The following is a 72089-nucleotide window of genomic DNA, read 5'->3' as shown; positions in this document are numbered from 1 at the left end:
GACCTACAGTTTAAGTGGGATCCGAACCATGGTGTGCTTCCACTAGGTATCGAACCCGGCCCCTCGATTACAAGACAACGACGTTACCACTACGTGTATGGTATGAACTACAAATTAATGTACAATTGCAAGGTCTATCTCTTATGTGGGTTAAATTATTGCCATCATTTTGGGGAATGCAGTGATTTTCCCTGTTTCATTTTAAGACTGAATCGTGTATATTTCACACAAAAGTACACGCAGAGTAGGATGCACAAATATTTTCAAGCAAATTGTACATCATTCACATTCTAATACAAAGTGCAAGGCTCAAAAATTAAAACTTAACACTTAAAAAACAACAACAACAAAAATAACACTTGACAGTCTCTGCACAAGTATTAGTACAATTACTTTCCTTAAGTTCTGAGAGCAAAATGATTTAAAAATATCAATTTTCCTATCACTCCTATTACATTTCACTATATGCTTTACTGGTCTGAATATTACATCTACAGATCGACCAACATGTGCTATGGTCTATGTGTGTTTCTAGCTGCTATTAAGCCTAATGAAGAAAGATTAGTAAACACATACCTATCCTTTACTGTAATTTGGAACATTTGACTGCATTAGCTAAAACATCATGAATTTACTTCCTTCACGTTACAGCCATGTTGTGATTTTTAATGTTATTGGCTTGACATTTCTGAAAGTTATCTGAAAATTTTGATTTTATACCTTGTCCGGGGCTTCGATACACAGATGTCCGACTCAAGCCGAGGCCTCCGATATACTTATATACTGGACTCACACCAGCTTCCGTGACGTCACAGGATTAATAAAGTACAGTCCATTACACCATTTAACGAAGCGCATTGTAAGAGTATAATAATTAGTTTTAGTCCTATCTTATTCGTTCAGAACGTTGCTTCACCTGAAGATCTTTTCAAATGCTAAATCACATTAGAAAATACGTAAATAATATTGATAAAAGTAAAACACAATCTTTACCGTTATGCATAATGTACCTTTCTTCTTCAAGTTACCAATGAAAAAAGGCGATATAGATAAAATACCATCCTACATTTGGAACTTACTGTAAGTTCGTAAAGAATTATCATCGTTACTATATAATTGCTATTCAATTGCTGTGGATTAAAAACTTATGGTCCAAGTTATGTATTCAGATAATTTTGTAAACCTTTACGTACAGAAAGTTTGAGGAAAGAGCTTATAAGATTGGAATTTCGTATTAAATAAGCTTCCCAGCTTTGGAAACTCGATTCCCGTGTCTAATTTGAATAAATGTTTAATTTTCTAGAAATCTGGTAAATATTTGGATGTACAAGTTCCCGTGGTTTGGTTGTAGATTACATTTTATAAAAACCATTTTTCGCATTAAAATCTTACATGCAAGCAAAGAGAGAAAGAAAGTGTACAAATACTAATGAATCGAACGTAGTAGCCTAACCTATTCGCAATACCTAGATGCTAAAAACACCAATCTTAAATGATCTAACAGTAACTCTAACATATGAAAAGGGATTTACGATCATACTGAAAAGGAAACTCGTTGAGAATATTAATACAACATGCAAGCAACTTACTTTACTTAAGATGTCCAAAGAAAAATGCAAAAGAAGACATTGATCCTCATGCTATATCAGGAGATTATTGTTAAAAGAATTTTTGGGGAGTAGGAAGTTATGCGAAAATGCGTTCAATTATACAGTGACATGTATCGCCTCGTCTGTACCTTGGATTAGCCATTGGATTTGTAATGTTACTTGCAGGCCCTCCCTGCCTGTCATGTGTGGATTAAGAACAGCTTTGCCAGTACCAACCTCCTGATAATAGAAGGTGCTGTTTCAACTCCTAAATGTGAAAAAATTATGCTTGGGTTTATTATTATTATTATTATTATACAATTATTAATAATTTATTATTATCATTTTCTGATGACTGTAGTAGTTTTATGTTCAATTTTATTTTGCTATTTTGGAGTTGTGAACTGCGTTATTGATTATTTATTGTGGTTAAGCAAGATTAGGTATTTCGACCATTCAAAAAAAAAAATGGGTTTAGCATAGTGCTTGAAAAAAGTTGAAGAAAATTCCATGACTGGTAAAGGCGTCAGTTTGTTTTATTTCTGACCTCCAACTTTCTACCGATTTCCTTTTATGAAATGTTCCTCGCTTGTTAAATCGGGGAGGATAAAGGAAATATGAAAAGGATGGATCAGGGCCTGTAAAGCTTGTCCCTTAGTCGGCATACTTCCTTTTGTTTGAAACAAGTCCGCTAGAGAAGTACAAACAAGATCTGGAGATTTTTTAAAAAATAAATATTTCATCAAAATATCTTACTTACAATTCAATTTCTCTGTTTCCCAGGGACGCCCGTTTTTGAGATGATGCTGGATTTTCCCATTATGCCAAACACAAGAGTGCTAGGTGCCAACGAAGTTCAAATTTTGCTAGGTTTAGAACCATTATGCTAGAGTTGGCATCACTGTTGAGGAACCCACGGGACCTTCCTCTCGGACCGTATAACTGGCCAACCCCCGCGCAACCCCGCCCACCCTTGCACTGCCGCTCACCCATCTGCCTGTAGGATAACGAGAAAGGTTCCTCAACGGCCGGCAGGCAAAGACGATCGATCGTCTTTGGGCAACAGATCTGGAATGAGCGGTTGATAGCTAGCACATTGACTCTTTGACAGTCGAGTACCGAACCTTGATTGCGCTCAAAATTTTATAACGCTCATTAAACTCTTAAAAAGTAGAAAACTGAAAATAAGTGTAAATGAAACTAGGAAGTTCCTCACTTCCTACATGGAGAAATCGCCACTGCCTGGACATGTACTGAAATCGTGTCATGCAATGTTCGCCCACGTGTAAGTTGATAATTATATTTTCCATTGTACTTGTGATATTTTGAACAGGTTGAGATAATATCTCGCTGTCCTATTTTTCCACAGAGCATAAATGTAAATAAGCAAATGTGTTACATGAAATCACAATTACTGACTATGCAAATGTACTAATTGTTATTCTTTACATAGTAAATTTTCACTTTATCAACTTGTCTACATTTCTAAATATCTTAAATGTTGGTGACACAAGTAAACGATTTTATATAGTTCGCTAACTACATCTCAATAATCAAAAAGATATGTACTTTTTGAGAGAAATAATCGAAGTACATAAAGTACATCCATTACTGAGTACGAATGTAGAAAATTATCAACAATGTATTTGTGAAATAGGCTAATAAAATTCAACAAAGTCGTACAATTCTACTGATATACAGGGTGGCCAGAATTAAAGTTACCCAACTCAGAGCCCTCTGTAGCCTGTTTGAGGCATCGTAGAACTCTGAAATTTGGTGAATCCACTATGCAGACCATGGGAAAGAGGAGGGCGATATAAAAAAGAAAAAGTGTGGCTCCCAGGTATGAGAGGTAAAAGGTAAAAAAAAAAGATAAAGTGTTCCCCTGTGCATAGCACCACGCCATGAAGGCGTATAGGGGGTGTGGGGGTAACGCCCCACACTTTCTTGATCCGGTCGTGAGTGGGGGTGATGTGATCAGCATCACGCCCCATACCGCCTTTACCCCCCAGGGTTTCCCCCAGGTACCCATGTTATTCGACGCTGGGGGCGCCGGGGCCGCTTCCACCGTTAGAAAAGTTCCCGGATTTGAACTGGCCGGGGATCGAACCCGGGACCTTTAGCATGGTAGTCAGACGCGTTACCGACTGAGCCACCGCGGCCACATAGGTATGAGAGGTAGTTAAAAGCAATGGCTGCTATGTAAGTACCGAGTTTTTCTTGTATATTTTTTATCTTTCCTTCTTGTGTAACGGTGGCGTCCACGCCTGTTGGTGTCCATACCACTGACTGTGTCTTAGAGTGAATAAATGTGTTGTTTCAGTGTAATCGACCTTCTTATCTATCATTTGATGTGTGCTAGAAGACTACAAAGCCCCTTTACCTACAGGTTATAGAAGTTTGGCAAAAAGTTTCGACACCCTTTATTATCCACGGAACACTTTAAGTTGCTCTTTCTTGTTTCTTTTTCCTTATTGATTTGGTTACTCTCCACCCCCCCCCCCCACTCGCAACAGAGTCGGCCAATCTCTAAAAGTAAAATCACAATATATTCACCCTCATAACACACACAGTCGTAGGTCGAGACGTCAGAGCCTCGTTAGTCTGCAAAATGCAGTTCAGGTTGTACTACCGGGAAGTGAGGTTTACAATTGGGTGCACTACGTTGAAGTGTGACCACCCCTTAAATTTCTTGGGTTACAATTAAATTAAATAGCGCCTGGATATTAACCGTGGAATCAGATGATTGTAAAGAAGTGACTGAAACAAAACATACTAAAATAACATGTGAGACGTACGTATAAATCCTATATTTTTAAGGTTTTAAAAAACACATACATGTAAACCTTATACTTATCTATTATCCAAACACTACATATATGACTGAACTAATGAAATTTCATCTTTGAAGGTTTACAAAGTAACAAACTGTTGTGTCTGTGATTGCAAGGCACTACAAAGAAAAAAACATTCATTACTAGGATAGCTATCGGGGGTCCTTAGTGGGTGCTAGCTACTCAAGTTTGTCCATGACGTGTAGCAATTTCTTCAACGGTCTGTAGCTTTCTTCGGTTCTGCTTTTCTCATTGTTAATTCCGTCCATTGTATCTTCTTCTTTGAATTCTCTCCCTCGACTGTGTTTCCCATGGTGTTCTTCTGCACCAAACAGTCTATTCAGTGTACTCCTTTCAGTTTGTACTTTGCACTGACCTTTACATCTGGATTCTTGAATATTAGTAACTGCGGGTTTCTTTCCAATATGAGGTAAACCATGTCTAGTCGCAGTTTCTGGTGTCCTCCTGTTTGGAAACACGTGTCCCAATCTTTCTATATGTCTTGCATGCCTCATTATGCCTCTCCTCCCAGAAATGCCATATTTGCTTCCGTATGACTTCAAATTGTTATTTGATGATTGGGGACCTCCTTTTGAAGTTCCTTGGTTTACTTTCCTGAAAGTGAAATTATGTGGTGATGTATACTTTTTCTTATATGCTACTATAAACTTTGACTCCTTCCCTCTTACCGTAATATCTGGTGCACCAACACGGTACCTATAATTAGTTGATACTCTTTCATTTCTTGAAGCACGAGAACCTGTTAACTTACAGGGAGTATTCATACCACACGAATCTCGAGATGAATATCTTCCGTCAGCTTTTATGACAAATGCCACATTAGACGGGCATTTCAAAATCTTTATCCCATTCGATGATGTTTCAGGCTCATTTTCACTTTCAACAATTTGTGTACTGGAGTAGCTGGAACCCTCGTTGTAATACTCAATTGTTTGGGTATTTAAGGTGTCCCTGCCTCTGCTATAAACCTTCTGTAACGTATCCCTTTGGCATTCCGGTATTAAATGACTCTCTTCTAATCCATCTCTTATATGCATTTTGGAGTTCATCTCCAGAAAACTGCAGCAACTGTCATCACTCTCTACACTTTCTTCTCCACCAGAATGTCTTCTCTGCAGCTCGCCCCTGACTGTTGCTAAATTTGAACCGGAGCATGGCCTTGCAATACCCTCAAATCGTGTCCGATGTGGACTTCCTTTGTAGATTAGACTATCTGCAAGAACGTTCGTTTCTTTCTTTTCATAAGACGGCCATTCTTCAGAACCGTTACTCTTTATAACTCTTGCAGCATTGCAGTCTTCTTGGGCAAGTTCAGATGCACCGCAGTTTGTATCATCAATACCATTATGACATTCTCTGCATTTGTCGAATATACCTAAACGAGACATGTCACCGAACCCGTGATAATTAGTATGATTTACAACGTAATCAAAAAAGTTGGTTTTCTTTAACGAGCTCGTTTCAGCCTCATTTGGTTTACTGATATATTTCGCATCCGAACCACGACGTTTGCGAATAAGAGGACTATCATTTCTTGGGGACTCACTCTTCTCGACATTCTTAGCAATCCTCCTCCCTTTCTTGGAACTCTCTCCAATTTCTCTCTTATGTAGTCGCCTTTGTGTTACGCTTTCAGAACTTACATTGCAGTAAACGGCTTCCTTTACTGTGTCATTCGGTGGCGTGTTCTCTTCCAAACATTTTACTACAGTTTTCCGTTTCTGTGCTTCGATTTCCAAGTGATTACCAACTTCTTCATTGCTTCCCTTTGTTTTTTCCGTTTGCTTGGATTTTTTGACTGTAGAATTATTATTAGGGCGGATATACAAGTTATAGTCTTTACCGTCGTCTTCACATTCTATCGTCGATGTTCTAAATTGTATAGTAAACAATTGTTTCCTGCCATCTTGATCGAGTTCGGCATGTTTACCACCCGTGAATTTAATATATATATTATTATTTGATATTGTATTGGTTTCGTTGTGACTGTCAGAAACGAGTTTCTCAACGTCATTCGATAAATGTTTTCCTTCATTTAAAGTCGCAAATATTCCAGGACACTCTGATCTGGCATGGAGTGTTTTAGAGTCTAACTCCACCACTGGTGCTTCAAATTTGACTTCATCACGAGGCATTTTCTTGCTGGTTTCAGTTTTTCCACTTTCGTTCAAATATTTGGTTAAGTGGGTATCAGATTGGTCATAATTACGACGATGCCTTGTTTGAGACTGTTTCGTTTCTCCTTTATCCTTGTTTGATATCATTCCACGATTTTCAGATATCTCATTTTCATGATCTTCAGTGGATTTTGGTTTACGGGTTTCACGCATAAATTTACCCATTTTCTTAGAATATTCTGGACAATGTTCCTGGAACTGATTATTAGTTGTCCCTACCTCCAAGGCTTCTATTGTATCCTGTATTTTCTTATAGCTACTTAGTTTACTCGATCGAGTGCCGAATTTGCTTCTCAGGTACGACAAAATCTCCTCGTATATCAATATAAGGCTTCTCCTTATTCTTGAAGCTGATCCACTATTACGGTCTATCATTTTATTTTTAATGACTTTTGTAGGATAATTTGAGTGCTTATTCTTATTTCTTTTTCCTTTCCCTGAAATGTCAGTGCTACTTATATTTGGTCTTGCTTGATTAGAATGCAAAATGTTCTTGAAGTTAATTCCAGGTACTCCACGACGGTACCTTTCATCACCATACGATTTATAGTTACTTTCATGCATTTCTTGTCGGCCTTGTTCACCTATTGTGTGACGCGGAGTAGGAAAATTGGAGTAAACCAAGTGAATATCATCCGATTCACAAATACTTGTTCTTGATGAGAATCCGTGTTCGTATATCATGTCAGAATCTCTGTCTATTCTCGTCAGAAATTTTTCAGACGATTTTTCAGGAACGTCGATTAGGTCTTCTTTTGACAGCTTATGTTTACAACCAGTTTCTGAACCAGAACTTCCAGCAATACGATTAACATTTCTTCGTGTCTCATCAGGAACTTCGTCTGGTGTTTTTGTATGTGGGAAAATTTTATTCCATTTTAAAACACCTAAATGAAGACATTGCTTCTGCTCCTTGCAACTTTCTTTTTCACCATTGGTTAGAAACACCAAGACAATCTTTCCAGTGTTAACATCATAAAACGTTTGCACTTCAGGTGAACCAGGAATACGGCGGTGTCTGCGATCACCTACAAAACGCTGAGTAAAACGATTGGTGTCTTGCATCGAAGTGGTGCCAGATCCTACACTTCTAGTCTGTGTCCCAGGGAAAGGCTGCAAACGTGCTGAGGGACCTGTCCCTACAGATTGAAAGGTCGTGTTAGCCTGGTGTTCATATCGTGGTGTTTCTAATGGACCAACTGTACGCTGTGTAAAACGATTGTTGTCTTGCACCGAAGGACTGGCAGAGTATACACTTCCAATCTGTGTCCCAGGAAAATTCTGCAAACGTGCTGAGGGACCTGTCCCTAAAGATTCAAAGGGAATGCTAGCCTGGTGCTCATTTCGTACTGTTTCTAATGGACCAACTGTACGCTGTGTAAAACGATTGTTGTCTTGCACCGAAGGGCTGCCAGAGTATACACTTCCAGTCTGTGTCTCTGGAAAATTCTGCAAACGTGCTGAGGAACCTGTCCCTACAGATTCTAAGGGCGTGCTAGCCTGGTGCTCATTTCGTACTGTTCCTAATGGAACTACTGTATGCTGTGTATGATTGGTGTCTTGCATCGAAGGACTGCCAGATCCTACACTTCCAGTCTGTGTCCAAAGAGAAGGGCGCAAACGTCCAGAGTGACGTTTCCCTACAGATGTAAAATGATTGTTGTCTTGCACCGAAGGGCTGCCAGAACCTATGCTTCCAGTCTGTGTCTGAGGAAAAGGCTGCAAACGTCCTGAGGGACCTGTCCCTAAAGATTTTAAGGCCGTGCTAGCCAGGTGTTCATATCGTGCTGTTTCTAATGGACCAACTGTACGCTGTGCAAAATGATTGGTTTCTTGCATCGAAGGGCTGCCAGACCCTACGCTTCCAGTCTGTGTACCAGGAAAAGACTGGAAATATCCTGACGGACCTGTCGCTACGGATTCTAAGGCCGTGCTAGCCTGGTGTTCATATTGTGCTGTTTCTAATGGACCAACTGTACGATGTGTAAAATGATTGTTGTCTTGCACCGAAGGGCTGCCAGAACCTATGCTTCCAGTCTGTGTTCGAGGAAAAGGCTGCAATCGTCCTGAGTGACCTGTCCCTAAAGATTTTAAGGCCGTGCTAGCCTGGTGTTCATATCGTGCTGTTTCTAATGGACCAACTGTAGGCTGTGTGGGATTATTGGTGTCTTGTGTCGAAGGGCTGCCAAAGCCTACATTTCCAGTCTGTTTCTCAGCAGAAAGCTCTGAAGGTACTGGAATATTTGCCTGTACAGAATTTAAGACCTTGCTAGTCTGATTTTCTTCATGACGTGTCTTCCGTAAGTGAGAGATATTTTTTGTTGTGTCTAATGTACCACCTGTCCTCTGTGTAAAACGATTGGTGTCTTGCATCGAGAGGCTGCCAGAGCCTTCATATCCAGTTTGTATCCCAGCAGAGGGCCTAAAAAATCCTGAGGTACTAATGGCTACAGAAATTAAACCCATGCTAGCTTGGTGTCTTTTATGACGTGTCTTATGTACGTCGTAGATAATGTTTGGCGTTTCTAATGAACCAGCTGCATGTCGTGTAGGACGAATGGTGATTTGTATCGAAGGGCTGTCTAAGCCTTCATATACAGTTTGTTCCCCAGCCGAAGGCTTAAACATTTCCGAGGTACATGTCCCTACAGAATTTGAGATTGTTCCAGTCTCATTGTAGCATTTGCAACAATTACTCCTGCAAATGTCTTTCTCACCATTGAACGAAGGACCGTGTCCTCTTTCTTCTGATACTTGACGGCTGTAGTTGACAGCATCGGTAGCTCGATCTACGTTCCTACATGGCCTATACAAACACTCGCATCTCTCACGTTCCATTAGTTGTTGGCTACGCCATGTCTCGTCTATACTCATCCCAGGTGAATATTGACTTTCCATTGGAACTGAAGGTATAAAATTGGGATACGCATTGCTTTTCCAGTATAGCTGACTGTTCCCTTCATAGCCTCTATTTGCAAAGGAATTATAGTTTCCCCTGAAATGAGGATGGTTTGGTGCGTCTCTGCAGCAACAATTACACGTATGGTTCTTTCTCCTGGGCTTTTCTTTGCGCATTTTTGTATACATTTCACCTTCCCTGTGTTTGTGTGAAGAAGAGACATGCTTTGATCTTCTCCTCCCTTGTTTTAGCTTTTGTGCTTTGCCTTTTCTGCTGCGTCTTGAGTCACTGCCCGAGCTATCGCTTGAGGAATAACTCGAACCTGTATCTCTGGCGCGTTTAGTACTAGATTTATTAGTCTTGCCCACATTTCTATCACAAACTAGAAGTACACTTGGAGGGCACCTGCAGTGACAGTGATTCTCCTCCCTACCATAAGAAACAACGCTTCCTTCACTTCCTGAGCGAGTATTGGACTCGGTTCTATAACCCTGATGACCTTCGGGCGCTATCTGTTCCTCTGTCCCTCTGGTGTTGTGAAAAACACGTATTGGTGAATCGTTCTTACGTTGCATTCTACTATTTGCGTAATCTTCAACACTGTTAAGGTTTCTTGTAACCTCCGATGGCTGATTGTTACCTCGATATGCAACCCTCCCTCCTGAATTAGCAACGCATCTTCTTTCGCAATCGCACCTTCTACCTCCGAATCTCTTGTTCAAATTTATGTGCATCACTTGACCAGGACAAAATAGGGCCATCATAGCTACTACTACTCTATGTAGGATTGAATATTGTTGTTGTGATGTTGGTAAAGATGTATTTGGTTCATCACACTGGGCTACGTCGCAAACAACGAAGGATCCGTCTCGCAAATTATTTTCAGGACTTTCCGATGCTTTCTCGCTGTCAGGCTCACCTTCTTTATGTGTGCCACTACGGTTCGGTTGGCAATTGCAGTACGAAGGAATTTCATCTCCACACGCAGTAAGTCGAACTATTTTGCAGGGTAATTTTCCACCCTTCAGATTCACAGAATCCTGCATACATGTACAAAGACTGTATTGGCTTTTATGCAATGAGTCACGTTTCACCTCCAATTTGCTTGGAGACTTGTAATCTTGACCATTATTTGGATCTATCGAGATACCTTTTGTCATCTTTCTCTCATTGATTTCTTGCAGTTCGTCCGAAGAGATGGCTACCCTTTAGACTTCATCTTCATCTACTACTTTGAGACGTAGCTCTTCCTCCTCTTCAGAATTTTGAAAGTACTTCCCAGAGAATTTCTGAAATTCATACAAGCAGATATATTTCACAGAATACCTAAATATGTGTTGAATTATTGTACTAACAGATGTGCACCAATACATAAGGGTGTCAACTATGAGAGGAGAGAATATTCATAATGTTTACAATCCATTATCCAAGCAAGTCATTGGTTATCTACAACTGTATTTGATAATTGCAAGATGAATGGGATTGCCATATAAATGGTATCGAATTTCCTTAAGCGATATGTGATTTAATCTGTGGCTCCCTCAAAAAACAAATCCTGAGAAATGACTAAGGCGAGTAAGGTAGCGACATCATGCATGGACTACTATAAACAAAATTATATAATATTTACTTTTGCATGGAACCAAGCTTTACCGTGCATGTCAGTGATTTGATTTATAATTTAGTGAACAATGAGAGAAATAACATGACAATCGTGGTAACATTTTGGATTATATTCAAAGGTATTGGTATGTAATTTTGAGATTTTCGCCTTGTACTTCTTCTAATATTGGCTCTACATTACAAACTCCCTTCGTGGAAATTAAAACTTCCGTACAGTAGACTCATAATTTTCGCCCTCTGCTAGGATATCAGATAATCAGTAATGAAACAGCCATTTATCATAGCAAAACGTTGAATAAAACTTAAGAAAATGTAGCGAATGATGATAGTTCTTTGCAATATTGATCCTAACTTTCCAACGAGCAAGAAAAACCAAATCGAGTATATACGCTGTGCACATGTCATGATGTGAAAGCACTGATGGACATAACTTGTGTACATTACATTTTTAATGGTTCAGACTGTCTTCTACACTCACAAATATTAAGTATGTTTATCTTTCCTGTTGTACAGTGGGATCCATGAGTATTACCGTGCAAATTGTCCATGACTATTTCATTATTTTTTCTCTTACATCCTGTGTGTTTTTAAGCGATGGATTTTTATGTATGCTGGTGCAGAAGTTGTTAACAGCTTGTTTTGAGTTTTCTTTTCATTCTTGAAGCTCTTATTGGGTCAAATAAAGTGCACGAACATGGTGATGGACAATTTGCACGGTAATACTCATGGATCCCACTGTACATATGTTCATAAATTAACAGGGAGCCGCTCAGTTCAAGAACGCTGTATCAATGTGAATGTATTAAAGTCGTTGAATTCGATTCGTCTTTGTTTACTTGTCGTGTTAAAAATATACACGAAATTTGTGAAGGATTATTTCAAGCGAAATAAGAGATTATGAAGTACAATCAAAGTTTTTAAATTCTTACAACGTTATCTTGTATAATATTACAGTGTAATATACAGTTGCAAAGTCCATCTGTTATATGGATTAAGTAGTTGTCATCATGTGAGGAAATACGGTGTATTTTCTTATTTCGTGTTAAGATTGAAACGTGCCTTTTTTACAGAGAGTAGGATGCATAAATATTTCCAGGTAAATTGTCCATCGGCATATTCATTCACTTCTTTGTACGTAGTGCAAGGTTCAAACACTAAACCCTAACAATAACAATTCACAACCTCTCTACAAGTATTAGTACAATTAATTATGATTCAAAATAACAATTTTTCTAGCAATCTTATTACATGCCACTGTACGATCTTACTGGTACTCAATATTATATCTACAGAACAACCAACGTGTGCTTTAATCTATGTGTTTGCCTGGATGCTATTAAACCTTAAGTTTTGTAAAACTAACACATTAACATGGTGAAACATTAGTAAACACATACCTATACGGTAGTTTACTGTAATTTGGAAAAAATATCATGAATTTACTTACTTCCTTCAGGTTACAGGCATGTTGTAATGGTTAATGTTATTGGTTTGACATTTCTGCAAATGTTATCTGAAAATTTTGATTTTATGCCTTGTCTGGGGCTTCAATACACAGATGTCAGACTGAAGCTCGGCTTTCGATGCACCATGGCAAAAGTTGACTTGTGTAATCTACTCCTGTCACCATATAATACCGGGACATGTTTTTTACACGGAAAATAAAACAGATCGGGCATCATCAGTGGTGGCCAGATAAGGAATAATATCTGGTTGTCAGTAGATTCATGCAGGACTGTCTAGTCGATAGACCAAATAATGTTTGTGTAAAGGAAAATGACAAAAGGAAACGTTCATGCAATACATTTCTATTAATTAAAAACTTTACAAAATTTAAGGAGCAGGGGAAAGATAATTCATTTAACCTGGGTTAAAGCACATTGTCAAAATTTAGGAAATGATATGGCAGATTTGTATGCAAAACAAGCTAGGGTAATTCAACCTGTACTGGAGCTGAAAACCTGGTACACAGACCTTCTACCGAGGGTGAAGAAAAAGTTGAAGGAAAACTGGACGGAATGGTGCAAAGGTGAATTTCAAAATGCAGGCAGCTTTTATCAGAGGATAGCTAATTTCAATAGAATGAGGCCTTGGTTTACAAAAGTTCAAGGTTCACGGAATGTGATAGTATTACTAAATCGTATTAGGTCAGGACATACAACTACTAAAAGTCATTTACAAAAGATCCGGATTCTACAAAACCCGAACTGTACATGTGGCAACAAGGAAGATATACACCATATCCTATTTGAGTGTAATAGATACACACAAGAAAGAGAGACATTCTATAAAACTCTTATAAACTGTGAAATTCCTTTTCCTCAGTGTTTGGAATCTTTGATTTGTGAACCTAACCTTACAGTTGGATATATATTGTTATCTTTTTTTAGAAAATGTGGCTTAACTATTTAATAGAAAAAAATGTTCATAGTATCTTTTAATAATAATGTACTAAAAAATGTAAGTTTATGTACAGTACATATGTATATAGATATGGGAAAAACTGCTTAGCGGTAATCCCAAGTAAAATGTAAATAAAAAAATAAATAAATACATTTCTATTAATAGTGTTTTTCTTTCATAATAATGTACTGAAATTAAAAAGGAAATATGTAAGTTTATGTACAGTACATAGATATTGGAAAAACTGCTAAAAGCGGTAATCCCAAATAAAAGTAAATAAAAAAAATAAGATGAAATATAATTTCTTGTACCTTCTTTGCAAGGGCGTATCCAGGGGCTGCGTCCAGGGAGTCCGGACCAACCCTAAAAAAATCCTTTCTTCTTGTTGAAAATAGTAAAGTGGATTCAGCATACTTTCCGATGAGACATTTGATGTGTGGCAGGTATAGAAAATTCCCTCTGTGTGCGTGGTTTGTGGACTCTGAAAATAACATCCACTAAAAGTATTTTTAAGTTTCACCTGAGCAATGATATGTGAGCTGAAAATAGGACTTCAGTGAGTTGTTTTGGTACAGTAAATGAAGTTCGTGTTTTGTTTTTTTTGTTTTGTTTTTAAATGTTACATGCAGAGGTGAAATACGTACCAGACAGTAAAAACAAACTATTGTCAGGGTGTGAAACTCCATTTCTAGAAAAACATTTTCACTTCATTTTTTTTGTTAAATTTCTTCAAACTTTTCAGTCAAGTGGAGCTGGCTGACTAGGGCCCAATTGTATAAAGCAGTTGATCCTCAATTAGCCAGTAAAATAGATCTGCAGTCACGCTGAACTCTGAACTCTGTGTTGTATAAAAGTTGAACCGAGATTAAGTCCCTGAGATCAAAGTTGACCAGCGATTTTTCTCCGATCAGCAGACATTGACCGTAGTTCAGCTGTTGTATCATGGCTGTACTAACGAATATTTGCTTGTAAAATGTGTTGCAAGTGAACGTATGCGACAAGACGGGAGAATCAATCCATAAAATCCTGTTTGCATAATAATAAAGAAGAAGCATGCACAACGAGATGAACAATGATAAATATTTCTTCAATTTTTCTTTCTTTCATATATCGTGTCATATGTTATTTACTGTTTGAAATACCACGTATTTCTTTCTTGACTGCAAGAGCACATTGTAACATTCTTTAATTTCACGATCAGAGAAAGGTAACTTGAGAACAATCAAGTGTTGATACAAACACAAAATATGACCCGCCTACGTTTTCTTGTTGATATCTATATCATTGTAAAACTTGCGTTGGGATGAAGAGGGAGTATAGAAATATTACAATTTCGCTTTACTGCATCCAGCCAAGTGTCATTGCAATTCAATTTTGTCCGCAGAATGGAACAGAACATGTAACTTTGGCTGTAAAGTATATATCTACTTCTTTATGAACCGAGGATGTTGCATTTTAGTTGGTAAAGCTTTCTCTCCTCCTGATATATAAATAACAATTATTTTATTTTATTTTGAATATTAATTCGTTTTGGGCATAATTTACATCCGAGAGAACAAACGCCATTGTTGCTTCAATATTTCTTTCCATTCGGGAAAACGCAAAAACATTTTACATTTCACAACGTAGGTTTCTTAATTAAGTCCAAGGAAAATTCCGTATACTGCTTACAGGAACTAATGGTCCACCTGTAACACGTTATCGTGTAATCACAAAATAAGTATAATAAACATCTCCTCACATGAACAATAGCTCCAAATCCGAATATGAGAAAGTTGTTATATCTATTTTTAGCATTAAAAAAATTACAGATTTTTTTTAAAAATTATATTTATGCAAGCATATTTTCTCCCTTTTCCAACCGAGAACCGATAGTTGTTTTCGTTGTCAATGACAAATCATCCACGTGGAACTCGCACAAGCAATAAATGGCCATCTAGTATCTAATTTACGTGATTTTACTAAATTTGCAACATGTTCGAATATTTACTACGTCCAGCACCTCAGATTTATTCTTTATTCAAATATAAATACATTCATTTTCCGAAACCGACTTTAAAATGTTTGCTGTTCAGTGTTGGACAATTGGCAACATCAGAGGCACACTAGCAACATGTCTGGATTTGCCACGTTGCCAAACGTATTTCTTTGACCCAAGATCAGGATTTGATTTAAGATCGACAAATCGACAGTTAGCTTTATACAACATGTTAGAAGCTTGAACATAGTTCATTCCCGGATCGTAGGTCAAATCTGATCTCCAGTTAGTGATGTTTATACAATCAGCCCCGAGTGAACCATCCCCAGCAAATAGTCTTCTAGCCGTAGTTGAAAAAGGGACATTCTTAATTGTACTCTTTATCTGTGAAAAAGTTTTCAGTTTTGCTATACAGTTGTCAAAGTATTTAAAGCCCTATTTAACCTCTCCTCCTTCTTTCCCAAGAGACGTCACAGAACTGCTTCAGACACTTCGAGAGATTTCAGATGAAGAGTCCAGCCAAATATTTCAAACTTCTTCTGAAAAGTGTTAACTGACATTCTATTCTGAAATTACGATTACAAGAATAACAAACCACCAAATACCATCGAGATAACTCTCCTCGTACTATTATAGAAAGGGGAGGAGGGGGGTTTGCAACATTGGCCTTGCGCAAAAGACACCCCCCTAGCTGGAATCCCATCAAATTTTCATTCTGGATTCGCCCCTGCTTGTTTAGTTCTTATAAAGTCATCGTTTAGTTACTATCAACATATAATCTGTGAAAAACTAAACATAAAAGTAGATTTGTGGATAAATGTATTCTGTTTGGGTGAGCTCTGAAATAATACCAGTTTGTCTCGTAGGAAGGGCAGGATCTTGAATTGAGAGATTAACTTCTTGTACTGTATCAATATCAAAAGTAGAAAAAACTTCGTAAGTAAAAACTAGGTTTTACCCACTGGTTGAAATCCAGTTGTATGCATGTATTTCTTATTGTTTTTCAGCAACTTCTGACTAATCGCCACTACATGAAGTTCATGAATGGACATTTTTACATGATCAGACCAGTGGCGGATCGTGGAATTGAACTTGGGAAGGACGATGTTCTCGTAGAACTCCATTGTAATCAATATTTACATACTTCTTTATGTGAACATTATATATCATTTCTCCGTGGTCTATATATTCACTGTGCATTAGAGTTTACAGACTTGCCTGCATTATTGTCAGCAAGTGTTTTTTTTCCTTGTGTATTAGGCATTATATCTAATATCATGTAAGCAGATATAGGCCAATGAGAGGGGCAAATGATTGACGGCGTGCATTAGGCATGATCTACCTCCGTTTTTGTGAATAGGTTTCTGCATGTCATTTATGAGTCACGGTGATCTAGTCGGAATATCGTCTGACTGCCACGTGCGAGACCCGGGTTCGATTCCCGATCTTATCCCCGCATAAAGCGGCACTGGGGATCACCCAGCCTGAAATCAATGGGTACCTGGGGGATGGGATAAAGGCGGCTGGAGCGTGGTGCTGATCACGTCACATTCAAAATGACTGAGATTGAGAATGTGTGAGACACTACGCCCACATCCCCTAAATTCCTTCATGGCACGGTGCTACGAGTATATGCAAGGGGAACTTTTTTACCTTCTTGTGCACCAGTCTGAGGGTGTTGATGAATATATGGCCATTATACATTTTACTTAGTGTGTCAGTGTTTCCATTTGTGTGTGAGTGCATTTGACATTATACGTACATCTACCTAGGTACTTGCAGATTTTAGCCCCAGTTTATTACTCATGGTACTATGTACACTAACAAAGAACACCCATGAGCAGGCCGGGATCTGAACCCGGGACCTCTGGCGTCGTAGTACGTTGTGATATTTTACAATATAAAGGACACGGCTTCGAATCCCGGTCTGGACATGGGTCTTCTTTCTGAGTGCCTTTTCATCAATTTCATAGCATCATCACTCATCCTCATCTTCGCGATTAGCCAAAATTGGCAGAAAAGCGACGCAAAGTAAACCAAATCAATCAATCAATCAAAGATATTAGGGTTCTCGAATCCGTTCTGGACGTTCGACTTTATAGATTGTACCACCAGATGTCAGCGGCGTTCACTGTATTGCTTGACACCTATCGTCAGATGCAGGAACTGCTTAAACAAGCTTATCGGAATAATGTAGAAGACCTAAGGAATATTTACGTCTTTCACTTTAAGACACTTTCAAAATTGAAATGTTCATTGAGGAGGCTACTCTATTTGAAATGGTGCATCGCTCTACAAGGATAAATATATGTTTAACACGTTACATTTATTATCCTGTAACAATCAAACAAATGTGTGTAAAGAATAGCCTTGTTGAAAGCCACTCAAGTGTCAACCTCTCTTCCATGTAGTCAGTGGCGTGATCTGGATTTTAGAGAGGAGTTTGGGATTACGTATACCTTTAATTAGTAGTTCGGGCCCCATTTTGTCATTATTCTTGCCATTCTATCTTTTTTATAGGAATACTGGGCCAAATGGGGGTTATGATCCCCACCAACTCCCCTTGTGCACGCCACTGCAAGTAGTGCACCCAGGACTGCATTATTGCAGACTATGACGGCTGTGTCGTCTGGACTCACAGCCAGTAGCCTCTGAGAAGTTCGTGTCTATGCATGGCTGATTGTGACTGCCATTTCATCAATTTCATATTGTCGCTTCTTATCCTCACCTTCGCGATTAGCCAAAGGTGGCACGAAAGCGAAGTGAAAGAAATCAACAAATCAAACAAAAGCAAAGATTCTGTACAGATGTTCAAGTTCTGAGTTCGATGCTCAGCGCTATAATTGAGTGATTGATTGATTTGGTGTTTAAATCCACCTTCTGGCACAGTAAGACTAACCGGGACTGCTTCTACAGTTTATGTGCTTCCACCAGGTATCGAACCAGGAACATCTTGATTACAAGGCGACGACGCTACCACCGCGCCATCGGCGGGGAGGCCCTCCAGCGCGATATGAAACGCAACAGCCATTAGAACGAGGTTCACGTAGTACTTATTCTCGCCGCGTCTTGTCTCTCGGCGCCACTGCTATTGTCTGGTTGTTCTACGGCGTAATCCCCGCTCCCCACTTCCCTTGCCAGAACTAGGACAGGCCGCCGTAAGAATGGAAAAGACTTATAAAAGCATGTGTCGCGAAGGGTGGCCGACCCTCCCCCCTTGAAAATTGCCAACTTAGTAAAGTGCAGAAGCTTTGTATCTTTATTAATAAGAGAAATAAAGTTCATATAACTAGTATTCAAACAGAATAACTAATGTTTAAAGACTGTGGTAGATCGAAAAAAAGGGTTATATCTTCTACCATTGAATCCAAATAATGAATGGTGTCACTGTCTCCAACATTCATAGAATTATAGTTTCATGTGCGAGATCACACAAAATTTCCCCATGATTTTTAAGGGCTTTTCTTGAACGAGGTGTGTAAAAGTTAATAACAAAATACAATAACTATGAACTTCATACACTGGCTGGATGGAACACAGTTGTGCTGGATTTTCACTCATCTGGTGGATCAAGTAGCAAAGTCTCTCACCATTTATGTAACAATAAATAATAATAATAATAATAATAATGTAAAATAATTATAATAATATAATTATCAACGTTTTAATTCTGCTAATCAAGCTTTTAATTTTTGCCCCCCCTACAAAATGTTCTGGCGACGCCTATTACGTACATGTCTCCTTACAATGGTAGAGTGAGGGAAAATCCATAATTTAGAATTCCCTCTTCTATTTTTATCTAATTCTCGGTTACAATTTGACAAATAAAATAAATATGTACTTCACTCGATACTATACATCATTACCTTAAGTTTACTCAGGCTATCAAAAAATAGTAGCACCGTAGAAATACAATGCTTAACATGCCTCAATGCCAAAATATAATACCAGACTGTAACAGTAAAGTAAGGGTTAAAGTCTACTTTTATTTTTTATTCAAGTGCGGGAACACGTGTGCAAGACAATTGAACAGGAATAATGAAGAGATAGAAAGCAACTTGTTCCCGATTAAATTGACGGACAGGGCCTTTTTGTTCTGGAAACTAAAAGAGATAGCTTGTATTGTAAAACAGAGTGTGATATTTCACGTTTATCTTTATTGTTACATAAAAGAAAACTTTCCATGGCAATCATACCATGCTGAATTTGGAAAAAATATTTGAATAATATTTTTATGCATTACAATATTGTCAATGAAACGATATTTTAACTAGAATTACCTATATGGGTTAAGAAATGAAACTTTAAATAGTAAATAGACGACATATACAATAAAAATAGCCATACTAAACACTCTAAAATTCACGAATTAAACCCTTGCTAACTAAATTAACGTGTGTATTTTAATATGAACAACAGTCACAGAAAATTTTACCAATTACTTATTCCTATTATCCAGAATCAAAGATGGAATCGCTCTTCAAATATTTTAAACATTAAATTCTAGAATTTTATATTATCAGAATGTCCCTCGCTGACTAGTATTTGGTTGGCAACTAAGTTCCCGCCGTTTTTTTTAATTGAAAAAATCTCTATGACATTAAATACGTTTGGCACGAAGGTGTACATCATGCGAAAGAGAATATATTGTGCTACCTAAATTTATGTTTCTTTGTTACTAAGACACATTTTCTTGTTATTTACAGATCATTAAAATGGAATGTCAAGTTGAGAAGAATGAGCATTTTCGACACCTCCTCCTTTTTGCCTTTAATCAAGGTTCTAAGGCCGCAGAAGCTGCTCGCAACATTTGTGCTGTGTATGGAGTGGGTGCTATAGCTGAAAGAACCGCCCGTGATTGGTATGCGAAGTTCAAAAAAGGAAATTTTGACCTCAAAGACGCATCTCGTTCTGGCCGTCCAGTTGAGTTCGATGAAGAGTTTGAACCACCTGTTGCATGAAAATCCGCGTCAAACAACAAGGGAACTGGCAGAGACAATGGGTTGCTCCCACACTACTGTAGAGAAGCATCTTCACTCTATGGGAAAGGTTCAGAAGTGTGGAGCATGGGTGAATCACACTTTAAGTGTCACCAACAAAAATCAACGAGCCACAATCTCCGCTGGTTTGCTTGCTCGGCACCGTGCAACCCATGGACACAAGGAACGATTTCTTCACCGAATCGTTACTGGCGATGAAAAATGGTGCCTTTACATGTGAAGCGGCGTAAGGAATGGCTGAGCCCCTGGAAACAAGCGATCCCACGCGCGAAACAGGAACTTCATCCGCGTAAAACGATGTTGTGCGTATGGTGGGACTGGGAAGGGGTTATCCGTTTCGAATTGCTTGAAAGGAACCAAACGATCAACGCGGAACTCTATGTGCAACAAATGGAACGACTCAACACGGCTATTCAAGAGAAAAGACCGAATCGGCAGCATGGTGTTCTTTTGCTGCACGACAACGCCCGCCCTCATATCGCCAATATGACCAAGGACGCCATTCAAGCTCATGGTTGGGAAGTGCTGCCACACCCACCATACTCTCCGGATTTGGCACCAACGGATTTTCACCTCTTTCGATCTCTTTCAAATGCTATGCGGGGAGTTTCATTCAATACTGATGCAGAATTGAGAGCTTGGTTGGATGACTTTTTCGAGTCTAAACCACGTGATTTCTACAGACGAGGTATTGAAAACCTTGTTGAACGTTGGCAAAACGTTGTAAACAACACAGGAGAATACATTATTGATTAACTACTTGTATCTGTTTATTGAACACTAACCTTTCAACCCCTTCCTTAAAAACGGCGGGAACTTAGTTGACAAACCAATAAATGAAAAAATAACAACCTTACCACCCACTTCTCACTTAAAACGAACATGGCACGTATAAAACTATATCTGGCCTCAAGATATTATTATTATTATCTTCACAAATCATGTTAATTATTATAGAAACCGCTCTGTTGAAATTTTTGGTTTACACAAAATTTCCAGACAGAAAGTAAATAATGTCTTGATATTTACCGTGGAAACAGATGACTGTCCAGAAGTGACTGATACTAAAAGATCATTTCACACGTACGTGCAAGTCCTTTATTTGTAAGTTTAAAAAAATACATGCATGTAGCTAAACCTTTACATTTTATCCTTATCCAAACACTGCTGAACTAATGAAATTTGATCTTTGGAGGTTTACAAAATATCAGAGTTCAAACTGTTAGGTCTGTAATTGAAGAGCATTACAAGAAAACATTCATTGCTAGGATGGTTATCGGGGGTCCTTACTGGGTGCTAGCTTCTCAAGTTTGTCCATGACGTGTAGTAATTTCTTCAACCGCCAATAGTTCTCTTCGACTCTGCTTTTCTCATTGCTAATTCCATCCGTTGTATCTTCTTCATTGTATTCTCTCCTTCGCCTGTGTTTTTCGTGGTGTTCTTCTGCACCAACCAGCCTATTCAGTGTACTGTTTTCAGTTTGTAGTTTGAACTGACCTTTGCTTCTTGATTCTTGAGTATTAGTTATTGCGCGTTTCTTTCCAGTATGAGGTAAACCATGTTTAGTCGCGTATTCTGGTGTCCTCCTGTTTTGAAACAAGTGTCCCAATCTTTCTATATGTCTTGCATTCCTCATTAGGCTTCTCTTCCCAACGATGCCATATTTGCTTCCGTATGACTTCAAATTGTTATTTGATGATTGGATACCTCGTTTTGTTGTTCCTTGCTTTACCTTCCTGAAAATGAAATTATGTGGTGATGTATGCTTCTTCCTGTACGCTACTCTAAAATTTGACTCCTTCCCTCTTACCATAATATCTGGTGGATCAACACTGTACCTACAATTAGTTGATACCCTTTCATTTCTTGAAGCACGAGAACCTCTTAACTTAAAGAGTGCATTCTTACCACACGAATCTCTAGATGAATATTTTCGGTCAGATTTTATGATAAATGCCACAGTAGATGGACCTTTCAAAATCTCTATCCCACTCGACGATGTCTTAGGCTCATTTTCATCGTGCATATGACTTTCAGCAACTTGTGTACTGGAATAACTAGAACCGGCGTTGTAATAATCAATTGTTTGAGTATTTGAGGTGTCCCGGCCTCTGCTATAAACCTCCTGTCTCGTATCCCTTTTGCTTTCAGGTATAAAATGACTCTCTTCTACTCCATGTCCCATTTGCATTTTGGAGTTCATCTCCTCAAAACTGCAGCATCCGTCATCAATCTCTATAATTTCTTCTGCACCAGAATGTCTTCCCTGCAGCTCGCCCCTGACTGTTGCTATATTTGAACCGGAGCATGGCCGTGCAATACCCTCAAATCGTGTTCGATGTGGACTTCCTTTGTAGATTAGACTATCTGCAAGAACGTTCGTTTCTTTCTTTTCATAAAACGGACATTCTTCAGAACCGTTACTCTTTATAACTCTTGCACCACTGCGATCTTCTTGGGCAAGTTCAGATGCACCGCAGTTTGTATCATCAATACCATTATGACATTCTCTGCACTTGTCCAATATACTTAAAAGAGACATGTCATGAAACACGTGATAATTAGTGTGATGTACAGTGTAATCGAAAAAGTTGTTGTTTTTCATGTACGAACTGTTTTCAGCTTCACCTGGTTTACTTTTATATCTTGCATCCGAACAACGACGTTTGCGAATAAGAGAACTACCATTTCTTGGAGACACACCCTCCTCGACATTCCTAGTACTCCTCCTATCTTTCATGGAACACTCTCCAATCTCTCTCTTATGTAGTCGCCTTTGTGTTACGCTTTCAGAACTTGCATTGCAGTAAACGTCTTCCTTGTTAATTAATCTGTCATTCGATGGCACGTTCTCTTCCAAACCTTTCGCTGTAGAATTATTATTAGCACGGATATAGAAATTGTAGTTTTCACCGTCGTCTTCACGTTCTATCGTAGATGTTCTATATTCTATAGTGAACATTTGCTTCTTGGCATCTTGGTCGATTAGGGCATGCTTTTCACCTGTTACTTTAAAATTTTTATTATTATTTGAACTTGTATTGCATTCGTCTTGCCTGTCAGAAAGGAGTTTGTCAACGTCAATCGATAAACGTTTTCCTTCAATTAAAATCTCAACTATTTCAGGACACTCTGCTCGCGTATGGTGTGATTTAGTGTAAAAATTAAAAATTGGTGCTTCTAATTTATCTTCATCAAGAGGCGTTTCCTTGCTGGTTTCAGTTCTTCCACTTTCGTTCAAATATTTGTTTGAGTGAATATCAGATTTGTCATAATTACCTCGATGCCATGTTTGAGGATGTTTTCTTTGTCCTTTATCCTTGCTTGATGTTATCCCATGACTTTCAGAGATCTCATTTTCATGATCTTCAGTGGGTTTAGGTTTACGGCTCTTTCTCATAAATTTACCCATTTTCTGGAACTGATTATTAATTGTCCCTACCTCCAAGGCTTCTATTGTATCCTGTTGTATTTCCTTATAGCTACTTAGTGTACTCGATCGAGTTCCGAATTTGCTTCTCAGGTACGATACAATATCCTCACATATGAATATTAGACTTCTCTTTATTCTTGAAGCTGATCCACTATTACGGTCTATCATTTTATTCTTAATGACTTTTGTAGGATAATTTGAGTGCTTATTCTTATTTCTTTTTGCTTTCCCTGTAATGTCAGTGCTACTTATATTTGGGCTTGCTTCATTAGAGTGCAAATTATTTTTGAAGTTAATTCCAGATACTCCACGACGGTACCTTTCATCACCATACGATTTATAGTTACTTTCATGCATTTCTTGTCGGCCTTGTTCACCTATTGCGTGACGCGGAGTAGGAAAATTTGAGTAAACCAAGTGAATATCATCCGATTCACAAATACTTGTTCTTGATGAGGATCCGTGTTCGTATATCATGTCAGAATCTCTGTCTATTCTCGTCAGAAATTCTTGAGACGATTTTTCAAGAAGGTCCCTTTGATCCTCTTTTGAAAGCGTATGTTTACCACCAGTTTCTGAACCAGAACTTCCAGCAATACGATTAACATTCCTTCGGGTCTCATCAGGAATTTCGTCTCGTGTTTCTGTATTTGGGAAAATTTTATTCCATTTTAAATTATCTAAATGAAGACATTGCTTCTGCTCCTTGTAACTTTCCTTTTCACCATTGGTTACAGACACCAAGAAAATATTTCCAATCGAAACATCATTGACATGCACTTGTTCATTTTTGTTCATGTTGTTGCTATCCTTTGTTACAGAATTATCGGATTCGGTGGAAAATTCCTTTGACTTCGTACGGAGGTGTTTGAGATCACCTACAAAATATTTTTCGCCGAATTCTTTCGGATTATTCGTAGTTTGCACCATAGGGCTATCAAGGTCTTCATTAGCTCTTTTGTTTACAGTAAACAGTGCAAAAATCCCTGAAGTATTTGTTCCCACAGAATTGAAGACCCTGCTAGCCTGTTTTTCTTCATGGTGTGTCTCGTTTAAGTCAGAGATGTTGTTTGGTGTATCTAATGCACCAAATTCACGCTGCGCAAAATGGCTGGTGTATTCTACCGAAGGGCATCCAACGCCTGAATGTTCAGTACGTGACACAAAAATGGGAACCAAGATACCTGAGCTTCTTCTCCGTGCCGAAGTTATGACCGCTTCACCACTCTGGTTTTCATGGCTTGTCTCATGTAAGTCAGGCGTGTTGTTTGGTGTTTCTGATCTAACAACTGTAGGCTGTGTGGCATTATTGGTGTCTTGTATGGAAGGGCTGCCAAAGCGTTCATATCCAGTTTGTATGTCAGCAGCGGGCTTCAAAATTCCTGATGAATTTGAGATTGTTCCAGTCTTATTGTAGCATTTGCAACAATTGCTCCTGCAAATGTTTTTCTCACCACTGACCGAAGGACAGAACGCTCCCTCTTCTGATACATGACTTCTGTAGTTGACAGCATCGGTAGCTCCATCTACATTTCTACATGGTCTATATAAACACTCACATCTCTCACGCTGTATTAGTTGTGGGCTACTCCATGTCTCGTTTTTGTCCATCCCGGGTGAATATTGACTGTTCCCTTGATAGCCTCCATTTGTCAAGGTATTATTGTTTCCTCTGAAATGAGGTTGGTTTCGTTCGTCTGTGCAGCAACAGTTACAAGGATGGTTCTTTCTCCTGGGCTTTTCTTTGCGCATTTTTGTATACATTTCACCTTCCCTGTGTTTGTCTGAAGAAGAGACATGCTTTGATCTTCTCCTTCCTTGTTTTAGCTTGTGTGCTTTGGCGGCTCTTCTGCTCCGTCTCGAAGCACTGCCAGAGCTATCGGTTGAAGAATAACTAAAACCTGTATCTCTGGCGCGTTTAGTACTAGATTTATTAGTCTTGCCCACATTTCTATCACAAACTAGAAGTACACTTGGAGGGCACCCGCAGTGACAGTGATTCTCCTCCCTACCATAAGAAACAGGCCATCCTTTACTTTCTGGGCGAGTATCGGATTCATTTCTATAACTCTGATGACCTTCGGGTGAAACGTTCTTACGTTGCATTCTACTATTCGCGTAATCTTCAACAATGTTATGGTTAACCATTTCGGCCTTTGGAAAGAATATTGTAACCTGCGATGGCTGCTTGTTACCTCCATATGCAACCCTTCTTCCTGAATTACCAACGCATCTTCTTTCGCAATCGCACCTTCTACCTCCGAATCTTTGGTTCAAATCTATGTGCATTACTTGACTAGGACAAAATAGATTCCTCATAGCTTCTGATACCCTGTGTACGATTGAATATTGTTGTTGTGATATTGGTAAATATGTATTTGGTTCATCACAGTAAGGAATGTCGCAAAGAACGTAGGCTCCGTCTCGCAAAATGTTTTCAGGACTTTCCGATGCTATCTCACTGTCAAGTTCACCTTCTTTATGTATGCCACTATGGTTCGATGGGCAATTGCAGTACGAAGGAATTTCATTTCCACACACAGTAAGTCGAATTCCTTTGCAGGGTAAGTTTCCACCATTCAGAATCACAGAATCCAGTATGCATTTACAAAGACTGTAATCTTGATCATTATTTGGACCTATCGACATGGTATTTGCCATCTTTCTTTCATTGATTTCCTGCAGTTCGTCCGAAGGGATGGCTACCTTTTAGACTTCATCTTCATCTATTACTTTGAGACGTGGCTCTTCCGCTTTTTCAGAATTTTGAAAATACTGAGCAGAGCATTTCTGAAATTCATACAAGCAGATATGTTTCATAGAATACCTAATTGTGTGTTGAGTTACTGTACTACTAGATGTCCACCAATACATAAGAGTGTCAACTATGAGAGGAGAGAGTATTCATAATGTTTACAATCCATTATCCAAGCAAGTCATTGGTTATGTACCACTATATTTGATACTTGCAAGGTGGATGAGATTGCCAAATTAATGGCCAACTTCCGTGGAATTTCGTTAAATAATAAGTGTCTCAATCTGTGGCTCCCTCAAAAAACAATTCCTGGGAAATTATTAAGGCGAGTAAGGTAGCAAATTACCGTACATGGACCACTCTAAACAAAATTATATAATATTTACTTTTCCATACCGTGCATGTCATGAGTTGATTTATAATTTAGTGATAATGAGAGACATAACATGATAATCGTGGTAACATTTTGGAATATATTCAAAGGTAGTGGTATGTAATTTCATATTTTCGTTCTGCATTTTCTTTATTATTGCCTCTACATTACAAACTCTCTTCGTGGGAATTAAAACTTCCGTACAGCAGATTTATAATTTTCGACTTCTTCTTGGATACCGGTAAGTATGAAGCATATGTTCTTCGGAGAAAAACGTTGAAGAGAACTTAATAAAATGTAGTGAATGATGATAGTACTTTGCAATAATGATCCTAACTTTCTAACGAGTAAAAAAAACAAAAAACACAGCATGTACGCTATGTTCATGTCATAATGTTAAAGTACTAATAGACATAAATTGTGTTCATTATTTATGCTTTTAATGGTTGTGAAACTCTCCCAAACTCACAACTAACAAGTACTTTTCTATTATAAACATGTTCATAATTTAACGGAGTAGAGCCGCTTAGTTCGAGAGTGCTGCTTCGATTAGAGCTCGTTTCGCCTTATTGCGTTTTCACCCCCCCCCCCAATACAATTTGGCGTGATTTATGTGACACTAACTTTCTAAGGCTAAACAGGATAAGGCGAAATGGGATGTCCCGTTTCGCCTTACACACAAACCTAACCTAACCTAACGTAAAATATGATCTAAAAATGTCAGGATAAATAGTACTAAAATTTCTAATACAGTTAATATAAATCCGTTTACATAAAAAAGTATATATATATATATATCATTGTAGCATGTTGTTTTATTACATTAATAATAATGACCCTTCATGTCGATAATATTCTCTGGTGGGAAACTTCTTGTGTGTAAGGCGAAATGGAATGTCCCGTTTCGCGTTAGAAAGTTCGTGTCACATAAATCATTTGAACTTGTATTTTGAGGGGGGGGGGAACACAATAAGGCGAAATGGGAGAAGGCGAAACGGGAGGACACGGCTGCATCAAAGTGAAAACGATTCATTTTTGTTTGCTAGGAAGATTGTTCTTCGTTTTAAATTTATAGACTATATTTGTAAAGGATTATTTCAAGCGAAATAAGAGGTTAAGTACAAACTGTGTCTTTGAATACCTGCAACGTTAACTTGTATAATATTATGAAAAGATCCAGTTCGCGTATGTCCTGAGTTTTTGTGTATAGTGCACTTTATACACAGATAGGCTAATCTCGACTGGACCTACAGTTTAAGTGGGATCCGAATCATTGTGTGCCTCCACTGGGTATCGGACCCGGGACGGCTTGATTACAAGACGACTATATTACCACTACGCGTATGGTATGAACTACAATTTAATGTACAATTACAAGAACTATCTGATATATGGGTTAAATTATTGCCATCATTTTAGGGAATGCAGTGGTTTTCCCTGTTTCGTATTAAGATTGAATCGTGCATTTTTCACACAAAAGTACAGGCAGAGTACAGATAGGATGCACAAATATTTCCAAGCAAATTGTCCATCATTCACTTTCTAGTACAAAGTGCAAGGCTCAAGAATTGAAAATAAACACTAAAAAAAAAAAATAACAATTGAGAGTCTCTGCACAAGTATTAGTACAATTACTTTCCTTAAGTTCTAAGAGCAAAATAATTAAAAAAATAACATTTATCCTATTATTCTTATTACATTTCACTGTAAGCTCTACTGGCACTGAATATTACATCTACAGTGTGCTATGGTCTATGTGTGTTTCTAGTTGCTATTAAGCCTAATGACGAAAGGTTAGTAAACACATACCTATCCTTTACTGTAATTTGGAACATTTGACTGAATCAGCAAATTCATGTTACAGCCATGTTGTAATTTTCATTGTTATTGGCTTGACATTTCTGCAAGCGTTATCTGAAAATTTTGATTTTATGCCTTGTCTGGGGCTTCGATACACAAATGTCCGACTCATGCCGGAGCCTCCGAAATACTTAGAGGAAAGTGAGCAAAGTAAGACCCCCGTTTTGGTTTTCATCCCTGGTATCATTATGGCACATTATTTCTATTAGAAATTTAATAAAATGGATTCTTTGATATGTTTGCTAACGTTTTGAGTAACTTAATCCACTTTAAAGCGCATGATGCTTTTCCAGTAAGAATGTCTGTAAAAAGGGACGGAAAGTAACAACGGAGGAAAAGTGTCCAAAGTCGGATCCCTCATTTTAAAAAGTTCCAAAAATTGGAAAAGACGCAAAGAAATGTAAATATAAGATACGTAGTAAATGAATTACATTTATTGAGCTGGCATAAATAATATGGGTGTAAAAAAGTAATGTAATATAGACTACCAATATCCTAACTGCGTCAATCGCCCTTTCCATTTGTTGGACATCCCACCTTCTCTCACCTGCATTGCCTTTTCCCTTGAACATCTGAAACAATATTTAAAAGGACTTTATTAACGAGTAACGACCCTTTGCTTCAATTACAATTGTAATGTTAGGCATTAATTGAGGGGTCCTACTTAGGGTATTTTACTCGTGGAGTCTTATTGTTTATACAACAAGACCTTCAAACAAACCATACAATCCTTACTAGTGTCAAAATTGTAACAAGATTGTTACTTACCTCTCTCTTAATTAGCAAAATTCCCACTGTTGTGCACCGATGTACTAAACACAAAAACAAGTCATGGCCGACTACAGCACCTGATATTTGCACGTTACTGCTGATACCTTCCCTACACAATCTTTTCGTTATTCTTGACGTTTTTCTCCCATTGTCACCAGTTGGCAGCACCTACGAGGGGCGATCAGGTTGCTCCGACCCTAACATAGAAGGAATGACGTCAAGATTGATTTTTTATTTTGTTATTGTTTAGTGATCCTGATAACCGTCGCTGCGCTTAAACTTGCAGAACGATTATCAATGCAAATAAAATTGCGTAATTAACGATAACCGTTATATTTAAAATAAATACAATACAGGCGCAGAAAATCTCACTACTTCCATCACCATTTTTAGTACTTATTATTTCTCGTTGCTATGGTTACAGCAATTTGATTTCTTGTATTTTATACAGCGTGATAAGATGATTATAACAATATATATAAAATAAACATGCATAAGTTAAAAACAACATCAATAACATAAATAATATTAACTTTGAACATGACAGTTTGAGAATAGGACAGTCTCAATCTCTCCCCTTCTCCTGGTAAAAAAAAAAAATGAACATAACATTTTTTTTTTTTACATAATATATAAGATTTGAGTCCTGCTTTTAATATACACTCGTCAGGATAATGAAAGAGTTCACTTGACATAAATAACCAATTCACAAATTTACAATACTCTTTTTACTAAAGTTCTGAAAATGTCATCTTAGTGTTTGAATTTACAGCTACTTATGCATCACTTCATGACAATTACATTAGTTTAAGCAATTCTTCTTTTTTTTCATCAGAACAATTAAATTTCTTGATATTTGACAAGTTCTGCCTTGTTGTTATCTTATTTCCGTCCATAGACATCAAAATTGTATAGGCCTAATTGTTTTTCACAGCATCAACTATATAGGGTCCAAGCCATAATTCCATAAACTTATGAATTTTCTTGTTAATTGCACTACTATGTTCATGATTTTTCACTAAAACAATATCACCTGGGACTATCTTCAATTTATTTGCATCACACTCAATAGGTTTGGACTTATATCTTTCCTTAATACGTGCTTTGGCGATAAAATACTTATGTTTCCAGGGCACAAACTTTAAATCATCTGGCCACTTAATTTGATTGATAATTGAATCCTTTAATTCGTGATGAAGAAGAAGTTCACTAGGTGTGAAACTTGTTATTTCCGAAACGGAATTATTAAGAAGTCCTGTTACATAATTCAAATATTTTACCCAGTCCTGATGATTTTGCGAAGTATATAATCGTAACAATCGTATTAACTCTTTGTTGTACCTTTCCACAGGATTTGCGAAAGGCGAATAAACTGACGTGGTGATATGTTTTATGTTACAGTCATCCATATATAACTTCCACTCTTGTGATTTAAATTGGGAACCGTTATCTGATAATATCACCTTACATGCTGGATAGTGGTAAAAATACTGGAGCTTGAATTTATTAATTATTTCACGTGACGTTGCCTTCCTTAACGGATAAGCCATTAAAAATTTGGACATCGTGTCAACTATTGTTAAGATGTAACTATATCCTTGTGATTTGGGTAACGGTCCAACAAGATCTATTGATAACATATCATGTGGAGTAGTAGAATATACATGCAATTCATCCTTACTAATTTTTGTGTGAGCTTGTTTAGTTTTTGCGCATGTTAGACAGTCGTTCAAATACTGCTTGATACTAACTTTCATTTTAGGCCAATAATATAAACTTCTGCACTTATTAAATAGTTTATAGTATCCAAAATGACCTTGTAAGTCATGTAATTTATGAAGAATTTTGGGTACAACAATAATAGGTACTACAAGTTTCCACTTGTCTTCTTTCAAATGTTTCAGGAATAATATATTATCTTGAATCGAATATTGCCTTTTTATATTCTGTGACAAATTCCCATTTTGTAACTTTTGTACAATGGCACTGCAATAAGAATCCGAATTTTGACTTTCTTGCCAAAATGTTACACTATCTTCGTCAAGAAAATCAAGACTTATGTTATTTACATATAGTTCCGATAGAGTTGGAAAACCTGTACTTAAATCAGGATATCTGCTTAAACCATCTGCAGCTTCATTCGATTTTCCCGGCACGTGATATACATTATAATCAAACATTTGTAATTTCAAACTCCAACGATTTAATCGTGGATTCAAAGTTTTAGTAGATTCTAGCCAAGATAAAGATTGGTGATCGGTAAACAATTTCACCTTAGTTCCAGCTATGTAAATGTAGAATTTTTCAAAAGCAAATAATATCGCTAAGCATTCAATCTCGTGAGTATTATATGATAACTCATTGCCTTTAAGAGATCTGCTAACGTATTGAATTATACGTGGTCCTTCTTCAGAATTTTCAGTTGAGTCTTGCCATAGAACAGCTCCTATTCCTTTCTTCGAACCGTCTGTGTTGACATTGAAAGGCTTCGTGAAATCTGGTTGATACAAAGCCTTTGGAGATATCAGTGACTTGCGGAGGTTTTCAAAAACTGAAGCATGAACATCATTCCATTGCCATTTTGATTCCTTTTTCAACAGATCATACAAAGGCTGTGCCATTTCAGCAAATCCTTCAATAAACTTTCGCCTCCAATTAGCTAATCCTAAGAACCTTCTCAAGGAGCGTTTGTTTGTTGGAATTGGAAAATTAATAATTGCTGAATTCTTTGCAGGATCAACCATAATTTTATCACCGGACACTATGTGTCCAAGGAAGCAGATTTCTTTGTAAGCAAACTTACATTTGGAAAATTTAATAGACATATTGACACCCTTTATCTTTTGTAAAACTAGTTCTACATGTTGCATATGTTGAGACCAATTTTTGCTGAAAATTAGAATATCATCCAAATAACAAACAACAAAATTTCTGCAATCGGTGGAGAATATTTTATTCATCCTATCCTGGAACACTGAGACTGCTGATCGAATCCCAAACGGAAGATAGCGGAAAAGATATTGTCTGCCTCTATAAGAAAAAGCTGTGTAAGGATATGAATCTTCAGTCAACGGTATTTGAAAATAACCGCATGATAAATCAATTGAAGAAAAATAAACACATCCTAGGAACCTCTGTAACAGTTCGTTGATTGCTTCTACTCTCACTTGTGGAGAGATAACATGTTGATTTAGTTTCCTAAAATCGATCACAGGTCTCCAAAGACCTCCTTGCTTTGGCACTATATGTAGAGGGTTAAGATATGGTGAAGAATCCTGGTAAATAATTCCCCATTTCTCCCACTTGGAAAGCTCTTCTTCTAAAGGTAGTCTCCTTGATATTGGTATGGGATAAGGTGTGCTTGTAATAGGTGTTACAGTATCTAATTGAATCTTGTAAGGTTCAACAATTGCTTTTCTAGGTTTATCTGAAAATTGTACGTGATAATACGACAGAAGTTTGAATAAATCAGCTTTCTGCAAATTGTCTAAATTATCATTTCTAAAAACAGACTCATAAATGGACTTCTTAGCTGGCATATATTCTACATCATCATTCAAAGTTGACGCATCACGTAACAATCTACATGAATAACTTTCATTATCATTTAATGTATCTTCGGAACATAAGTTAGACTTTGTACAATACTTCAAATCTTCTGTAGAAGAACATTGCCGAGTTAAAACAGAGGAAATTTCCTTTCCTTTATCATTTAGCAAACTTACATTCCCTTCTTTAAAATCAATTACAGCTTTATATTTCCTCAAAAATGGAACTCCTAAAATAACATCGGCATTCAACTCTTTAAGAACAAAAAATTCCATAGAAAAGTATTCGTTCTTTATCTGCAGATTAATAATTTTACTGCCAACAACTTTACACTTCTTGGATCCAGCGAAACCGGTGAGTTTTACATCTTCCACGTTATCCAGTTTAATGTTGCCAATCAAAGACGATAGTTTACACCAAACGTCAAAATTTAGAACATTTGCCTGACTTCCAGAATCTATAATACAAACTACAGGTATTTGACAAATAATTCCATGAATAACTGGAACTTCAGTTAATGGAACCGGAATATCATAATCACTAACAGTCCATTCAGGTTCTTCTTCAAACCATTCCAATAAAAAATTCACTTGTAGTGGTTCCGATATTAAGTCTTTATCATCACGTACATTCATAATTTCCTGTGTTTGAAATGAATTTCGTTTGTTCAAATTTGGCCTCTCTGAAAGAAAGCAGAGTGAACGAGGCACTTCCATCCGCTCCTTTAATTTAAATTTGTTGTTGATTGGTAAGATGTTCCAATACCAGATTGTCGTGTAAATGTCCTTGATACATTTCCAGAAGGAGAATTTGATATTCCAGAAGTTGTAGATGCATCTTGTGGTTGTAATGAAGTCACATTAACAGGTTGACTGTAAGTAGGAGCGAGAGCAGGCTCACTTGTATACTGCGCTTGCCTATTGTAGAAAATCCTTCCATTCTGACTACTGTTAGGTAACTGAGAACTTACAGCATCCTGATTATAATGCCTATTTGTAATGTCACCGGAAATACCAGAGTATGCATTATTTCTTTGGAATCTGAAATTATTTCTGTTATTATGTGAAAATCCTGAATAGCCTCGATTATTTCTACGTCCTCTAAAACTACCATTGCTACCTCTAAACTGTCCATATCTTGAATTAGCATTGCCAAATTCATTAGTAAAAGGTACTTGAGCATCCATCGACGAAGTCTGAGTAGAAGATGAGCAAGTGTTTTTGGTGTGTTTAACATTAATTTGCTTGACACTAAATTTTGATTTCATACTGTCAGGATTCTTGTTCGGTTTAACCTAACTACTATTATCGGTTTCTTCCTGTAAGAAAATAAGTCCTCTTCTACTAGTTCGGACAACATCTAATTTCCTTAACATAGTTGTTAACTGGTCCATAGAACGTATCTCATGACAAGTTATGTTATTAGCTATATTATTTGGTAACTGGCTAATAACTAATTGAATAACATCCAATTCGTTTGGATTCTCAACTAAATTGCAATAATTTGAATATGTTTTCAACGCAAAGCTTTCTAAATCACCATGTACTGTAGGATCATACTTCCTGTTCCTTAATACTGATAACTGAGACTGTATTATTTCCGGACTTGCAAATTGCTTCATGAATTCCCTTTGAAAATGATCATATGAAGAAAACATACGTTTGTGAGTTCTATACCAGTACGCAGCTCTGTTGGTGAAACACTGCTGAATACTCTGTAGCCTTTTGTTAATTGGAATGCCCATAAGATCAAGCATAGAATTAAGATGTTCTAGATATTCTCGAGCCGATTGGTCTTCTATTTTCCCAGAAAATTCAGGTAAATGAGACAGTTCATTTATCTTTACATATCTGTTTCCTCTATCCCCAACAGTAATTACAGGTAAAGACGTTGGAGAAATACAACCATCAAACTGGCTTTGTGGATTATCACAGTAATTGTTATTTGTATTTGACTCATTAACACCAATTTCAGCATTTGGACAACTTGTGCCAGTCATTAAATTTGAATTACGCCTTTCACCTTGAAACCATGGTCTGCAAGCTTCATTCTGCAAGGAAGAAATATGACGAAACTCACATGTTTTACCAGGGACATTACTATGATGAACGACAGGGAGGTTAGGTTCTTGCGAGTATGTAAACATTTGATTTATGTAACTATTTTCACCATCAGCAGAACAACATTGTTGAACATTGGAATGTTTATCAATATTTGTAACGGTAGAATTCAATCTAGAAGTTGTCTGCATATTGTTAATCGCATAATTACTTGTATCCTTAAACTGTACACTATTAGGTGACATATTATTTCGATAATGTTCCTCATTGCAGGTTGGAATAAATCTTTTGTTTCGCTTCCAGCGAACACGATTTCGAACATGCGGTTCATCGAACGTTGTTTTCACATGGGTTGTTAAAGATTCATCAGATGAATAAGTAGATGAATTAGTCACCCCCGAGTCAACTGCATTTCTAGCCCTTTCACGCGATGTCTTAGTTTGAGAACTATTTTGTGCAAGAAGAGGTTTCAAATTTCCTTTTGTGTTGCGTTGAAAATTTGCATAATTAGTTTGCAAAACATCAATACGAGATTCTATATGTTGAAACCTGTTATTACAATCAATAAGATACGTTCCAAAATGTACATTTTCCTTACCAGCAACTTCCAACGATGTCAATCTATTATTAATATCAGTTATTTTGGATGAACATACTGTAATAGATTTATCGTATTCACTAATCAAATCTTTATTTATTAAAATTTGTTGACCTTGAACGTCTTGTTCTGTTCGGATTTGAGAAATATTGCTATTTGAAATACTTCCCAAATGTTCATTTTTCTTGACACATTCGGAAGCTATTGAATCAAGTTGTGTTTTAACATCGGAAGTCAAGTTGTCTAATCTTTGATTAACAGTATTAATTTCTTGATGAACCAATTCAAATTTTGAAGTTAGGTTACTATAAATATCCAATTCCAATTGTTCAAACTGAGACTTAATATTCTCACTAAACTCTGCAAATTCTTGATTAGATTGCTGTAACTGTAATTTCATATCTTGGTTAGCAAGATCCATTCGTGTTTTTAGTTCTTCATTAGACTGTTCTAACTGCAATTTCATTTCAGAATTAGATTGTTCTAACTGTGATTTCATAGAATTTTCTAACTGAGATTTCATTTCAGCATTAGACTGTTCTAACTGCGATTTCATTTCAGCATTAGACTGTTCTAACTGTGATTTCATAGAAATTTCTAACTGAGATTTCATTTCAGCATTAGACTGTTCTAACTGCGATTTCATTTCAGCATTAGACTGTTCTAACTGTGATTTCATAGAATTTTCTAACTGAGATTTCATTTCAGCATTAGACTGTTCTAGTTTCGTCTTGAGGTCTTCATTAGAAGCGACCATAAGCAATTGAATACTCTTAACAGTACTTAACAAATCGCCAAAATTCGGGTTAAGAGTTTCTAGATAAGCTGGCAAACTAAAAGGATCATAATCTGGTTTGCAACCTTTACAATAATAATTTTCTAGTGTAGTCGAATAAATTGTCCAGTGAGTGACTGTAAGTTTGAGACAAGATATGTGATGCCATGACGAGCACTGAGTACACTGAACATACCTCAAATCATTGTCTGGTTCATTACAACAAGATAATTTGTCGGGTTTTGTAGAACAAACATCATGTTCTGTAGTATTCGCATTACTGGAAGCAACTACGGGATTATCAGCATCAAAGTAAGTAGTCATTGTATTAGCCTGAATGTTTGTTTCTTTACGCGACGATTTAGATTTACTTTGCTTTAACTTATCAGCCATTGTGATCTTCACACATATGACGATTCACTTAAGAAGTTACGTTATACAAGCACACTGAAGATTGTGACGTAAGTCTTACTTCAGCATATGACAAAAATTCTGTTCCATTACAACAGACATTCTTACCACTGTCAGAAGATTGCACACTTTTTGAACAATCCTGGCTTCTGGGTCGCCACTCTTGGTAACCGTCGCTGCGCTTAAACTTGCAGAACGATTATCAATGCAAATAAAATTGCGTAATTAACGATAACCGTTATATTTAAAATAAATACAATACAGGCGCAGAAAATCTCACTACTTCCATCACCATTTTTAGTACTTATTATTTCTCGTTGCTATGGTTACAGCAATTTGATTTCTTGTATTTTATACAGCGTGATAAGATGATTATAACAATATATATAAAATAAACATGCATAAGTTAAAAACAACATCAATAACATAAATAATATTAACTTTGAACATGACAGTTTGAGAATAGGACAGTCTCAATCCTTTATATGTTTTCAATCTGAATTGCAAGTCTAAGTAACGTACAGTTTTCTTTTTACAGGGGTTTAACTGAGTGAAGTTGTGTCAATGTGCCAGAATGGAGAAAACTGAGGTGAGAGCGGTGATCAAATATTTTGTGAAGAAGAAGTGGACGGTATCCAAAATTCATGAGGACTTGGTGGATACATTAGGGGACAGTGGTCCTTCATACAGTATGGTTAAGAGATGGTGTCGTGAGTTTAATTGTGAGAGAGAGTCGTGTGAGGATGAACATGCAGGTGGAGCACCAAAAACTGTCATGACGACCGAAAACATTAACAAAGTCCACGATGTCGTGCTGAAGGATCGTCGAGTCACTATCCGTCATGTTGCTGAGATGTGTGGCCTGTCATATGGCACTGTGCAAAACAAAATTACCCTGGAATTGCAAATGAAAAAAATTGCTGCAAGATGGGTCCCTCGAAACCTCACTCCAGATCAGAAGCGCACCCGAGTGCTCATCAGTCAAGAATTTATTGACAAATTTCGTGCTGATATAAACAATTTCCTTCACCGATTTGTAACTATGGATGAAACATGGGTCCATCACTTCGACCCAGAAACAAAATCACAAAGCATGGAGTGGAAACACCCACATTCCTTACCAACGAAGAAGTTCAGGGTGCAAACGATAGCCAAGAAGGTGATGGCCTCAATTTTCTGGGACTGCAAGGGTGTCCTTCTTGTGGACTATCTACAAAGAGACCAAACCATCATTGGCACATACTACAGTGACCTAATCAAGTAATTACGTGATTCCATCAAGAAAAAGAGGCGTAGGATGTTGATCCGTGGTGTGCTCCTTCACCAGGACAATGCACCTGTCCACACCTCACGCATTGTGAGGGCCGCTATCGCATATGCATCGTTCGAATTGCTGCCCCACCCACCCTATTCCCCAGATTTGGCCCCAGTAATTTCCATTTGTTCAAACATTTGAAGAATGACATTCGTGGGCAAAAATTTTCTGATGATTCCGATGTGATAATGGCTGTGGACTCATGGTTGGAGGACCAGTCCGAAGATTTTTATTTTGCAAGGTATCCACGCGTTGGAGCACCGATGGGAGAAGTGCATTGGAGTTGCAGGGGAGTATGTTGAAAAATAAAATAAAAATTGAAACCCTATTGCCGCTCTTTCTATGTTAGGGTCAGAGCAACCTGATCGCCCCTCGTACTAACGGAAACAGGAAGGGGGTCCGGCTTAGGGAGTGGGGTCCATATTTGGCTATTTTCCTCTATATACGGGCCTCACACCAACTTTATTCGTTCAGAACGTTGCTTTGACCTGAAGAACTTTTCAAATGTTATATGACATTAGAAAATACGTAAATAATATTGATAAAAGTAAAATCCAATCTTTACCGTTATGTATAATGTACCTTTATTTTTAAAGCCGATATAGAGAAAATTTCATCCTACATTTGGAACTAACTGTAAGTTCGTAAAGAATTATCATCGTTACTATATAATTGCTAGGTAAAAATGTCATATGCGGGAAATGGATTTATTCAAATTTTCAGGAGAAAGTACTTACGGAATTGAGTTTCTGTGTAATTTCGGGAAGATTGTGGAAGTGTTTTCTGGCATTTTCCAATATATTTGGCCGCTAAATCATGTATTTTTCTATAATAATGTCCGTCCGATGCACGAAAGCTGTTGCTTGCATTTCCATCCATGTACTTGAACCGGATGTTGCGAGCATCTGATGACGTAATCCCCGGTAAGTGTTTCCAACCACACAGATTTTTCACTATATTGCCCAACCTAAGGTAACGTAACCTTACCGTGATGGTGCGTGGGGCTATCGTGAATGGTTTTTGAGGATATTCCTGGATGGTTATACGATCCAGAATGTTTTTGGGGCTGTTCGGGAATGTTTTTTTCGGGAATGGTTTTTGGAGCTATTCGTGGATGGTCATACAACTACTATCCCAAATGGTTTTTGGGGCTATGCGTGAATGGTTTTTGGGGCTATGCGGGAATGTTTCTGTTAAGAAGGTTGAAACACTGGTTTGCCGTTTGAAACACAACGCTAGTCAAGATTTCCCCGCAATTTTACGTGTTTATGAAGCGAGAAAAAAACGAACAATAATTACTCGATATGTCTAAAATAAATACTAATTTCGTTAAAAAAAAGCAAAATCCCTTGTTAAACAATGTTTCGCAATTCAGAATAGGTAAGTACGAATGTACACCACAGACATAACTGCATTATTGAGCAGAATATCAAATGTAAGCATACAGAATACATATTTGATTAATACAATAATATTTCAACATTACAAATAACATACATTTAGTAAAATACTGCAACAAATGTGTACTTGCTTAGCATTTTCTTTTTCAGTTTAATGCCATAAAATACTAATTGTCATCCTATCTCACTGCAATAGTGTATGAAAAGTTTATTCTGCGAGAAACCTTTAACCATTTACATGCCACTTAATAAATGCATCATGCTTTATTTTTCAACAAAATCTGTTTTCATCATTTTTTTACTTTTACGTCACTTTTCTACATTTTCGAGATTAATTGTGATAATGCAAGTGAATGATGATTAGGTGAAATTAATAGACAAAATAAATAAACACATATGTTCAGGCTAGAGCTCAATCCAAAACCCTTAATTAAAAGACTGGGTCTTAAACATACTCAATCAGAAATTGCTAAGGTTCACTAAAGTGTATTTACATTTTCACATACACATTAATATGAAATGAATCATTTTTATACAATTCTTCATAAACTTTTCATCTTCATAATAAATATATTTATAACTTAAACAATCAGAAGTGTTTCAAATTGTGAAAAACACTTCTAGTGTACACTTTATTGTACACTAGCCTATGTTACCAAAGTCTGTATAAGGTACTTCAATTATTTAATTCAAGAGATGTTGTAGTAGCAGTAGTAGTTGTGGTGTGTTTGTGTTTATATTGTGTTATAGTTGTGAAGTGTTTGTGTGTGTCTTGTGTAGTAGTTGTGCTGTCTAATGTGTTTGTGTTTGTCTTGTGTAGTAGTTCCTCCATTCATATTGGGGGTTAGGCGTAGAGCTGACAACTCTGCACTGTAAAAAGCCATGTCAAGAATCAGCAATATAAGGCCATGGATGTTCCCAAGGTAAAATATTCCGGAGGTAAAATAGTCCCCCGTTCGGATCTCCGGGTGGGGACTACTTTGGGAGGTCCCTGGACTAAGGATAAGATCTACGTTAGGAATAAGAAAAATATTAAATTAGGCACCTGGAATGTTCTGAGCCTTTACCGGCCTGGGGCATTTCAGTGTACAGTTAATGAGGTAGTGAAGTATAAATTAGATGTAGTAGCTGTCCAGGAAGTTAGGTGGCCAGGAGAAGGGAATTGTAAAACTAAAAATTATACTTTTTTCTATGGTGGTACTGAAAATCATAATTTTGGAACAGGCTTTTTCATAAATAATAGAATTATCTCGGCTCTTAAAACAATAGAATTTATTAATGATAGGATATCATATGCAGTTTTACAGGGTAGGTGGTGTAAAATTATTTTAATAAACATACATGCACCAACGGAAGATAAAGATGATAATACTAAAGATGATTTTTATACAGAGTTAGAACAGGTCTTTGATAAATTTTCTCAGTATGATATGAAAATTCTGTTAGGTGACTGTAATGCACAGATTGGGAAAGAAGAGACATTTAAACCCACGATTGGTAAAGAAAGTCTTCATGAATTAAGTAATGATAATGGTATAAGATTGATTACTTTTGCAACCTCAAAGAATTTAATTGTGAAAAGTACCACTTTTAAACATAAAGATATCCATAAATATACCTGGTCTTCTCCAGATGGTAAAACTCATAATCAGATAGATCATATTCTCATTGATAAGAGAAGGCATACTAGTATAATTGACGTTCGTACACATAGAGGTGCTGACTGTGCCAGTGACCATTATTTAGTAATTGCTAAATTAAGAGAGAGACTCTCAGTGATAAATCATAAGCAACAAAATCTAAAAGTTCTAAAATTTGATACAGGAAAGTTTACTGATGAAAGAATTAAGAAAGATTACCAAATTAAACTGTCAAATAGATTTGATGTTTTGCAGGATTTAAATGATGATGAAAATATAAATGAAACAGACGTAAATAAGAATTGGGAGCACATACGTAATGCAATAGAATCAGCAGCTAAAGAAAGTATAGGATACCATAAACCGAGAAAAAGTAAGCCATGGTTTGATAATGAATGTCATAATCTAATAGAAATAAGAAATCAGGCTAGACTTAGGTGGTTAAATAACTCTGATGATACAAATCTAAACAATTATAATAGAATAAAGCGAGAAGTTAACCGCACGTTTAGAAGTAAAAAAAGAGATTACTTGAAAAGCAAAATTAACGAAATTGAAACAAACAGCAAAAATAAAAATATCAGAGATTTATATAAAGGTGTAAATGAGTTTAGAAAGGGGTGGCAACCTAAAGTAAACTTGATAAAAGATAAAGACGGTGATTTTCTAGCTGACCCAAGCGATATTCTAAATAGATGGAAGAACTACTTTAATGACCTTTTAAATGTCCATGTAGGAGATAAATCAGAAGTGAATGAAGTACACACAGCAGAACCTTTAGTCCCAGAACCTAACTTGACTGAAATTAAAGATGCTATTAAAAGGCTAAAGAATAACAAAGCACCTGGCATTGATTTAATACCAGCTGAGTTAATTAAATATGGTGGAAATTCATTAATTTGTCAAATTCATAAATTAATTTGTTTAATATGGAATAAAGAAGAAATCCCTCAACAGTGGAAAGAATCCATAATTGTTCCTGTGTTTAAAAAAGGTGATAAAATGAACTGCAATAATTACCGTGGAATTTCTCTACTTTCAACAGCATATAAAATATTATCTAACATTCTTTTAACAAGACTAACCCCATATGCTAATGAAATTATAGGTGATTATCAATGTGGATTTAAACGCAACAGATCAACTACAGATCAAATTTTTCACATCAGACAGACACTTGAAAAAAAGTGGGAATATAATCAAAATGTCCATCAGCTATTCATTGATTTCAAAAAAGCATATGATTCGGTCAAAAGAGATAAATTATATAATATATTAGTAGAGTTTGGAATACCTAAGAAGCTTGTTAGTATGATAAAAATATGCACCAGTGAAACAGAAAGTAAAATTCGTGTGGGTATTAATATGTCTGACAAATTTACAATTCATGATGGGTTAAAACAAGGAGATGCATTATCTCCATTGCTCTTTAATTTTGCCTTAGAATATGCTGTTAGGAAGGTAAACGAAACTAAAGGAGGACTAAAATTAAATGGTATGACTCAGTTGTTAGCATATGCAGATGATGTAGACTTACTGGGGGATGATGTGAATACAATTAAGAATAATGCTAAAATATTTTTCAAAACTGCTAAAGAGATAGGTTTGGAAGTTAACAAAGAGAAAACTAAATATATGCTTACAGGCCGAAACCAAGTGTTAGGTAATAATCAAAATCTAATTATTGATAACAACTCGTTTGAAACAGTTTCCAAATTCAAATACTTAGGAGTAATATTAACAAATGAAAATTATATTAAAGAGGAAATAAAAAGTAGGCTTAATTCAGGAAATGCATGTTACTTCTCTCTTCATAAACTTTTGTCTTCTCGTTTAATATCTAAGAATCTAAAAGTTAAAATATACAAAACCGTAATTTTGCCTGTAGTATTATATGGGTGTGAAACTTGGTCCCTTACATTGAAAGAGGGACATAAATTGAGAGTATTTGAAAATAAGATCCTTAGGAAAATATTTGGACCTAAAAGGGATGAGGAGACAGGTGAGTGGAGAAGGTTACATAATTTAGAACTACATAATTTGTATTCATGTCCAGACATTATTAGAATAATTAAATCAAGAAGACTTAGGTGGGCAGGCCATGTGGCACGAATGGGAGAGGAAAGAGGAGTTTTCAGGATTCTTGTTGGGAAACCTGATGGTAAGAGACCAGTAGGAAGGCCAAGACGAAGATGGAGGGACAACGTCGAGATGGACCTAAGGGAAATCGGTAGGGATGGAAAAGAGTATATAGATCTTGCTCAAGATAGGGACAGATGGAAGGCCTGTGTTGCTGCAGCCATGAACCTTCGGGTTTAAGAAGGCTAGAGAGTTAGTTAGTTAGTACACCCACACAAGTAGTGTAATTGATGCTATAATAAACCCCACTTATAAGTGTAGAAAAGAAGAGCTCATATGATTAAACAGCCCGATTTGCCTACACTTAAAACCAAGCCAAGATGCCCTTATTCCCCATTTCTTCAAGTGTGATATGCTCTTAATCTCCAAGAATTTTGAATCCTAGTGTAGAAAAGAAGAGTTCATATGCCCCGATTTGCCCACACTTAAAATTATGTCAAGAGGGGGCATATAGCCCAATCGGCCATGTGTGTACATATTTAAATCTAAATAATTTTGATTTCTAGTGTAGAACTCCTCTCAGACAGATTTGCCCATGTGTGTAAAAGCTACATCTCTCAGTTTGTTGTCCATAAACTTGTCAAAAATATGCCCCCCTTGATATTGTTTTGGCTACACTTAAAAACTAAGGCAAAAAGCCACACACACCCACCCACACCCATTTATATTTACTTCCGGTCCGGTAATATGCAAAAATCTTCTAGAATTGCTCTGTGACTCTCTCATTTCTTACATCATAAACATATGATTTTTCCCCTATAACAATAACACTACATATAGTGTCATCAGGGAGTGTATCGTGGAATTCACAGATAATTTTAATGTTTGTCCTGTCATTAACCACAACTTGTTTCCTTTTTGAAGTGTTGATGACAAACATGGGTCTCTGTGCTTTGAATTCATCTGGTGTGTAATACATGTCAGTATTGCCAGTAGTGACCCTTTTGTATGCTGTAAATGCTTCATATAATTTGAGGAAATCATCCTTGGACATGTCTAAATTATAATTTTCTCTCGGAAATACCTCATTTCTGCCATTTTTAAGATATATGTTCTTGATGTTGCAGTTATCAAATCTACTTGAATTTTTTTCCTGATTATTGTGTCTTCCAGTCTGAAACAATACCACCACAAAATCCGGCATGTCATATTGTATACTGGAGAATGAATTTGTAGCATCAAACTCATAATAAGTACCAGTGGCAGGTTTCTGTACACATTGATATGTATAAAATTGTAAAGGAATCTGTGGATTTTTTATTATATCTGCTTTGTATTTAAGAGCATAACTGGCTGCATATTCAACAACTGGGATTCTTAGCTCCATAGTCTGAATAAGGCATTTGCCTTCATCAGGTAAGGTATTGGGCAGAGCTTCCCCTGTAGAGTTTATTGTACTGTACCTCATCAAAGCATTATTATCATTGGCAGCTCTTCTAAATGTGATTCTTAAACCACCCTTCCACATAATATCTTTGTAATCTGAGAAGAATCCTGGCAACAGGCGCATTGGGAACAGCACTGTGTGGATTTTGGATAATATTTTATCACCAGCCTCAAATCCACCTATTTTGTAGTAAGAAGCCTCGGTTTTGGATAATTTTAGTGTGGCCAAAGCTGTGGAGGTAATGCCGGGATAATCCACTCTGTTTATAACAACACCATGCTTTCTGATCTCAATTTCAGAGAACAGATGCGGCACAAAATTGTTCACCAATCTTATGTTTGAATTTGCCGGATAATCTGTTCCATCGAGCTTTACAACATCAAATTTGATGTATAGATCTGCTCTGTGGGGGTGTATAAAGCCATCCCCTACATCAAGATCAACCTCAATTTCTGTGTTGGGTTGATTTAAATTTGCAAATGTCCTCCTGTTTGGGGGGAATGATTGTAGCTCATAACTCTCAATATTTTCCATTTTTTTGTATGTATTTTTATTTAAATATTAATCTCTATGATTGCAGTTGTTGTGGCTCCAGCAAAATCAACTAATTCTTCTTTTTCATTAGTGACCATCAACTCAATGTTATCTATTCTATTATGGCACACAGGAAAATATAATGTTGGGGATGGAGTGTAGATGATTGGCTCCATAAATTCAGAATTAGGTTTAAATGTGGCAATGATGCCAGTTTGTTTGTGAGTGCCTATGCCATTTGATTTGGTGATCATACCCTCGGCCACATTACAGTGAATATTCAGAGTCTCTATGGCTAAGAATTTAGGTATATTAATAGCAGTGTGTTTGATGGCTGGTTCAAGTTTTGTGTTGTTCTCAAAGCCTAACAGCTCTCCTATAGTACCCAGATCCACTGTTTCTGTAGCAGATACAATCTCTACTCTGTGAGTGACAGAATTTTGAGTTAATACCATACCTCTGGGTAATTGAGCATTTAGAGTGGACAGATTATACTGCCCTGGAGTGATGACAATTTTTTGATCCCCTACTGCAATTGTGTTGTTGTGGTGTGTAATATTAGGGATCAAGTACATGCCATAAAATGCTCTGAGAGCAATTGTTTTGGGATACACTATATCATCATGTAATTTGAGTTTCAATATTGAATTTTGGCTGGTGAGATGGAATACCCCTATGATGTTTCAGATACCACAGGGCCTTTTGAAAATTTTCAATTGATGGTTTATTTATTTGAGACATATATCTAAGAACAGATAAACACAAATGTCCACAATTAACATCTTTGAAGTTTTGAACACGGGCATTATTGTAATAAAGATTAACTGATTTTAGATATTTTACTAAATTTTCAGGTGGAACACCTCCAAATGAATCAAACACAAATGCCTCATTTTTTAAATATTTAAGATAACAGATCCAGTGAGTGCCATGATTTATGTACTTATCCAAATTAACAATGCCACACTCTTTGTTGAGTGGTTGTTCTGGTAAAGAATCAGACATGTACACACCTCTAAAATTTTTGATGCCCAGTGGCTTGATTAAAGCTTCAATATCTTGGTTTGTAAGCGGCTCTTGTTTTTTTTAAACTTATTCATGGCTCTCTTAACACCTTTGCCTTGTTTCTCCATGGCCAGGTTATGGCGCTTCAATTCATCTAATTCTGCCCTATTTTTCTTGGCATCTATTACTGTTTTTGCTATGGCAGCTGATCACCCAGCCAAGCTCCCAACAGCCCCAAGTGCTGCTAAGATGGCCGGGATAGTAAATATGAAACCCCCCACATGTGATTTTTTCCTGGATTGTTGTAATTTTTTTAATTGGGGGGGTACTAAGCAACAATTTCATACCATGGCCCTTGGAAATACAAGAGCTTTTTTTCTTGCGCTGCTTTTTGGTTAAAAGACTATCAATAGTTTTAAGAGATTTAAGACCTGCATAAGGTATTTGATACATAACACCCTTGGCCTTCATTGTAGGTTTATTATATACATATTCACAACCCCCACCCCAGTTTTTGTTTGGTGCTCATAGCTATGGTGGTTCCCAATGCTGCTATTTTTTCACTCAAAGAAGCATCTTTGCTTACAAATCTACCAAATGCAGCCTCTTCTAATTTCTTGTCTGCAACATGTCTCTTGTCAAGATCAGTATGTGTGTTGTATGCTATGTCATGGCCTCTACAAGCAGCATCTAGGGGATTAACACCAGGATCACCTCTGTTTAATCTATGGTCCAATTTTGTACCGGGTCCACAATACTGATAGCCTGGAATATGTAGTTCAAATGGCAGCTTGTTTATAATGTCAGAAACCCTCAGAAATATTCCAAAATTTAGGTGGTAAAGTATTAATAATTTTTATAAGATATCCAATCCCCTTAGTGTCATTCACTATAAAATTAGACAATTTTGTGCTTATCATGTCCATAATTCCAACCTTTTCATTGTAAAAATTGTGGTTGCCAGCATTTTCCTCCCCAGCTATCACCAATAACCTGTCTACAAGTTTCCTGACATCATCAACCCAGACAAATTCTTTAGGCAGGGTGTTGTATTATTTGATTCCACTGCCAGTCTTGATCTGTGACCATATGGGCTTGATTAAGTTGTTATATTTTGCTCCACTGCTAGACTTGACTCTTTTTTGTGTGGGATCATTGTTCTAGTATAGAGCATCTGATTTTATTAATATTTCTTTGTGGTGCTCATAATCTTGATCTGTATAGTTGCCAGGCCTTTTCCTAGTCATCAGTTCCCACAACCCAGGTGTGCCGGGATATTTAACAAAATCACCTTTTTCTCCAAGATGAGATTCTGAATATACAATTATATCATCTCCCATAAATGTTACTCTGAAATTGCCAATTCTATGTATGATGCTACCATCACGCTCTGTGTCAGCATATAAGCCAAAAACCTCATCTTTGTTGTCTTTAGGTGTGCTTAAATATTTTTGAGCAAGAAGACCCAATTCAATAGGATCCAGAGTAGCTTCAATTCTTCGAGGAGCAACAGGACTAGGTGTATGAATACTGGAAAGTGGGGTGATTGGATAATCTAATATGTTCCTTGCAGCTACAGGTACAAGCTCTGTGATCAAATTTTGATTTTGCTCTGTAACAGTTTTGATATTTTTACCTAATTCACTAATAGCATCAATAATAGGCTGTTCTGTTTGTTTGTGTTGTTCATAAATTCCTCGGTTCTCTGATTTCCATCCCTTAAATCTTTTTACAAGATAATCTCTTAATTTAAGATCATCAATGATTGGCCTTTTCATGGTTATTTATATATGTTTCAATGTCTAGAAAATTGTTGATTTTATTTCTGTATTTGCCACTATTGGGTTTTCTTGTCATATCAATTGTGACAAACCCATAACTGTCCTGGTTCCAGCACCTACTGCAAAACTTGGAAAAATCATTGTAGCTCAAGTCCCCACCTACATATTCATCATATATGTGTTTGAGGTTGGTATGATCTTGATGAAACACACATATAAAATTGCTGTTGTCTCGGATCAGCTGCTTCGGTATTTTTTAAAAAGTCTGTGCCAGGTAGAAGCAATCAATGTTTTTGTGTCGGCCCTGTGTAAAGAAATTTCTAACCTTGTTTTGATTATCCAGTATAATGTCATCAAACACAACAACAGAATTATCGAGACATTCATGGAGTGGCTTAACATCTGATTCAAAAGTGGCAATATCCAATCCATCATATAGCTTCATCAGCTGCTGATATTTTAATTGTTCCAAGCTCTTAGAGAAGACATACAAGTGCCTGTTTTTCCAGTCTAACCAGTTGGGTGCCAATAAAAAATTATCAATCATTAGTGTAGTTTTACCACAAGCCGATGGCCCAACAATAAGACATCTAATATTTTCAGGCAGCAACTTGCCATTTCTCTTAATCTGCTGTTCAGGTTCTGGCAGCCTTTTTATAACATCCCAGGTGCTCATATTATCACTTTGTCTGCATCGATCCAGCTGTGTTCTGGAAGTCCTAGCCATTTGACAAATAACTTGTTGCCTTTTCTGCATATGATTTTTTCTATGAGATATGTGTCAGGCTGTTTAGTTTTGCTGAGTTCTTCTTCATAGAACCGGCCTTTGAGAATTTCTCCTCAGTGGTCTTTTATTATATATGTGTTAAGGGTCCCAGGTTTAACTTGAACCACTGTAAATAATTCAGTGCTCCAGTTTCTTGTAAAGCCTCTTTTGAATAAGTGCTTATATTTGCTGATTCTTACTTGATCACCCACCTTGTATTTGGCCTTTCTTGTTGTTGGCTGGTATCTAGGATAATAAACAGTCCTGATCAATTTTTGCTCATCAGATGAAGTTACTTCAGAGGGTTTCATGTTGATTGTGGAATGGACCGAGTTGTTATATTTATGTAGAAGTTCTGGAAGAATATTAAGCCATTTATAATTACCTTGAAGTGTAAATTGTTTATACATAAGATTTTTTAGGGTTTTGTTGAATCTCTCTACAATTGAGGCCTTGAGATCACTGTAACTCGAATAATGTTGTATTGACTGGCTTTTAATAAATTGTTGGAACACAGAATTATAAAATTCTTTGCCATTATCTGTTTGCAAATAGCGCGGTGATCTTCCACTCTGATTGATGATTGTCCTGAAGGCTTCTGTAACACATTTTCCAGTCTTGGATTTGAGTGGCACAGCCCAGGCAAATTTTGAAAATGTGTCTATTACAGTGAGTAGATACTTGTAGCCCTTGTTGATTTTGTCTAAGTTTTTCAGCTGTCCACTTGCCATCTCAATCAAGTCGCTCTGCCATAAATCATCTATGCCTTTTGTGACTACTGGCAGTCTCTTATAATTATGTCTGGCTTGTCTGTGTAATTCATCAACAATAATTTGTCTAGACATAATATGAAAACAAGAATATTGCAACTATGGGGTGTTCAGCAGCTGATACTACAGGATTTTCTAAATATAATTTGTCTCCTATTTGTATATGAAATTCCAGAGAGCCATCATCTTCAGCAAAAGATGTTTCTAATGTATTGTGATCTGTAAAATCCTCTAACTCTACACTGGTGATTTTTGGTTTGTTGTCAGCATTTGTTATTGATAAGGTGCGGTAGTGCTGTGCCTGTGGTTGTAGCCAATATTTGATCTTGATTGGTCTCAGTGTGCCCCCAACAAAAAACTGGTAATAAAATTGAGCAGGGGACAGCATATATATTTTGCCACCTGGTGTAAATGGTGAATCATATTCTTTGTTGGGGATGCTGTACAATTCAAGAATTACTGTATGTTTTGGATTCTCGATTATGCCGGTTATTTCTTTTTCTGCTGTAAGCAATCTGCTTGTTACAGATTCAAGGTGCTCATTGATAGTCCTAACAACATCATCATGGCCTGACTTGATTTTTATGTCCACAACAAGTTTCTTGTATTGTTGCACAATCTCTTGAAGCTGGGTGGCAAAAACAGACAGAGCATTTGCTTGATTGGATTCCATGGTCCCTAGCTGTTGCTTGATATTAGCTACAATTTGTTGCAAATTTTCAATAACTGCCAATTTTGAATTTTGAGCAGTAAGATCATGGACCTGTCTTCTGATATCCTCAAACAGGGCATGCAGTTCATTAATATGTTGATTAGTTGGTAGAGTGGCCACTGTCTGAGTAAGTTGTTTGATCTCTGTCTGGATATTCTTCATATTTCTTCTGATTTCAATATGCGATTCACAGCTCTCTTAATATTTTTAAGTTCCTGTGATGTAGGCAGATTTGTTACAGTATTTTGCAAAAATTCAAGTGCCAATTTCACATTATTTAATTCAGAAGCATCAGCCACATTTTGCATAGCATTTTGGAGCAGGGCTATATCTGCCTGAGTGGGTGTTGATTGTTGTAAAATTTCAAGTTTTGTTTGGATATCATCGATCAAGTGATGAAAATGAGATAGCTCAGATTCAGTGTTGAGGTTTTCAAGCTTTGTGATCTGTTGCTGGACACTGACAAGTGTGTCTACAATACCAGGCAGGCGGAATTCTAGAGATTCTTGTACATTTGTCAAATCACTTTGCACTGCTGCTATTGTACCCTCAAGATGGGTTATGGTACTTTGAATTTTTCCAAAATCTTCATATGTTTCAAGTTGCAGCTTAATGTTTGCAACACTCCGAGTTATTGCACTCAAAGCATCAGAAGATGGCAAGTTGTTCATAAAATTTTCAAGTGTCTCAATTTTTTCTTTAACCTCGGCTATGGCATTGTTCAGAGGGTCCAGATTAGGTATTTGGAGTGATTGAATCTGTTCTTTTAGAGTGGAAATCACTAGATCAAAATCTTCTTGTGATTTTATGCTTTTGACAATTGTTTGGAGCTGTGCCTGGACATTATTTATCTGCTCTTCCAATTGCTGTTTCAATTGCTCAGAGTTGGTGGCCTGGGTCTTAAATTTGGCTTGAAGAGCTGCTACAGCTTCTTCTAAACTTTGAAAATTATCCAATGCTGCCAGGTCAGTATATTTCTGAAGCAGCAATTTGAGTTCAGAATCAATTTTAAGAAGAGGGTCCATGCATTGTGATTGCAAATTTGTAATTTCTAGTTGAAGACTGGCATTGAGTGTGGTTTGTAAAGCTTGTAAATTACTTCTTAATTTCTTGACTCTGACATCAAGCATCAGAATCTCATCACTGTGATCTTCATGCCTTGTATGGCCAAATATATCATTAGGCATTTTTGTTTTAGTGGTTATTTATTATTGAATATCTGATTCTTAATTCTATAAAAAAAGGTATAAGCTTGTCATATGATCCCGGGATCTCAATATATAAGCAGTCACCAGCAGAAACAGTATACACAGTGCCAGAAATCATGTTTGAGTGCTTAATTCTATAAATATTTCTCCCCACTGAAATCTTGACATTACCCTCAGGGGTTGTAATAAATTGCAATTGACCACCTACAGGTAATTGGTAATGATTTAAATTATTGTTAAATATGTACAATGTTTTACCTGTTTCATCATCAACATCTGTAAATATGCTGTTCAGATGAATAATTAACAAAGCACTTAGTTTAGATATTATATCAGAAGAGGGTTGTGCTGTTGGCAGGTCCATAATAGCCTGTTTTTTGAACCCAAATAAGTTCATAGGCATGTTTATTTATTTCAAATCATGCTCTGTAATTGGGCATTGATTACCACTTCTCAAATCACAATGACCCCATGGTAGAGTATGTATGCCACATGATAAAATGCATCTCTTATCATCATGTGGGTCCAGAGCCACTTTTCTTACAATATTTGTAGTCAAGAAGTGATCTACACTCTGAATTCTGGATTCTGATGTTCTGATTGTGCTACATGATTTAAGGCAATTTTTGTAATCTTCAAATTCAAGCTCTTTGTCTACAGTCACTCTGCCAATGCCCTTGGCCATTTTTGCAACAGCACCACTACATGTTTCAAAACTGTACATCTTGGCCCTTAACCCAGCAAATGCCACAATAACATCACCAAGTGTCTCATCTTTTAACTTGCCAGGTATTTTTTTGTTGTGGTGTTTAATTTTTGAATGTTCACTGGTATCAAAGTATTTAAACAATTCAGGCTGTGACATATCTTGATAAACATCTTCTGTTTGAATATCAAGAACAAAACTATCTGTGTCCATGTACATCAGTTTTACACGATCCTTATAAAAAGGCTTCAACACATTATAAAACAATTTTAACATGTGTAATTTGGCCAATTCCAATATCACAGCCCCTACATAAATAGGCTTATCAAACTTAATCTTTGTTTTTTCATGTTGAAAAGTGCCATATTCTCATCATAAATTCTTCTGTAATTGAAGTTGGGCTTTGCAATCAATTTTTTGCTCCGGTTGGGGTCAGTAATTATTTTAACATCAATATGTTTTCTGACATTTTCAATTGTTTTGCCATACACTGAATTGACCATCAATTTAAACAAGGTCTTATCAAATTGGCTCATTGCAGATGTTCGAAGCTCTGTGTTTGTATCAATATATGGTTTCAACCATCTTGAGTGCCTGAACCTCAAAACTTTTCCAACTTTGGTCACTTGAACACCATGATTCATCAGGAACTGGAGGTTTTTGTAATATATGACATAATCCTGTTTCGGCTCTAGAGTCATCATCAATTTCTTCTGTTTAGAGCCAGGTGAACACTTAACCTCAGGAATTGGGGGCAGATCAGAAAATGTGTTGTGTAAATCATCAGGAATTGTCAGATCAACCTCTAAGAACAGGCCATAGTGTCTGTCATCAAAATCCTTAAGATCTTCAATGTTGAAATCTTCAACCCACTCAAGCCCTGCATATGGCAGTTTTTTCATCATAGCATAACCATAGAGGCTATTGGCATCTACATACAGTATATAATTTGATGGCAGTGCTGGATCATAATCAGGAATATACTTGTTATTTGCTCTGGCATATCTCTGAGAACATTGCACCATGCCTCCTCTTATACATTGTTCCATAAACAGATACATATCTTGATCTTGGATCAGATCCAATTCCATTTTAGTGTTTAAAACCATTGCAGACCATGCTAGGCCCGGAGCACTGTAAAAATACATTGGATCCAGCTTATAATTTTCCATGGAAGATTTTCTGAATGCCTGCAATATATCAGCTAAGAGGGTCACATCAAGTTTTAAATATGCCTTGTGATAATCACCAAATGTCTGGCATTATAAATTGTTCCACATCAACTGGGCATGGTGATATTCTTCATCAGTGATTCCAGATCCTCTGATTTTGCTGTAAAACTCTTGTTGTGGTGGCAGAGAACACTCATCAAATTTAGAAAAATCTGTAACATAATCATATGGATATACACCCTTCCGCCTAATTAATTTCAGGTCCTGATTTGGAAACATGGTACATGTGATTTTGAATTGATCATCAGATAATTGAGTGGCCAGTGTAGCCAGGCTAGCAGACAGAATTCTGTATGAATCAAGAAATCTTAAGTGAATTGGAACACCATTAACTTTAATTATTTTGCTAATAGCAATATATTTCTTATTATTTTCAGCTAAAATATTTAAATTCTCCTTGTCAAACCCCTCGTACCTGATCAAATGATGAAAATCATAATTGGATGCACCATGGCAAAATATGGGGACAAATTTTGGTCTCTGGATCTTAATATTACAGCTATTACACAGGGCCATTAAGAATTTACCATCTGTATGAGAATGGTGTTTCACCTTGATATTTGTATCTGAAAATTCAGAATCACATACCGGGCATTTTTCTGCATTGTTGAAATCTTCAATCTGATCCTCTGTTAAAGGCAACATGGGTTTTGATTTTAATAAGATATTAGATGCTATGTCACGGCACTCATTTTCTATTTTATGTGCAAATTTTTTGATGGCATCTGCTCCCATGTATAAATATTCTTTACTAACAACACCATCCTGTACAATCACATAACAAAAACTAGAAGGTTCATGTAGCTGGTATGATGTAATTGAAGGTTCATCAGGATCTGGGCTACAGAATGCAAGAGGTTTGAGGTTTGATTCAAAATCACAGACTATATATCCTGATATGCTGGGTGTTCCAACAAGGCTTCAAATTTTTTGAATTTGGCATTTTCACTTGGATTAGGCATCACCATATGAACAGGTTTATGGTTGCCACAGTATTTCAGATGCTCAATTAACTTGTTTTTAGCAATTTCTGCATTCTCTTCCCGAACCCCATTCACCATTTTTTGACCATCAAATACAGACAAACATCTTCTGCACAACTTGAATATTGTATTGGATTTGTCTAGTTGTTTTCTGACTAAAGCTTCAAGATTATGTATCAGAGTATAATGATATGTGCCATCTCCTTCAATTAAGAGCAGATCAATCGGAACAGCAGAATCATCATCAAATGTACTGATTCTGAGAGGTTCTATCAAGCAATTGCCACGGCCAGTAGAACAAGTAAATACATTCATAGATAATTGTTTACCATTAATATCCCTGGCTTTTTTTTTAAATTTATCAATATTCTGAACAGACATTGGATATTCTAAGCCCTTCATTGCATTATCAAAATCATTTTCATGTTGTTTATAATAACTTATTCTCTCAGGATTCCTTGAAACTGGATACAAAGCAGCTAAAATACACCACAAAAAGCATTTCTCATCATTATTTTCTATATTAACCACGGCTCTTTTGTTTTTAATATTGGCAGGTAATGGCAGATATGTAGATCCTTGTAATGGGCTGAATTCAGAAATATTAACATATAACTTGTGTGGAGATCCGCATAGGCTCCATCCTGACTCTTTTGCTGCAAATTCAGAGTGTTTAATATTCAATTGATCTATCAAACTGCTTATTATTTTGTCTGAATTTGCATTTGAATATACCGGTACAGTTTCTGTTATGTGGGGCTGTGTAAATTTTGTGCCATTTGGCTTCTTATATTGTGTAAACAATTTGAGGGACAGCTTATAAGAGCCATTTTGTGCATTTAGAATTGCCTGCACATCAGGATTTAAACTGTTCAAAAAATTCTTAATACCACATCTTGGCTCTGATACAAACCGGTAATCCCTTAATTGGCCAGCAAAACTGCTATGGATGGGTTCATAGTGTGGCTGCTTTGCTGGTCCAGCATTAACAGGTGTTTCATGCTTCCTTTTCAGACCAGATGTAGATGGTTGTGGGGGCAATGTTGATGACTGTGCAGAGCAAGTACCTTTATGTTTATAAGTGAAGTATTCCATGCTATATTTTCTATGGCATTTAGGGCATATTTTTGTGGGAGTTCTGCATTTGTCTGGATTACAATTCCTTTGATGCTTAGCCCAATTGGGGCTGGATACATTCTTTTTGCATTGATTACAATGTTTTTGATTTGACATTTTTTGTTGTTGTTTATTATATAAAATTTCCTGGGCTTCAATTCAAAATTCTATGCTTAATAAAAAAATCTCAGTTGGGTTCAGCAGTGTATTTTTTATATTTAGTGTGTGTGTGTGTGTGTGTGTGTGAATATTTTTGGCTTTGGTATTTATATAAAATTTCTTGGGGTTCAAATCAAAACTCTATACTTAATAAAAATATCAGTTGGGTTCAACAATGTGCTTTGTTTGTGTGTGTGTGTGTGTGTGTGTGTGTGGGTGTGGGTGTGTAGGTGTGTGTGTGTGGGTGTGTAGGTGTGTGTGTGTGTGGGGGTGTGTGTGGCTTTTTGCCTTAGTTTTTAAGTGTAGCCAAAAAAAAATATCAAGAGGGGCATATTTTTGACAAGTTTATGGACAACAAACTGAGAGATGTAGCTTTTACACACATGGGCAAATCTGTCTGAGGGGAGTTCTACACTATAATTCAAAATTCTTTAGATTTAAATATGTACACACATGGCCGATTGGGCTATATGCCCCCTCTTGTCATAATTTTAAGTGTGGGCAAATCGGGGCATATGAACTCTTCTTTTCTACACTAGGATTCAACTTTCTTGGGGATTAAGAGCATATCACACTTGAAGAAATGGGGAATAAGAGGATCTTGGCATAATTTTAAGTGTGGGCAAATCGGGCTGTTTAATCAAATAACCTCTTCTTTTCTACACCTATAAGTGGTCCTGGTTGTATTGTATTTTATACTACTTACTTCAAATAAGTTTTATCAAGATTGATAATCCACCAAAGGTCTTTTCTACTGTCACGGCGGCCGATCCTAGTTCTAGCAAGGGAAGTGGGGAGCGGGGAAGCGACCAATCCGGTGCGCTAATATACTGATTTGGTCCAATTTATGCACAGTAAGGCTAATCGGGACTGCTTCTACAGTTTATGTGCTTCCACCAGGTATCGAACCAGGAACATCTTGATTACAAGGCGACGACGCTACCACCTCGCCATCTGCGGGGAGGCCCTCCAGCGCGATAAGAAACGCAACAGCCAGTGGAACGAGGTTCACGTAGTACTTATTCTCGCCGCGTCTTGTCTCTCGGCGCCACTGCTATTGTCTGGTTGTTCTACGGCGTAATCCCGGCTCCCCACTCTCCTTGCCAGAACTACGACCGGCCGCCGTAAGAATGGAAAAGACCTATAAAAGAATGCGTCGCGAGGGGTGGTCCAACGAATCCGTCGACCCTATCCCCTTGAAATTTGCCAAGTTAATAAAGTGCAGAGGATTTATATATTTTTATTAATAACAGAAATAAAGTTCATATATTTCGTATTCGAACAGAATAACTAATGTATAGACTGTGGTAGATCGAAAAAAAGGGTTATATCTTCTACAATTAAATCCAAATAATGAATGGTGTCTCGGTCTCCAACATTCCAAGAATTATAGTTTCATGTGAGAGATACACAAAATGTCTCCATGATTTTTAAGGGCTTTTCTTGAATGAGGTGCTTAAAAGTTAATAACAAAATACAATAACTATGAACTTCATACACTGGCCGGATGGAACACAGTTCTGCTGGATATTCACTAAGCTGCTGGATCAAGTAACAAAGTCTCTCACCATTTATGTAACAATAAATAATAATAATAATAATGTAAAATCATTATAATATTATATTTTTTAATGTTCTAATTCTGCTAATCAAGCTTTTCTATTCCCCCCCTCTACAAAATGTTCTGGCGACGCCTATGACGTAGAGGACAAATCCATAACTTACAACTCGCTCTTCTATTTTTATCTAATTTTCGGTCACAATTTGACAAATCAAAATAAATATGTACTTCACTCGATACCTCATCCATCACCTTAAGTGTACTCAGGCTATCTAAAAATAACACCGGCATCAAATTATTAGAAATACAATGTTTGACATGCCACAATGCCAAGATATAAAACCAGACTGTCACAGTAAAATAAGAATTAAAGACTATTTTTATATTTATTCAAGTGCGGAAACACGTGTGGAAGACAATTAGTGTTGCCCACGAGACGAGACTTTGGCCTGTCTCGTCTCGTGGAAATGCTGTCTCGTCTCGAAAATATTCGTTTGTCTTACGACACATGGTCAATTTCGTCTCGTCTCGAATTTTTAAAAGCCTGTCCCGTCTCGTCCCGTGGGCAACACTATTGAACAGGAATAATGAAGAGATAGAAAGCAACTTGTTTGTATTCTGGAACTAAACGAAATATCTTCTATTCTAAAACAGACTGTCACATTTGTTAATGAAACGATATTTTAACTATAATTACGTGGATGGGTTTAGTAATGAAACTTTAAATAGTAAATAGACGAAATATGCAATAAAAATAGCCATAGTAAACACTCTAAAACTCATGACAAAAATACCTTCGTAACGAAATTAATGTGTGTTAATCCCGCAACGGCCCCGACGGCCACCCAGGGTCGAATGACATGTGTACCTGGGGGAAACCTTGGGGGGTAAAGGCGGTCAGCGGCGTGATGCTGATCACATCACCCCCACTCACGACCGGATCAAGAAAGTGTGAGAAGTTACCCCCACACCCCCTATACGCCTTCATGGCGTGGTGGTAAGCTCAGGGGAGCACTTTACCTTTTTTCATTTTAATATGAACAACCGTCACAAGAAATTTTACCAATTACTTTTTCCTAGCTACGTTACTATGTATACATGACAAGAAAATCCTCGAAATTATCCAGATTCAAACACTGAATCGCTCCTTAAAAAATGTAAGCATTAAATTCTAGAAATTATATTCCCAGAATGTTACTCATTTTTTGTTAGTAATACAAATATTCTCTCTCTCCCTCGCTGACTAGTAAATGTAAAAATAACAACATTACCACCCAATTCTTATTTAAAACAAATATTGCACATATAAAATTATATGTGGCCTCCCGATATTAATATTATCTTCACAAATCATGTTAATTATTATAGAAACCACTCTGTTAAATTTCTTGGGTTACACAAAATTTCCAAACAGAAATTAAATAACGTCTGTATATTAACCGTGGAATCAGATGATTGTAAAGAAGTGACTGAAACAATACGTACTAAGATAACATTTGAGACGTACGCATAAGTCCAATATTTTAAGGTTAAAAACACATGCATGTAAACCTATATACTTATCTATTATCCAAACACTACATGTATTAAAGAACTAATGAAATTTCATCTTGGAAGGTTTACGAGAGATCAGAGTTCAAACTGTTGGGTCTGTAATTGAAGAGCATTACAAAAAAAATATTCATTGCTAGGATGGTTATCGGGGGTCCTTAGTGGGTGCTAGCTTCTCAAGTTTGTCCATGACGTGTAGCAATTTCTTCAACCGCCTGTAGTTCTCTTCGACTCTGCTTCTCTCATTGCTAACTCCGTCCGTTGTATCTTCTTCGTTGTATTCTATCCTTTGACTCTGTTTTTCGCGATGTTCTTTTGCACCAACCAGCCTGTTCAGTGTACTGTTTTCAGTTTGTAGTTTGCACTGACCTTTGCTTCTGGATTCTTCAATATTAGTTACTGAGCGTTTCTTTCCAGTATGAGGTAAACCATGTTTAGTTGCGGATTCCGGTGTCCTCCTGTTTGGAAACACGTGTCCCAATCTTTCTGTATGTCCTGCATGCCTCATTAGGCCTCTCTTTCCAGCGATGCCATCTTTGCTTCCGTATGACTTCAAATTGTTATTTGATGATTGGATACCTCGTTTTGCAGTTCCTTGCTTTACTTTCCTGAAAATGAAATTATGTGGTGATGTATGCTTCTTCCTGTACGCTACTCTAAAACTTGACTCCTTCCCTCTTACCATAATATCTGGTGGATCATCACTGTACCTACAATTAGTTGATACCCTTTCATTTCTTGAAGCACCAGAACCTCTTACCTTAGAGAGTGTATTCTTACCACACGAATCTCTAGATGAATATTTTCGGTCAGTTTTTATGATAAATGCCACAGTAGATGGGCCTTTCAAAATCTTTATCCCACTCGATGATGTATCATGTCCATCTTCACCGTGCATATGACTTTCAACAACTTGTGTAATGGAGTAGCTAGAACCCGCGTTGTAATACTCTGTTGTTTGGGTATTTAAGGTGTCTCGGTCTCTGCTATAAACCTTCCGTTTCGTATCCCTTTTGCTTTCCGGTATTAAATGATTCTCTTCTACTCCATGTCCTACGTGCATTTTGGAGTTCATCTCCTCAAAACTGTCATCAATCTCTATACTTTCTTCTGCACCAGAATGTCTTCTCTGCTTCTCTGCAGATTCTAAATCGACCACTGGAGCTTCTAATTTGTCTTCATCAGGAGACATTTCCTTGCTGGTTTCAGTTCTTCCACTTTCGTTCAAATATTTGGTTGAGTGAATATCAGATTGGTCATAATTATCTCGATGACTTGTTTGAGACGGTTTTCTTTGTCCTATATCCTTGCTTGATGTCATTACATGACTTTCAGATAGCTCATTTGCATGATCTTGGGTGGATTTTGGTTTACGGGTTTTCCGCATAAATTTACCCATTTTCTTGGAATATTCTGGACAATGTTCTTGGAACTGATTATTAATTGTCCCTACTTCCAAGACTTCTAATGTATCCTTTTGTGTTTGCTTATATCTATTCAGATTACACGATCGCGCGCCAAATTTGGTTCTCAGGTACGATACAATCTCCTCACATATCAATAAAAGACTTCTCTTTATTCTTGAAGCTGTTGCACTATTACGGTCTATCATTTTATTTTTGATGACTCTGACTTTTGTAGGATAATTTGAGTGCTTATTCTTATTTCTTTTTTGTTTCCTTGTAATGTCAGTGCTACTTAATTTTGGGCTTGCTTGTTTAGAGTGCCAAATATTCTTAAAGTTAATTCCAGGTACTCCATGACGGTACCTTTCATGACCATTCGATTTATAGTTACTTTCATGCATTTCTTGTCCGTTTTGTTCACCTATTGTGTGACGCGGAGTAGGAAAATTTGAGTAAATCACTTGAATATCATCCGATTCACAAATATTTGATCTTGATGAGGATCCGTGTTCGCATATCATGTCAGAATCTCTGTCTATTCTCGTCAGAAATTCTTCAGACGATTTTTCATGAACGTCGATTAGGTCTTCTTTGGAAAGCTTATGTTTAACACAAGTTTCTGAACCAGAACTTCCAGCAATACGAATAACATTTCTTCGTGTCTCATCAGGAATTTCGTCTGGTGTTTCTGTATTTGGGAAAACGTTATTCCATTTTAAATTATTTAAACGAAGACATCGTTTCGGATCCTTGCAACTTTCTTTTTCATATTTGGTTAGAAACCCTAAGAAAATCTTTCCAGTCGAAACATCATAAAACGCTTGCACTTCAGGTGAACCATGAGTACGTGTGGATTTTATTGTTTGAACATGGTCATGCCCTTGTTCATTTTTGTTCATGTTGTTTCTTTCCTTTCTTACAGAATTATCTGACTCTGTACGAAATTCCCTTGACTTCGTACGGCGGTGTATGCGACCACCTACAAAATATTTTTCGCCAAATTCTTTCGGAGCACTGGTAGTTTGCACTATACAGCTGTCAGGTTCTTCATTAGTTGTGTTGTTTACAGTAAACAGTGCAAAAATCCCTGAAGTATTTGTCCCTACAGAACTTAAGACCCTGCTAGCCTCTTGGTCTTCATGGTGTGTCTCATGTAAGTCAGGAATCTTGTTTTGTGTTTCTGATCCACCAACTGTAGGCTGTGTGTCATTAATGGTGACTTGTGCCGAAGGGCTGTCAAAGCCTACATTTGCAGTCTGTTTATCAGCAGAAGGCTCTGAAGGTACTGGAGTACTTGACTCTACAGAAATAAAGACCTTGCTAGGCTGTTGTTCTTCATGACGTGTCTTCCGTAAGTCAGAGATCTTGTGTGATGTTTCTAATGTACCACCTGTACGCTGTGTAAAACGAATTATGTCTTGCACCGAAGGGCAGCCAGAGCCTACACTTCCAGTCTGTGTTCCAGGAAAAGGCTGCAAACGTCCTGAGGGACTTGTCCCTACAGAATGTAAGGCCGAGGTATTCTGGTGTTCATATCGTGCTGTTTCTAATGGACCAACTGTACGCTGTGTAAAACGATTAGTGGCTTGCATCGAAGGGCTGCCAAAGCCCACACTACCAGTCTGCATCCCAGGAAAAGGCTGCAAACGTCCTAAGGGACCTGTCCTTACAGAATTTAAGTCCGTGCTAGCCTGGTGTTCCTCATAGCATACTGTTTCTAATTTACTACCTGAACGCGGTATAGAGCGACTTGTGTCTTGTATCGAAGGGCTGCCAAAGCCTGAACATCCAGTTTGTATGCTAGCAGAGGGATTCACCATTTCTGAGGTACTAGTGGCTACAGAATATAAGTCCATTTTAGCTTGATGATTTGTATGGCGTGTCTTATATACGTCGGAGATTATGTTTGGCGTATTTAGTGAAGGAACTGCATGCCGTGTAGAACGACTGGTGTGTTGTATCGAAGGGCTGCCAAAGTCTTCATATCCAGTTTGTTCCCCAGCCCTCAACATTCCTGAGGTACTTGTCCCTACAGAAAATGAAATTGTTCTAGTGTTATTGTAGCATTTGCAACAATTACTCCTGCAAATGTCTTTCTCACCACTGACCGAAGGACCGTGTGTTCCTTCTTCTGATGCTTGACGGCTGTAGTTGACAGCATCGGTTGCTCGATCTACATTTCTACATGGCCTATATAAACACTCACACCTCTCACGATGTATTAGTTGGGGACTACGCCATGTCTCGTTTTTGTCCATCCCGGGTGAATATTGACTGTTACAACAGTTACAACGATGGATCATTCTCGGGGGCTTTTCTTTGCGCATTTTTGTATACATTTCACTCTCCCTGTGATTGTCTGAAGAAGAGACATGCTTTGATCTTCTCCTTCTTTGCTTTAGCTTGTGTGCTTCGGCATTTCTCTTCCGTCTCGAGTCACTGCCAGAGCTATCGCTTGAACAATAACTCGAACCTGTATCTCTGGCGCGTTTACTACTAGTTTTATCAGTGTTGATCACATTACAATCACAAGCTAGAAGTACGCTTGGAGAGCACCTGCAGTTACCTCGATATGCAACCCTTCCTCCTGAATTACCAACGCATCTTCTTTCGCAAACGCACCCTCTACCTCCTAACCTTTGCATCACTTGACTAGGATAAAATAGTGCCCTCATAGCTTCTGATACCCTGTGTACGATTGAATATTGTTGTTGTGCTGTTGCTAAAGATGCATTTGGTTCATCACAGTGAGTTATGTCGCAAACAACGAGATGTGTGCCACTACTGTTCGACGGGCATTTGCAGTACGAAGGAATTTCATTTCCACACGCAGTAAGTCGAACACTTTTGCAGGGTAAGTTTCCACCTTTCAGAATCACAGAATCCAGTATGCATTTACAAAGACTGTAATCTTGACCATTATTTGGACCTATCGACATGCTATTTGCCATCTTTCTTTCATTGATTTCCTGCAGTTCGTCCGAAGGGATTGCTTCATCTTCATCTATTACTTTGAGACGTAGCTCTTCCTCTTCTTCATAATTTTGAAAACACTGCGCAGAGCATTTCTGAAATTCATACAAGCAGATATGTTTCATAGAATACCTAATTGTGTGTTGAGTTACTGTACTACTAGATGTCCACCAATACGTAAGGGTGTCAACTATGAGAGGAGAGAGTATTAATAATTTTTACAATCCATTATCCAAGCAAGTCATTGGTTATGTACCACTATATTTGATACTTGCAAGATGGATGGGATTGCCAAATTAATGGCCAACTTCCGTGGAATTTCGTTAAATAATAAGTGTCTCAATCTGTTGCTCCCTCAAAAAATAATTCCTGGGAAATTATTAAGGCGAGTAAGGTAGCAAATTACCGTGCATGGACCACTCTAAACAAAATTATATAATATTTACTTTTCCATGGAACCAAGCTATACCGTGCATGTCAGTGAGTTGATTTATAATTTAGTGATAATGAGAGACATAACATGATAATCGTGGTAACATTTTGGAATATATTCAAAGGTAGTGGTATGTAATTTCATATTTTCGTTCTGCATTTTCTTTATTATTGCCTCTACATTACAAACTCTCTTCGTGGGAATTAAAACTTCCGTACAGCAGATTTATAATTTTCGCCTTCTTCTTGGATACCGGTAAGTGTGAAGCATATGTTCTTCGGAGCAAAACGTTGAAGAAATCTTAATAAAATGTAGTGAATGATGACAGTATTTTTAATATTGATCCTAACTTTCTAACGAGTAACAGAAACCAAAAACAGCATGTACGCTATGTTCATGTCATAATGTTAAAGCACTGATAGACATAAATTGTGTTAATTTATTACACTTGTAATGGTTGTGAAACTCTCCCAAACTCACAAGTAATAAGTTTTGATATCTTTTCTATTGTAAACATGTTCATAATTTAACTGAGTAGAGCGACTTAGTTCAAGAGTTCTGCATCAATGGGAATAGTTTTAAATTGTTGAAATAGATTCATTTTCGTTTGCTAGAAAAATTGTTTTTCGCGTTAAAATGAGAGACGATATTTGTAAAGGATTATTTCAATAAGAGCGTAAGTACAAACTGTGTCTTTGAATACTTGCAACGTTAACTTGTATAATATTATGAAAAGATCCAGTTCGCGTATGTCCTGAGTTTTTGTGTAAAGTGCACTTTATACACAGATAGGCTAATAGTGACTGGTCCTATAGTTTAAGTGGGATCCGAACCCTTGTGTCCCTCCACTGGGTATCGGACCCGGGACGGCTTGATTACAAGACGACTATATTACCACTACACGTATGCTATGAACTACATTTTAATATACAATTGCAAGACCCATCTGATATATGGGTTAAATTATTGCCATCATTTTAGGGAATGCAGTGATTTACCCTGTTTCGTACTAAGACTGAATCGTGCATTTTTCACACAAAAGTACACGCAGAGTACAGATAGGATGCACAAATATTTCCAAGCAAATTGTCCATCATTCACTATTTAGTACAAAGTGCAAGGCTCAAAAATTGAAACTAAACACGAAGAAAACAACAACAAAAAATAAACAATTGACAGCCTCTGCACAAGTATTAGTACAATTACTTTCCTTAAGTTCTGAGAGCATAATGATTAAACAATATCAATTTTCATATCATTCTTATTACATTTCACTGTATGCTCTACTGGTACTGAATAATACATATACTGATCGACCATCGTGTGCTATGGTCTATGTGTGTTTCTAGCTGCTATTAAGCCTAATGAAGAAAGATTAGTAAACACATACCTATCTTTTACTGTAATTTGGAACATTTGACTGCATCAGCAAAATATCATGAATTTACTTCCTTCACATTACAGCCATGTTTAAATTTTCATCGTTATTGGCTTGACATTTCTGCAAGTGTAATCTGAAAATTTTGATTTTATGCCTTGTCTGGGGCTTCAATACACAGATGTACTCAAGCCGGGGTCTCCCAGATACTTATATACGGGCCTCACATTAGCTTCCGTGACGTCACAGGATTAATCAAGTACAGTCCATTTACAACATTTAATGAAGTGCATTCTAAGAGTATAATATTTAGTTTTCTGAGTGAATAGTCCTCTCTAATTCGTTCAGAATGTTGCTTTCAATTGAAGAACTTTTCAAATGTTATATAACATTAGAAAATACGTTAAATAATATAGATAAAATTAAAATCCAATCTTTACCGTTACGCATAATATACCTTTATTTTTAAAGTTCAATGGAAAAAGGCGATATAGATAAAATGTCATCTTACATTTGGAACTCACTGTAAATTCGTAAAGAATTATCATCGTTACTAGATAAATGCTTTCAAAATGCTGTGAAATAAAAATTTATAGTCCAAGTTATGTACCCAGATAATTTTATAAACTTTTACGAACAGAAAATTTGAGGAAAGAGCTTGTAAGATTGGAATTTCGTATTAAATAAGCTTTCCAACTATGGAAACTCAATTCGCGTGTCTAATTCGAATAAATGTTAAATTCTAATGTTTCTAGAAATCTGCTAAATATTTGAATGCACAAGTTCCCGTGGTTTGGTTGTAGATTATATTTTTCTTAAAATAATTTTTCGCATTAAAACCTTACATCCAAGCAAAGAGAGAGAGAGAGAGAAAGTGTAGAAATACCAATGCAACAAACATACTAGTCTAACCTATTCGCAATACCTAGATGCTACGAACATTAATCTTAAATGATCTAATAGTAATTCAAGCCTATGAAAAGGGATTTACGATCACACGGAAAATGAAACTCGTTGAGAATATTAATGAAACATGCAAGCAACTTCCTTTAATTAAGAAGTCCAAAGGAAAAAGCTTGGGGACACAATGAACTTCATGCTCGATCAGGAGATTATTCTTAAAATAATATCGTATTCTTTAGTCCTTATAATTATATCCCTCTTCGGTAAACAAGCAAGATAATGGTAAAAACAAAGATATACGTTATTTTTCAGGATAAGGCGTAAGTTTTAATATATATATCAGTGTGCTTCATTCATCCCTAACAACGACATTTTACTTCTAACTGTACTTGGACATGTACTAAAATCGTGTCAAACAACATTCGCCCACGTGTAAGTTGATAATTATATTTTCCCATTGTACTTGTGATATTTTGAACAGGTTCAGATAATATCTCGCTCTCCTATTTTTACACAGAGCATAAATGTAAATAAGCAAATGTGTTGCGTAAAATCACAATGACTAAGTATGCAAATGTACTAATCGTTATTCTTTACATAGTAAATGTTCACTTTAGCACCTTGTCTAAACTTGTCTAGATTTCCAAATATCTTAAATGTTGGTGACACAAGTAAACGTTTTATATAGTTCGCTAACTACATCGTAATAATCAAAAACATATGGACTTTTTGAGAGAAATACTCGAAAATTGGAAAATATAACATCCATTACTGAGTACAAATGTAGAAGATTGTCCACAATGAATTTGTGAAATAGGCTAATAAAATTGTACAAAGTCGTAAAATTCTATTGATGTACATTATATTTCATTCACGTCATGTATATCAGTGTTCCGGAACCGGTGTGCTGCGGTATACTAGTGTGCCGTCACAAGGTGAAAGGTGTGAAGCTAACTTTTACCTGCTATTGTAATATTGTAAGAAATTAATTGTCGATTTTAAGTAAGAAAGTGCTTGTTTATTCTTGCTGATAACTGTTATATTTTCACAGAAATTAAATGTAATTTATTTTGCTCATCTTATATGTATTCTCGCCTGTAATATTGGGCCGCTTTGATGGGTTACAGGCGGCAAGCTTTGTGTTCACCGCAAAGAAAACCGCGTAAGACTTTTAGCGGCCCGCACCATTCATACAATAGAGCTTTTCAAGCGAGTTCTTTGTTTGTAACACCGCATCTTTTGTGTACGGCTGGCTGTTTTGTGTCTGTTTGTCGGCGCTTCTTAAACTTTATTGCTCCTTTCCTTCGCCGAAGGACCCACACATTGCCAGACAACAATTATAGTATTTCAGTTCAGTTCTATCACAGCTGTGCTCTGCAGTAGTGCGAATATTGGATTGCTACACCAGTCTTACTATTTTCTTTTTTCGATATGGATAAGTTCCTTGTACGGAGTAATCCGTCCTCAAGTGCAAGCAATGAAACCATCGAGCCCGAAAAAAAGAAACAGAAAGTAGTTCACCGGCAATATAGTGATAACTATTTACCTTACGGTTTTTTTTGGTGAAGTGCCAAAACATGCCCAATCCCTGAGTGTGTTGTGTGTGATGAAAAACTCAGTAATGCTGCTATGGTTCCCAGTATTTTAAAACTACATTTGTCAACAAAACATTCCTCTCTGTTAAGTAAAGATGTGAATTATTTTCAGCGGTTGTTGGAACAAAATAAAAAAAAACAAGTGACGCTCATGACTACGTCGGCACCGAACAAAGTACAGGAAGCCAGCTATAAGGTAGCCGAACTTATCGTAAAGGCCAAAAAACCACACACAATAGCAGAAACGTTGTTAATGCCCGCGTGTAAAGAAATGGTAAAAATAGTCCTGGGTTCAGGAGCTGCTACTGAAATTTCAAAAATTCCTTTCTCTGCTGACACAATCAACCGCCGAGTTAGTGACATGTCCAGTGACATCGAAGACATTATGAAGGTGAAAATAAAGAGCAGTTGAAAGTTCTCACTTCAGATCGACGAGTCCATCGAAATTGGCGGTCACGCACAACTTCTTGCCTACAGTAATTTCTTTTTTTGCAAAGAACTACCCGAGCGAGCAACCGGTGAAGAAATATTTCGCACGACTGATGAATATGTGGTCCGTAATGAATTAACATGGGAGGACTGCATTAGTGTTTGTACAGACGGAGCCGCTTCTATGACAGGCCGAGTGAATGGATTCGTGGGTAAAGTACGCGAAGTAAATCCTAACTTACGAACAGACCATTGTCTCATTCACCGCGAAGCCATTGTTGCTAAGTCTTTGCCATCTCCTCTGAAAATTATTATGGACGAAGTAGTAAAAGTCGTGAACTTCATCAAATCGCGGCCCCTAAATATGCGGCTTTTTAACGTTTTGTGTCAAGAAATGGGATCAGAGCACACTACACTTTTGCTACATACAGAAGTACGATGGTTATCTCGAGGTAAAGTGTTAACGCGAATGTTTGAACTTAAAGAGGAGGTACTTTCATTTTTGACTATTGAGGGGCATAAGTATGCGGATTTATTTGCAGATGACGAATGGGTATCTAAGTTGGCATATGTTTCCGATATTTTGGTACACTTGAATGAACTAAACAGAAAAATGCAAAGTAGAAACGAAAATATTCTGACTAGTATGGATAAGATTCAAGGATTTATTAATAAGTTGAACTTGTGGATACAGACAATTGAAAATGGATCGTGTGAGATGTTCCAAATTGTATGGCCCCTTGCTGACGATAACAAGGTGTTGATGGACTTAATTAAAGAACATTTAGTACTCTTTCAGCAGACTTTCAAAAAATATTTTGGAGAGAGCGTTGAACATTTTGACCCATTCAGTATGGATTCGAAATATCTTCCGAAAAATTTACGCTTACAAGAGGAACTGGCAGATTTGAAAGCAGACAGAACATTGAAATTAAAATTTTTCGAAGTGCCTTTGGATACATTTTGGTTGTCAATAACCAGTGAATACCCGGCTATCTCCGAGATGGCAGTTAATGTGTTATTACTATTTTCAACTACTTATTTGTTTGGACTGGACTTCTCGACGTTGACTGCAATTAAAACATCAAAGAGAGAGAGACTCAAATCCATCGATGAAGAAATGAGGCTTGCTTTGTCAACGATTCCGCCACGAATCAGCCGTCTGTGTGCAACTAAGCAGGCTCAAGTATCACATTGAAGGTATGAGTAGAGTCATTTACTTTAAAATTCGTATTAGAAATGTGTATTTTCTACAGTGAATTAAAGTTAACCAATTTTTAATAAATGCATAAGTCTATTCATGTTCTATAATAATAATAATAACAACAATGATAATAATAATAATAATAATAATTGATTACATAACGACGTAATATTTCGTAATTATATTAAGATTCATATGATTTTGAGGGGACAGACATTTTGGTGTGCCGTGTTGAGTCTAGGCCCGTCTGGGGTGTGCTGTGAGTAAAAAAAGGTTGCGGAACACTGATGTATATCATGAAGCACATAATTCTTGTAAACTGGAACATAGCATGAAGAAGTAAATTAATATCCTCTACTTTGACTAGAAAGTTATATGTGTTAAAGACGTGACTCTTGCACTTTGAACTGCAAAATTTCAGACAACGAATGAGCAATAATAAGGACATAAAAGTAATAATAAACATTTTTTGTGTTAAATAAAGGAATATAATAGTTACAAGATCGGCTTCCATGTAATTAATATTACCATTCAGCTATGTTCACAGATTCTTAAATTTCGTATACTTCGCACTGGTTGAACACAGACTTTTTTTTACTAACATATAATTAAATGTTGTATTAGGTACAAACACATAAATTTACTTGTAACTGATCAGGATGCAACTATGTTTCATTTGCGATAACAATTATTATTCTTATACTCTGAAATAAATACGTTTACAGGAACTCATTGTGGAACAACTCTCTCATTCAAATATTTGTATTTCCCCAAAACACACGACTAATCCTTTGACGTTATCAGTCTTTTTAGCATCACAGGTTGCGCGTCACGTATACGGAATATAGAAGAAGTATACGCGTCACGTATACGGAATATAGAAGAAGTATACGCATCTAGGAGGAGCCGCTCAAGGCGGCCGGAGCGTGGTGCTGATCACCACTTCCAAAATGGCCACATCCCCTAAATATGCCTTCATGGCACGGTGCTACGAGTATATGCACGGGGAACTTTACCTTCTTGTACACCAGTCTGAGGGTGTTGATGAATATATGGCCATTATACATTTTACTTAGTGTGTTCGTTTCTCCGTTGTGTGTGAGTGCATTTTACATTATGCGTACATCTACTTAGGTACTTGCAGATTTTAGCCCCAGTTATTACGCCTGGTACTAGGTACACTAATAAAGAACACCCATTACCAAGCCGGATTCGAACCCGGGACCTCTGGCGTCGTAGCACGTTGTGATAATGTACAATATTAAGGACCCGGCTTCGAATCCTGGTCTGACATGGGAGTAGTATAAAAGTATATACTATAAACTCAACAAATGATGAACCCCCCTCCGGCAGATTTGGCTACACTTAAACCTTGCTCAAGATGAGCATATGAGCTTTTTGCTCAAGTGTAGCACCCTGTCTAATCCAAGATTTTTGTAAAAATGCCCTCTGGAATTTCCCGAAACTACAGTGTACAAATGATGAGCCCCCTCAGATTGATTTGCCCATACTTACAAAAGTTGCATCAGCCAGATTGTTGTCCATAAGCTTGTTAAACATATGCCCCTTCTTGATATTGTTTTGGATACACTTGAAATTAAGCCAAAATCCTCATAAAACACACACCCACACACACATATTTACTTCTGGTTTAAGTTCAATTGGACACCAGCCTCAACTCATATATCTAGTACTAAAACAATGTAATTCTTCTAGAATTGCTCTGTGACTCTCTCATTTCTTACATCATAAATATATGATTTTTCCCCTATAAGAATAACACTACATATGGTGTCATCAGGGAGTGTATCGTGGAATTCACAGATAATTTTAATGTTTGTCCTGTCATTAACCACAACTTGTTTCCTTTTTGAAGTGTTGATGACAAACATGGGTCTCTGTGCTTTGAATTCATCTGGTGTGTAATACATGTCAGTATTGCCAGTAGTGACCCTTTTGTATGCTGTAAATGCTTCATATAATTTAAGGAAATCATCCTTGGACATGTCTAAATTATAATTTTCTCTCGGAAATACCTCATTTCTGCCATTTTTAAGATATATGTTCTTGATGTTGCAGTTATCAAATCTACTTGAATTTTTTTCCTGATTATTGTGTCTTCCAGTCTGAAACAGTACCACCACAAAATCCGGCATGTCATATTGTATACTGGAGAATGAATTTGTGGCATCAAACTCATAATAAGTACCAGCGGCACGCTTCTGTACACATTGATATGTATAAAATTGTAAAGGAATTTGTGGATTTTTTATTATATCTGCTTTGTATTTAAGAGCATAACTGGCTTCATATTCAACAACTGGGATTCTTAGCTCCATAGTCTGAATAATGCATTTGCCTTCATCAGGTAGGGTATTAGGCAGAGCTTCCCCTGTAGAGTTTAATGTACTGTACCTCATCAAAGCATTATTATCATTGGCAGCTAATGTGATTCTAAATGTGATTCTTAAACCACCCTTCCACATAATATCTTTGTAATCTGAGAAGAATCCTGGCAACAGGCGCATAGGGAACAGAACTGTGTGGCTCTTAGATATAATTTTATCACCAGCCTCAAATCCACCTATTTTGTAGTAAGAAGCCTCGGTTTTGGATAATTTTAGTGTGACCAAAGCTGTGGAGGTAATGCCAGGATAATCCACTCTGTTTATAACAACACCATGCTTTCTGATC

The 72089-nt window shown here is 37.0% G+C and overlaps 2 protein-coding genes across 5 annotated transcripts; both read right to left on the bottom strand.

Moving 5' to 3' along the window:
• Positions 1–4602: 4602 nt before the first annotated feature.
• On the bottom strand, positions 4603–12687 carry LOC145987572 (uncharacterized). The gene is made up of 2 exons (XM_083121920.1): positions 12591–12687; positions 4603–10809 (listed from the first exon to the last, which is right to left on the bottom strand). The coding sequence occupies exon 2, from the start codon at positions 10678–10680 to the stop codon at positions 4603–4605; it is 6078 nt and encodes a 2025-aa protein (XP_082978046.1). The 5' UTR covers positions 10681–10809; positions 12591–12687.
• An 8761-nt stretch (positions 12688–21448) lies between these two features.
• LOC145987647 (uncharacterized) lies at positions 21449–65349 on the bottom strand. 4 transcript variants are annotated; one of them, XM_083122141.1, is made up of 3 exons: positions 65277–65349; positions 63047–63548; positions 21449–26152 (listed from the first exon to the last, which is right to left on the bottom strand). In XM_083122141.1, the coding sequence occupies exons 2-3, from the start codon at positions 63429–63431 to the stop codon at positions 21798–21800; spliced, it is 4740 nt and encodes a 1579-aa protein (XP_082978267.1). In that variant the 5' UTR covers positions 63432–63548; positions 65277–65349; the 3' UTR covers positions 21449–21797. The 4 variants fall into 4 exon arrangements, with proteins under 4 accessions (XP_082978267.1, XP_082978265.1, XP_082978266.1 ...); XM_083122139.1 differs by lacking the exon at positions 63047–63548 and having other exon boundaries at positions 21449–26747; XM_083122140.1 differs by lacking the exons at positions 63047–63548; positions 65277–65349 and adding an exon at positions 29434–29480 and having other exon boundaries at positions 21449–26747.
• Positions 65350–72089: the final 6740 nt, after the last annotated feature.

Source organism: Lepisma saccharinum, chromosome 5 (assembly GCF_977018435.1).
Source record: "Lepisma saccharinum chromosome 5, izLepSacc3.1, whole genome shotgun sequence".
Taxonomy (NCBI): Eukaryota; Metazoa; Arthropoda; class Insecta; order Zygentoma; family Lepismatidae; genus Lepisma; species Lepisma saccharinum.
Note: the sequence above shows the minus strand (reverse complement) of the source record. Positions and strands in the feature narration are given on the sequence as shown.

Coding starts and splice junctions, on each gene's coding strand:
- LOC145987572 (XM_083121920.1), bottom strand. CDS start 10,680: ATGACAAAAGGTATCTCGATAGATCCAAATAATGGTCAAGATTACAAG.
- LOC145987647 (XM_083122139.1), bottom strand. CDS start 26,618: ATGGCAAATACCATGTCGATAGGTCCAAATAATGATCAAGATTACAGT.